The sequence below is a fragment of the Temnothorax nylanderi genome, unplaced genomic scaffold (genome assembly GCF_030848795.1).
Source record: "Temnothorax nylanderi isolate EJ_2023f unplaced genomic scaffold, tnyl_v1.0 TNYL_tig0508_pilon, whole genome shotgun sequence".
Taxonomy (NCBI): Eukaryota; Metazoa; Arthropoda; class Insecta; order Hymenoptera; family Formicidae; genus Temnothorax; species Temnothorax nylanderi.
In genome coordinates, this window is record NW_027249570.1 from 1 (window position 1) to 72,089 (window position 72,089).

Sequence of the window (72,089 nt, forward strand, 5' to 3'; positions counted from 1 at the left end):
GGGTTTTAAATTTGAATTATTAATAATTACATCTGAATTGTTAATAGAATGATATATATGTTATATATATATATACACACAATAATACAATTGTAATTATGGATTACCTTAGTTTCAATTCACAAATTAATATTGATTTGTAAATTAAGTTCTGTAATTGGAATTCAATATTGATTTGTGAATTAAAGTTTATGTAATCACGAATCAAATTTTAATTATAATTAAAGCCGATGCAATTCACAAATTAAAATTGATTGTGATTACATCGACTTAAATCACAAATCAATATTCGATTTGTGAATTATATCAGTTTCAATCACGAATCAAATTTAATTATCAATTAAAGCTTGTGTAATTCACAATTAAAATTGATTTGTGATTAGCTTATATACATATAAAGCTTATATAATTATAAATTTAAATTGATTTTATGTTATCGTAAATTAGATTAAATTGATTTAACTATTTGATTTAACAACCTTGATCTGCGCTCAGTTATGACACTTAGCGAGAAGTGTCGCGCTGCTAATTTTCCACGGTTCTAACGATTATTTTCACCAATGCTGGGATACTAAGACCTATGTCTGGACACTAATATCATTTAGTTTTTAATATCTAAGTATAACGCGAATAAAATCGAAGATAAAAATATAATACAAAAAAAGTATTTTTATCTTTGATTCTTTGATTTTAATTCGTGTTATAACTTATTTAAGGACTTAAATGATAAAAATGTCCAGACATAGTACGTGTCCAGACATTGTACATTTATCTGAGGGTTAATAATTGCTAAAACTGTGGCGGATTTTCTATCAAACAACGTCGCGCCTTTAAGGCATCGCCAAAGTACAAAAATCTGTCGTCCATCCGTAGCGACTGCGTCGTCCTTAATTACATCCGTCATTAGCTCTCGCGACATAAAACTTTCATATTCACACGCGTTTCTTGCGAATCCACTCTGCTAACAGGTTTTCATACCGTCGGCGACGATACTTCCTCGTTGCACCTAATGTTCCAACAAGTGATTTTCGTCCACAACGCTCGATGGCACGACGTGAAATCCACGACAGATCTACGGAACTGTGAAGTTAGTCTGACATTCTACAAACTTCAGAAAATACTAAGAGTTCTAATAGCACTTCATAGTTCTACAGTTTTTGATAAAAATTAAAGAGTTTCCGCATTCTTTTATATTATAAAAATCGAAATTGAAGAAAGAATGTTAACTTTGCGAATTAGTACGATACCTCCTCCTCTGAATAGGGGAGACTGAGGCTAAATGGCCAATTCCAGGATTTCAAAGTTACAACTTCTCAGACATTTATTTATAGCTGACTATACAAATATGATAGAGACAACTTTCTTCTATATGATAATGCCATTACGATCCTTATTAACTATATATTTTATTTTGTAATAATTAAAAGACGAATATGCAGCAATGTAGCCATCTTGCCCTGGTACTGGGTTCAGTTGTCCAGTGGCACAGGGTAAGAAGGCTACATATAAGGCCTATTGTTTTTAGCTGAACTTTTCGCATGGTTCATCTTTTCTGTTTTTTTTCTTCAACGTAAAGAAAAAGAGAAAAGATAAACCGTGAAAAAGTTTAGTTGAAAAGAATATAGGTCTATAAAATACACAAATAATCTGCACCTTGAACAAAGTGTTATCCAGAGCTATTTGTAATAAATAAGCTTTTTTGTATTTGTTTTACTTTAGAAGAAAGTGCAAAGACATTTTTAATAGTCAGAATATAATGATTTCTGTTTTTAGTTATGTTAACGTAAATTGAATTTCATGATTAGGATAAAGTTAGGTTAGGATGTCATAATCAAGCAGCAGGACATCTAAACACGTTTTAATGACGTATTGTTGACGTTAGAGACGTTGATAAGACGTTATTAACACGTCATTCGATGTCACTCTGCTACCTGGGATTAATCATGTACTAAACTAAACTATTAAATTACCCTAATGATCTCTTTGACACATAAAGTTGTATCTTTTTAGAACTATTTCTAACGGGACGTCTATATAAAATAACATAATGAGCTAAGGCTATTATGCCGGTCTGTTTATCTAAAAAATGATTGAACAAATAAATCATACAATCAGGTGTCACGTATAAGCTTTACAGGAGGAAGGAAGTTACAAGAATAAGAACTCTGCACTGAGAAAAAAATGTTGTTAATTTGACTAAACTCGTTTAGTTGGTGTGATTTGTTTAATGTAAATATTAATATATTTAAATCAAATATACGTGAGTAATATCAAGAAATATTTTATTTTATTTTATATAATATTTGTTGAATTAACAATGTTTGCTTGACAGCCCGTGACCGCTGCATTTAGTTGAATCAAATAATATTTCTTTGAATCTACGATTTTTTTTTCTCAGTGTGTGTAGAAAATATATATTTATCAATCTCTTAACTTATAAAATATAAATCTTTGAGGTAAAACACCTTCTAAAAGACATGTACGTAAAACAAAAAAATTCAAATTATATTATTGAAGATGCACGCGCAACATGTAAAACAAAAATAAAAAAATTATTCATCTTTATCATAACAACCATATCATGGTTATAACAATCTATAACATTTTAATAAGATTTTAATCAGAACAATTTATGCATAAGTATTGTGCATTAAATTTTGCACAAGTTTTGTGTGCCCACTTTAAACATGAAATACATTGCAGCCATGGCTCTTTGCTTTGCAAATATTTTCGGCCACATTCTACACAGGCATTCATTGTCATTGTTATTTGTAGTGTTTAATTGAGTATTTAATGCTTTAGCTGTTTTCTATCTTTTCGCAGCTAAAAAAAGTTTTAAAAGAAATTATATTTTCAAAATATACAGGGTGGGAGAAAAGTATGGAAACCCTGCAAAATCTCGAAAACTATAAGTTTTACAGAAAAATGTTTCACACAAAAGTTGTTTGGTTTCGAGGGGGCCATAAGATGGTACCATTGGTTTGACCTTGGATGGTCGTTTAAAGCTCACGTAAACGACACCTTTAATTTCTTAAATGGAAACCCCTATTTTTCAATGCATATTCTTGTAGCGAATCTCGAGAGCTTTTCAAAACACTATAATAAAGTATTTTTTCATTAAGAACTTTTGGAATTATGAGGCTTGAAAGTTCTAGTATTTTGAAATAAAATACAAAATATCTTGTAAAACATTAAGTTTTCGGTAATGTTACCTTAATACTTTTATGCACAGAATAATGAGACGAATCAATTGGTATGAAAAAAAGACATAGTTGCTTTTAAGAAAAAGTATGCAGATGCGTGTTGCAAATTACATATTTTTTCTTAAAGGAACTGTGCCTTTTTTTCATACCAATTGATTCGTCTCATTATTCTGTGCATAAAAGTATTAAAGTAACATTACCGAAAACTTAATGTTTTACAAGATATTTTGTATTTTATGTCAAAATACTAGAACTTTCAAGCCTCATAATTCCAAAAGTTCTTAATGAAAAAATACTTTATTATAGTGTTTTGAAAAGCTCTCGAGATTAGCTACAAGAATATGCATTGAAAAATAGGGGTTTCCATTTAAGAAATTAAAGGTGTCGTTTACGTGAGCTTTAAACGACCATCCAAGTTCAAACCAATGATACCATCTTATGGCCCCCTCGAAACCAAACAACTTTTGTCTGAAACATTTTTCTGTAAAACTTATAGTTTTCGAGATTTTTCAGGGTTTCCATACTTTTCTCCCACCCTGTATATTATACAATTAATCCTTTAAGATTCCTGGGCTCTGTCCCGACACATCTCATCATGAGATGTGACGTCAGAAACGAGAAATGTTGAGAATTGACACGTTGAGAATTCTTGCGTAGTATTTTTAAATAAAAAGATATTTGCTTAAAATAACACTACAGATCACTTCAGCACACTTCGAAAATACTCCGAGTTGAAGTTAAGTCTACCCCTTTCCTTTGACAGTTAATAAACAGCCGTAAAATGAATGTAATACGAAATCTAGTCATGCGCTTGCGCACAAGCCTGCATCGTATCACATTTGTTTTACGGCTGTTTATTAACTGTCAAGGGAAAGGGGTAGACTTAACTTCAACTATAAAACATATTAATACAGTCTATTATTCACTTACATCTGCTACCGAAATTATATTTTCTTCATGAGTTGCTGCATTTCCTTCTTGAGATGGGGCAGCTCTGTCTGTCACTTCTGATGGGGCAAAGTCAATGTCTGTAATAATTTAATTGTTGTACAATAATTGTACAACATGTAATAATAATTATTGTACAATAATTTCTCATTAATTATTGAGAAGACCGTAAAACTAGATTTTTCTATTTAGCTTCACCCGCTCTACTTATTAATACATTTATTTTATGTAATCTTTAATAAGTTGTTGAATGTGTACTTAATCATGTTGACTCGGACTTATCAACTCAGAATGTATTCTTCTTAAATGTTGTTTTAAATTCCCATGCAGTGGTTTTTAAATAAGATATTATTGAAACACATTTATTACATTTTGTCTCATATTTTGGTAAGTCTGTGAAATATTGCCGCAGCTTGTGAGGTATTGTGCAGTTTTTATCGGGAGTCATGTCATGTATGTTTAGTAAGTGTGTTCTTAAATTTGTTAGAACTGCGGTTGGCGAAGGTGACCGAATTTCTTCTCCACAATACTTGCACTTTGCGAGCAAACGTTTCAATTTTTCGAAATGATCCACGCTGCGTTTTCGTTGCTTCGGTAATTCCATTACATCCGTTCTATATTGCAGGATATCTGTTACTAAATGGTAGAGAAATGATCTCAACAAGCGTTTGAAAAACTGCTCACAAGAGTTAAAGAGACAGTGGTTGTTTTATTGACAATATATGTATGCAAATACATGAATATGTATTTCGAATTTGCCTAACTATCAAATCGTACGGCTCTATCTTTGTTTATTTTATCACTAATTTTATACTTATGTTAAAACACATGTGGCACTTACGCATGACAATTTAAAATAGCAAAGTTGAGTAGACATTCAGTAAAAATTAAAATCAGTTTAATTTATGAAACGCTCTCTTATAATATTATATTTTTTGACTTGTATATATCCTTTTTTTTTTTAAGAAAATAATATGTGATATATAAGTAAATATAAGGAATACATATAAGTAAAGAAATTTTAAAATATTAAACAAGTTTTAGAAAATTGTTTACAAAATATTTTCTTAGAAATATGAGTAGACTATAATTCGACCGTCAGATTTTTTAAAATTGTGATTTTATTAAAAGTTTAAACAATTAAATTTTTGAAAAATACCGGCTTCTTCTAAAAATTCAAACACTTAGGATGCACGTCAAAACCACTTTACAACGAATGATAGACTCAAGTAAAATTTAATTAATTATTTAATAATATTTATTTCTGCCAATACAGGATTCTGATGTCGACAATTTTGTGAGTTACATGGCATTTGCCACTAGAGATACAATTTTCTGTACTTAATATAATTGCCCTTCTTTTAAATCTCTCTTATTCTTATGCCATTAAATTATGTTTATAATTTACATTGGAGTAAGAAAAATATATTTGGCGACTTCTCATTCTTTTCCTCACTTTAATATTTTTATTAAAATACTCTGTCAGATTAATTTTTTAAGCTATATAAAGTAAATGTATCAATCCCGGGACATTAAGACCTATGTCTGGACACCTTTATCATTTTAGTTTTTAAATAAGTATAACGCGAATTAAAATCAAAGATAAAAATATAATACAAAAAAAATATTTTTATCTTTGATTTTTATTCTTTGATTTAAATTCGCGTTATAACTTATTTAAGGACTAAAATGATAAAAATGTTCAGACATAGGTACGTGTCCAGACATTGGTACATTTACCTTATATTATAGAGCAAATTCAGTCATTTGCGCTACTCTTTACCGGTGCACATGTAAAAGTACTATAAATAAAGTTCCTAAAAGACATCGATATAAATATATTTTTTAACTGATAAAACATCACACGTTAATATTATAACATTTTTAACACATAAAAAATCAAATATTTTATTGATCAAAGCGTTGATATTTTTCACATAGATAACTTCATGTATACCAGTCTTTGTAGCACAGTCTTTGTAGTTAGTTAAAGGAGAGTTAGTGCATATTTGAGATCGTGATATTTATCTTTGCCGAATTTACTCTGATACAACCATCGGGCGTGGCTTAATTTTGATCAGATTACTCTTTAAAATGTCATAGAACATAGTCGCAGCAATGATTACATTATAAATTTATCGAAAATTATTGGCTATACGGTAAATGTTACATCAATTGGTTGATAAAATTACATCGATGTGTGTCCGCGACATAGTTCCGCCGAAACGCACATTATTTTTATTGTGCTGTACCTTTTCTTCAAATTACTTTGTAAAAAGTGTATAACGCTAACAATGAGAAACATAAAACTTAAATTACAATTGTAATACAATTTCATAATACTTTGATCACATATATATGAATGTGATTTCAGTCAATTTCGCAAAACACCCAAGAACATTTTACTTTACACACATGTAGCTATCGTTTGACGAAGCGAAAAAAAAATTGAGGCTCCGGTGATGTTTTGAACTCAAAATATCGATTGATCCAAAAAAATAGATCGATCTTTTTGTTATAAACAAAAAAATATTCAACGTATTGCTTTTTTTTTCGTGTTTAAAGAGCAATTAGAAAAGGAAAGAGATTGTGTATTAGTCGACATCTGTGGTAGTAGTTGGTGTGTTAAATATAGTACGGTGGAGCTGTCATAGATGGCGGCAGTGGTGCCGTTACCAATTTCATCTGCGAGATTATGTATTCATGCGCGCGCGGCGCAGACCGCGTTGCAACCCAGAGACTGATCACGCAGCGAAGGCGTGATACAGCGCATGCGCGAGTGTGCCGGTACGTGCTTGCGGCTTGACGAGCGGGTATTCGTTCGTTGTTCGTCCGTCGTCACTGATCTCTCGTGTTTCCTATAGTCGTGTTCGATCGCTACTTTTCTTTCTTGCGAGACAATTCACTTTCATTGAGTCGAGAATTGAGATACGTTATTGTAATCGTCACGATATTTTGAGTTACTGTACAAAAACCGAGAGTTATTATCGTCGGCCAAGGCGGTTGCGGTGTTGCCGAGAGGGACAATAACCAAGGTCCGAGCTACGAAAAAGAAGGACGATCGTCGCCATTACGACGTCGTTACCCGAACAAGAGACGCTGCCGCCATTGCTGCTTCGTGTTATCGCACGAAGGAAGAGAGCCGCCATTACAGGAGGAGAGAGGACATCCTTGAAAGCTGGACGAGGGATGCCCTTACGAGGGTGAAGCCCGCAATCTTTTCTTAGAGAAGGCTGGATCGAGGGATGCTTTTGCGAGGGTGAAGCCTGAGATTCTTTCTGCAAGAAGTGCTTCCGTTATCGGAAGCATTTGCTGTTTACAGAATTCGCGAGAGAACGATGCGAGGAATACTTTCTCAACAAACGAGAAGTCGTGGACTGTTCAAATTTAAGCTACATTCTTCTGCAAGACTGAGCTCAGTATAATTCTTTCTCTTTATCTTTTCTTGTGGTTGCAACCCGAGTAAATAGTTAATGATCTTTTCTGTAAATAGCTTAAAGTCACATCGTCGAGATTGATTACTAAAAGAGAAACGTAATTACGATATTCACTTGAATCCTGCGTTACACTTGCGTTTATTGTGGTTCAAAACCGCTATTATTGATACTTCTTGTATTGATAAGATAAAACTTATTATCTGCGTATTATTAATTATTACTTGATTGAATTATCTCTTCATCTTTAACAGAGTTCGATTATTACACGCTATATTACTTATTGGATATTATTCTTTTATTGCTTGAATTAATGCGTCAATTAATATATGAAAGTGCGTTACATTTGACTTGTAGAATTACTCAGAACATGCACATCTTATCGTAATTCTTTACCTATTTTTGAGAATAGTCAATACTCTTTCGAGCATGTAGAATGCTATATTATTCAATCACTTCATCATAAATGATTATTCTCTGATTATCAGCAAATTGACGCATTACTTCATTTATGATTATTTCTTGTATTATATTCAATGATGTTGATTCGTATTATATTCTTTATATGTGTCTAACATGAACGATCCTTTTTTTGAGATAGATTAATTCTGGATTACACTTGACTACGTCAAGATGTTCAAAATATGAGCAAACATGATGTCTATTTTCTTTTGATGAGCCTTATTTTATACAGGATTATAATATTGGTTTCTGCTCAAGAAAGGATTATTCTTTACTGATTATTCTTATTCATTGTATTTTATGCAGCTGATTATTTTGTACGAAACCTGATTATGCTACTTATGTATCGATTATGAGACAAACCTACTTTTGTGATACGAGTTAGTTCCAAATACACAATCTCTTTACATTCGAATTCACGAGTAGTGTGTCGTTTCCTATTCTAAATCTAGAGGCCAGGCTTATGCGTAAGCTTGTAATTAAACAATTCGTCAAACCTTAGCTACATGTGTGTAAAGTAAAATGTTCTTGGGTTTTTGTTGCAGGATTAATGGGAAGACTCAAATTGTGCACACCGTCAACTGGGGATTATCGCGCGTCGAGGGAGGTGGGAGGCGTATTTTTTGGGGGGAAATGATTTTTAATTTTTTTGTGAATAGATAAGAAATAAATCCACATGCCAAATTTCGCATTGATCCGTTGTATAGTTTCTTTACCAGAAAATTAGAAAAAGCGATAAATTTAGCGAAAAAAAATCCCCCCTTAATTTCTAAATGTCACGATACAAATGCATATACCGAGAGAACTTTTACGTCTATTTAATTTTTCCTACGAGCTGTATTGCGGATCTTACATTTATACGCTGACAATCTTTTATATCTATTTAAGACCTGTCTTTTTGCCGTGACCACAGTAAATCGTAAACGTCGGAGACGAGAAATCACATAAATATTTCTCTCGCAATGTACATCGAAGTAATTTAATGTTTTCATATGGGACCGCTCGCTTTCGATAATAGAAACTGATAAAATATGCCGGAAACTCCCCCTTTTTTTTCTATTATTCTACATAATTCAATCTGCATGTCCCAGTTACAATTAACAATTACTTAGTGTAACAATTAAGATATTTAAAATAAGTGAGTTATATCGAGATTATGAAACAAAGCAAAAAATGGGCGATAAAGTTGGCTCATCGGAAAATATTTAATATGTAATAAATAGATTATATATTTAGCGTTTAGTTATAAAAATAATTACGTATTACTAGTCGGTGTACCATTTGATACAGATCTTGACTTGATAAAATTATTAACTTATCGTTATCGTTCATTCAATGTGGTTATTATATTATTATAATAGTTTCTTACGATTCTACAAAGCTCATAAAGCTCATAACGTACTAAATTAACCCTTTCACTCGACGGCGGAGCCGCCACTATATATTACCGCTGTACAGAAAAACGAGCCGAGAGTGTCCATTTTACGACGGATAGAGTCCGTGATGAGTTGGCGTAGATTTTGCTTTTATCAATGTTTACACATCATAATTTTGCATCGATACCTTAAGCGCACGTCTGTTAATTAGATAGAAAATTTGCCACAGTTTTAGCGATTATATATTAACAATGTTAATAATTTTCTATCTAATTAACAGACGTGCGCCTAAGGCATCGATGCACAGGCCCGAAGTACAAAAATCTGTCGTTCATCCGTCGCGTTGTTTACTAATTAAAAATCCGTCACTGTCCACCAGCTCTCGCGACATAAAATTTTTGTATTCACTTACGTGTTTTTCGCGTATCCACTCCGCACAACAGGTTTTCGTACTGTCGGAGACAATACGTCCGCGTTGCACCTAAATGTTCCAAGTGATTTTCGTCGACAGCGCCCGACGGCACGACATGAAATTTACGACGAGATCTACGGATCTGTGAAGTTGGCATGACATTTTACGAACTTAAAAAAAAAATACTAAGAGTTCTAATAGCACTTTTCATAGTTCTACAGTTCCTGAAAAAAATTAAAAAAAGGGTTCCGCTTTTATACTTACATTATAAAAAATCGAAATTGAAAAAATGTGTTAACTTCGCGAATCTAGCGCTCCTCAGCACTCCTCTGAAGTACCAAACGCGTTGAATATTACAATAGTCTAGTTTACACCAATCACTTGATACGCGTATTAAATAGTAAATAACTAGTAAATTAGTTTGATTATTGGCTGATCAGCTCAAATATACTATTTGATACGCGTATCAAGAGATCAGCGTAAACTAGGCCAGTATTTGACACAAGTTTCCGATAGTTCTGATCGAATTTCACATATAACATACACTTTCAGATCGATATTCTATCTTTGGTTTATTTAGGATAGCGCGTGAATGTAGGAGGAGGATTGTGAGGCGAATATTAAGTATTATAATGTCTTTGAAATGTAGCCCGATTTATTGTTCGCGACTATACAGTCTGGTCTCTGTCTGTAAGATCTCGCTTCTAATATTCACACGACCGCGCGTTAGCAAGTTCAAAAGTCGAATGCCGGCGGTCGCGTCTTTGTTAACCGTCTCGATTATTGTCCCTTCTGAGGACGACGTGCTCTTCTAGACTCTTCACGAAATTCGAGAAAAGTCCGTCCGCGTTTATCTCGGTCGCGGTCACGCTTCTGACGGCTCTGATAGTTCGCCCGCCGCGACCGCGCACACCCCGGATGCACCTACACGGAGAAAAAGTTACGGTTGCTACAACATAATAATAATGTTAATTTTCGCCCATCCATACAAAAGGGTTATGGAAACCATAGTACTCTGGAAGTGACCTATATGATTGCCCTAACCTTAGTGAGGGTAGCTACTATATGGATGTTGCAACCATAATATATGGATGTTACAACCATAATGATTATTTGTATGTACTAATGCTAAATATAAAAAAATTATTTATTTCGAAATTTTATTACTATTTTTTAACTAAATTTGTTTCTTAAGATCCAGTCTATGATTATAAATATCTTCTCGTATTTGAAAAAAACACTTACCTTGGTGGAATTCGAACTCGGGACCTCTGGATCGTGAGGCAACTGCCTTACGTGGTAGACTACTTCTTAATTTAATGTAAGTGTTATATATAGTCTACATATGTCATAATCAGCGCAAATATATAATTTTTCAAAAATCATCTTAAGAAACAAATTCAGTTTAAAAAGAGTAATACAATTTTGAATTGGATATATGATATAATATTTCTTAATGTCGGGTGAATGTCAGAAACCAGTGTCGGCTCATTACGAAATTTTGTGTTCGTAAATATATTTATGAAAAAAGTATATAAAGTTAAAACATCCTTATCAAATCCTTATCAAATCCACTTTATTCTATGCAGAAATTCTTTTGCGCGCGCAATGGAACTAAACTCTCAATCAGTGATTCAGTGCTGTACCGTGCAGCTATATCTTATGGATCTCTCAACTATAATATTTGTGCTGCAGACCACATAAGAGAGATAGCAATAATCCTTTGGTTGAGGCAACCATATACGAGGGTATTGTAACCGAATGTCACGTATCGTAAGAACTACGGTTATGAAAACTGTATAAATGAGCATATCTTAACAGCTACATTCAATGTAATATCAATTTAACTTGAATTCACATACATTTCTTTTTCAATCATAGAGAATGTTGTTGTAACAACCGTAGCAATTTTCTCTGTGTATCTGTCATTGCATCGCCGCATCACATCGCGAGAGATGTCGGCTTTACATTTAAACGCTTTCCGCTAAGTTTGCAATCCGGGGGTTTAACGATTCTCAGTATACTGTTCACATGATCCTTCACTGTGTTTATGTCTATTATTAGCGTTTACCTCTGCGCGAGCGTTTGGATTGTTCACCCGGCGGTGACGAGTGCGTCGATGTAATCGCCACATACCAATTAACAATCAGCAGTTTTTAAACAATTTTTATCCGCGCCCAGCACGACGCTTAGTGAGAAGTGTCGTGCTGATGATTTTTCACACTTCTAACAATTATTTTCGACAGTTCTATAAGAGTTCTATGCTTCATAATTATTTTTACAAACAGTTCCGGTGATAACGATTTTTTAAACTACCTTTTTGTAAAACGACCGCCGACGCGACGTCGCGTCACATCCCTGCTACAATTGTTGCACCGTCGCTATTCGCGTCGTATGTCATGGCATCGAAGCGTACAAAGCAACGGTAGTCGAAATCTACTACGGCCCGCAGGGCGCAGACTATACACCGTTGTAGAAATTAGATATAATTTTAAATATAAAGCAGATAATATAAATTTAGTTCACTCCCATGCTGTTCTTTCCCTTTACATCGAAACATCTCTGAAATTGGTTCGACGCACATAGAATGTAACTAACGTTTCTTGCTGTCTGCGACACGCGCATTACTTTTCTTTTGCATCTGCCGGATATCCGGACATTTTATGTAATGTTGGTTTTATACATTTATACTTTGATAGAAAAAAGTGGTAGGTATCTTTGTTAAATACCGCACATGTAGTGCGCTTATCCAAGTCACACGTAGCAGTGCCCAATTGCTACGTGTGGAAGAAGACCAAGAAGTCTTTCTTTTGACTGAAGTTGATTAATGATAAATCGGGAAAAATATGCGAAGAATAATGTTTTACTTATTGGTGTTTGCTAACATCCAGGAGACCGTTATTATTAAGTCTTGCTCAACATTTAGAAATTAATTGAATCTGAAAATTAAATACTTTCCATCCGCACGAGCCGAAATAATTAATAAGATTTTTTTTTCTTATATGCAAAACAAAGATAAACTTTATATTCTACAAATTCAGATTTTGTATTAGACATTTAATAATTTTTTTTAAGTGGAATTAGTTTGGAATTGATTTGAATTTTCGTTAAAGTATTAGATAATTTGTATATAACAATTAAAATAAATCCATATAATTAAACTAGCTTGATACCCGTGCTTTGCTACAGTAACACACATTTTACCCCTTTTCACCCCGTTAGGGGTCGAATTTCTAAAAATCCCTTCTTACAAGGGAACGGTCGGGGGTGTCCGAGACCGATTTGGATGCGCTTTGGATATGTTGTTGAGCATCAAAAAATATTAGACTCGTATTTTTTTTTTGCGGCTTATCTCGACGTTTATTGGTCGAAAAAACCCGATTTAGAACCTACCCGATTTGGATGCGCTTTGAATATGTTGTTGAGCATCAAAAAACATTAGACAAGTGTTTTTTTTTTTGCGGCGTATCTCGACGTTTAGGGGTTGAAACAACCCCTCGAAAATAACGGATTTTATAGTTTTTAGCGAATATCTTCGAAAATATAAAGCGTATGAAAAAAAGTTTGGTACAAAAGGTTTATGGCTTTTTGTGCTCTTTACAATGGCGTAATCAGATTTTTCAAATTTGTCACATTTTTTAATTTAACCCCACCCCCCACCTATTATTTTTGCCAAATATAACAATTTTTCCAACGCAAATTTAAGAGCGTCAAATGCCAAATACATCCATGTGTATTTTTATTATGATACCATTATTAGATTTTTGGCAAGACGAGATGATATGTGGTATAGGCGTCGCGCTGTAGGTAGGTGTTGCGTTATTTCTGTTCAAGTTGCGCCGTACGCTTAAAAATTTCCATTTCAACTCCGGGATGACCGAAAGCGCTGATGCGAAGGCCAGCGCAAGGCTATTTCGAGAGTCCTGGACTAGCAACGGAATGTCGACTCCGACATTATAAATACCGCCGAATTGTATCGGGCGGGCAGTCGCAAATTGGAAAGAGACGGTATCAAACCTAACAAAGACCACTCCATTAATTATAAAGTGCGTATTTATTTATATAATTAAAGTTCGAGACAAATATTTAATTTTAATATCTTTCAGAATGAAGTTTAATCCATACAATGTAATAATGCTACTTTCTGCAACTTTCACTGCTTTCAACTATTCACCAAGTCCGACAACTTCGGAGGAAGATGAAGTAAAAGAAAACATTGAACGTATACTGCTTGACATACAAAACCAAGAATTTGACGTAGAAGAGGAAGAAACTTTAGGTTTTTATGATATATATGAGATTCCAGAACCGGAAAGAGTTGATTTATTTGAGGAAGATGATGGTAAAGTATATCTTCCGGAAGAAGTTACTTGCAGCTCTGTTGAGGCAACAATATCAAGTGACAACAATATAAAAGGCAAGCTGTGGAATACTGGAGGAGTGGTAAAACAAGGGGAAGATCGCTTGTCCAGGACTCTCGAAATAGCCTTGCGCTGGCCTTCGCATCAGCGCTTTCGGTCATCCCGGAGTTGAAATGGAAATTTTTAAGCGTACGGCGCAACTTGAACAGAAATAACGCAACACCTACCTACAGCGCGACGCCTATACCACATATCATCTCGTCTTGCCAAAAATCTAATAATGGTATCATAATAAAAATACACATGGATGTATTTGGCATTTGACGCTCTTAAATTTGCGTTGGAAAAATTGTTATATTTGGCAAAAATAATAGGTGGGGGTGGGGTTAAATTAAAAAATGTGACAAATTTGAAAAATCTGATTACGCCATTGTAAAGAGCACAAAAAGCCATAAACCTTTTGTACCAAACTTTTTTTCATACGCCTTATATTTTCGAAGATATTCGCTAAAAACTATAAAATCCGTTATTTTCGAGGGGTTGTTTCAACCCCTAAACGTCGAGATAAGCCGCAAAAAAAAAATACGAGTCTAATATTTTTTGATGCTCAACAACATATCCAAAGCGCATCCAAATCGGTCTCGGACACCCCCGACCGTTCCCTTGTTAGTGGGTGCTTACGTCGTGGAAGGAATATATTCCCCGAATTTCATGTTTCTAGGTTTAGAGGTTTGGGCTAAGCGTTGATGAGTCAGTCGTAATATTGAATTATATATACATATATATAGATAGATTAGTTATATGGATTAATAATTGCATTTTTAAGCTTATTGATTAAATGAGTTTTGATAAATGATAACATTTATCTTATGTTTTTACTAAATCTAAAATTTATTGGTACCTACCTACAGTATATGATGATGAATAGTTCATGAAAGAGTACATTTTAATGAAAAACAGATCACAGCGGATATACTGAATAGTTTGAGCTTGTGAAAATATCGTTTTGTTATCACGTAAATGTAATTTTCAAAAAAGGTAAAAAAAAAGGCGCCAAGTACACATTTACAACATTATTTTATATTTATTTATTAATAATACGCGAGATTCACTTATGTGTGCAAGTTTAACGTCTATTTGTTTTCTATTTATCGAGTATAATTATGTATTTTTTTATATTTAAAAGCCCACATTATATGTCATCGGTTCTTTTTGTTAAAAATTTCTACCCGTAGGAGTTCTTTGATATGGTTCGCCAACTGGCCGTTGTGAAGCACATCATGTAGACTGTCTTTTTCCATATTTTGAGCTTGTAAGTTAATGATCTGTTCTTTTAAACTGCTTATATAATTATTATTTTCAATGTTTAAATTTTCAATGTTTTCTTTTAACTTTTCTATAGTATTATCACACACAGAAAAATATATACTACCTACAAGTTAATATTACTTGCTTCAAGTATTTGATAAGTTCATATATGAGCAAATCTACCATAAAGTCGTCATAAGTATCACATTTACTCAAAACATATTCTAGATCTTAGCAAGTTTAGTACTTGAAACAAGAATATTAAATTAATACGAACATTCTGTTTACTTACAATATGGAGTCCACGGAAGAGAAGCATATACTTCAATAAAGATATCACATTTTCTTGAGAGAAGTTTATCCGTTATTTGAATCAAGTAAAAATTTTATTCATCTAGAATAATCGTTTACTTCAAAAAAGAATTTGTATTCTTGATGATTACAATTAATATTATTTTTATTTATTTAATTTTCTTTAATTCTTTAGTTTCTAAGTGGAATGTAGGTTAGGAGGTTTTCGTGCGCGGTGCGGAGGGGTACAGTTTAGAATATAAAAATTCCTGTCCTCAGGTGGACTCGAACCCGGTTCCTCGTGGTTATGAGTCTGACACTTTATCACTAGGCCACATCTCTGATTATATTCTTAGTGCTGCAGTATCTAGTTTTCACAGAAGTGATTCATTGATTTCAAGTATTTCATATTCTTACCTAAAGAATCAGTAAATATTCAAATCAAGCTTATGTGGCTTTTCTTAGATAAAGTTTACAGAATATACTTGAAATCAATGAATCACTTCTGTCAAAACTAGATACTGCAGCACTAAGAATATAATCAGAGATGTGGCCTAGTAATAAAGTATCAGACTCATAACCACGAGGAACCGAGTTCGAGTCCACCTGATGACAGGAATTTTAATATTCTAAACTGTACCCCTCCGGACCGCGCACGAAAACCTTCTAACCTAGAAGAATGTTGTTCTATACAGCCAAGTATTTCATATTCTTACCTAAAGAATCAGTAAATATTCAAATCAAGCTTATGTTGCTTTTCTTAGATAAAGTTTCAGAATATACTTGAAAGAAGAATAAATTCTTCTTTTAAGCACATGATGATAAGCTTTTCTAATACTTATGATAAGTATATCTTAAAACTAATATTAAGAAAATATTTTTTGTTGAAGAAAACTATTACTCAAACCAAATAAAATAAAATGAGTAATTGCTTTTCTTGGCTGTAGAACGATATTTTTCTGTGTGCACGTTTTTCCAATTTTTGTAGCAATTTTCTGCTGTTCCAATTTTTCCTGCTGTTCAGGAGGCACCTTAGAAAATTAGCTGTCTTCCGCATCATCGCATTTGAACTCCGGCATCACTACTCGTTTATTTTTGCATCGTGAGAAGTGTTCGTGACAGACGAAAACGGGCCAGAACCGCCTAAAAGATTGGGATCGCACAAAAATCCCTGTGTAAAAACCGGCCGAACCTGCCTCCACAATGCCTCGCGAAAAAGCAGTTCCAGAAACCGATGCAACGAGTTGCAAAAGAACGGTCGGGTGTGTCGCGTTATCCTTTTGTGATCCGTGCAGCGGATCTTTTCGCGCCTTAATCCTGTCCAATGAGACCCGGCTTACCGAAACGGTCGTTTCCTGTGTAGGAAATTTAGGGTCGTAGGGCCGGTATTGGTAGAAGATCGGGGAAATTAGCGTAGTAGTGGAGCAGTCGTAGGGTAGCAGCCTATGTGCTAGGCGTGTGAACGAAGGATCCCGCGGAGTTCGAGTCCCGGTCGGCTCCGTTAAATTTTTCCGTCTACAACTGGAAGTTTTAACACGATATCGTATACACGGTTTGATGTGAAAACGTGAGCTTTTGTTACCGTAGAAAGAGAGAGAAAGAGACTAAAAAATCTCGAGATTTTCCGTGTACATGGATTTTCACGTAAATTTAACATTGTACTTAATGACTTAACCCATTCTCATCTTTCGATGTCCTCTTTCTATATTTGTAAAGGGTGTATAGAAGGAATTATGTCTAGATTAAGGGCGTACATTTCCATGATGCGTGAATAAGAAACTTTGCAAGGCTCTGGCTTTCGTTTGCGCTTCACAAAACCGAATTTTGTATCCGTACTATCATTATCTATAATTTGTGCGTGGCCGACGTTACTTTGCACATGAGCGTGAATAAATTACATGTTATCTTTTTTAACCCTAGGTATACACAGTCTTATTTTCTTATTATACACTGGGGTCTCGGAGACCCTTTCCACATTTGCTATCGTAACTTCAGAAATGGATACATTTCAGCTTATTTATTTATTTATTTTTCAATCGATCGATCAAGAATCGATCGAAGGAATAAGTTCATAATGTATAAAAGTTGATAGAATTAAAGAATTCCGAGATATACGGGTAAATTGAAAAGAATATATGGGACAAAAGTCCAGAACGCGAAAAAGGAAGTAAGGCTGGGGTCTTGGAGACTTGACTGTGTATACCTAGGGTTGACAAGCTGCACTACGTTGCTGCATTCTCGATAGCAAGGAAGAAATCGATATAATTCATATTTTTATTTAAAAAACTGTATGTATGCAGTAAACTCGCGATCGGACGTGCGCATACATTTGTCATGAGCCATACGGCTGCATGACAAGCATCGTTTGTTACTGGGAGCCGACAAAACGGCGTGGTGTTGACTTTGCCCCGGACGTCGTTTTTCACTTTTGTCACTTCAAAAACATGAAAATTTTGAAAATATGCAAAAACGATTATCGGATTCATATAGAGCATCAAATTTCCCATCAAAATCACTTACCGGTAGATTCGCAAGAGTAAAGCTCGATGAAAGAGTAGACATTTTCGAGAGATCAGAAAAATTACTTTTCACTATCAAAAACGCTTATGTCGCGTTAAAAATTACACTATAACTCAGAATGTTACCAAATTCCGTTGATAATACTGGCACATAAAGACGCATTTACAGTAGGAAAGGCAAGTTTCTACGATAGATTTAAATTGGCAAAAAGCCTAGTGTCAAGTTTGCCCCGTTGTCGGCTTAGCCCCGGTCTCCCCTACATATTTTTATCAGGGTCACTAATATATGTATATTACTAATGTAAAGGGGAGTTTACACACGCAATGATTAGTGGCGCCAATCGACTAACGCCAGTAAAAATGCAAGTGTAAACACTTGATACAAACTGGCACTAGTAATGTGCGTTTACTGGCGGTTGGCCAAAGCATATAATCTCAAAATTTGAGGTTATATGCTTGCTGTCATTTACTGTGTGTTTAACAAAAGTTAAATATTTTCCATATTATACGCCAATCACTGTGTAAACACTTGTGAGTTTGCCAGTCGGTTTCTGGCGCCAATGAATGCCAGTCAGTTGGCGCCACTAATCATTGCGTGTGTAAACTCCCCTTAAAATAAATATAAAAAGAAGTCAGTTGTTGCCTTGTTTGTACACGAATTAGTCTAATAATTTCTTTATCTAAACGTTGTTGGAATATTATTAAATTAGAAAATCTTAAAATCTTGAGTTCGACTGATCAAGATTCAGCGGAAAGATAAATGCGTATAATAGATGAGAAGCAAATTTCTGAAGAAGTTTAGGATGTCTTTACTGAGAATTACCCGGAAAAGGAACAGACAGTATCTGAACATTTTTACTTAATTCTCGTCGAGACCGTGAACGTGTTAGGACATGTTTTGTCCCGAAAAATTGTTGAAGATTGTTGATGCAATTAATCGCCTTTGTTTTTAAATATCAATCGCTTTTGTTTTATCGGATCGATTTTGTATTTATAAATTATCACCGAATGGAATAATGGCTGATTTAATCCCGAAAGGGAAAGTGAGTCAAAAAGCATAAGAGGACCGTTTTTACCTTCACCTAGGTATATCAAGAGCTATTTTCGAACACATATTGAATCTACTGTATTTGACCATACATAAAGAATTGACGGATTTATGCATCTTTCTAAGATCATGGATACGATAAAGTCTCCATCGTTTCCAGAAACAGATAAATATTCAATTAAGTGAATGTTACGTGTCAAACTGGTTCGCAAATAAGTGTAATGATTTTTATATACGTACTAGTAAAACATTTAGCGGTTTATGTACCACTACTATAATGTATCTGCCTGAATCAGCTTTATCAAATTCCATTTTGGGTGATATATCAGATAATTAGAATCTCGACATCTATGTTTCAGTATTATTCGACAGATACGCTTATAATACATTGCAAGTTTGACATTTTTTATGCTCTAATAAATAAAACTATATATATAAATTTACAACCATCTACAGTGGTATTTACGACCGTTGAATTTGAGTCTAAGGATGAGAAATCAGTGAAATTTATGGTAGGAGAAGAATAGTATGTTATATCCAGATATCAAAAGAATTTTGTTGTACACCACCAACAGTAGCTATTTTAAGAATATATATTTTACACATGAGGGAAAAAAGAAAGTTATAACAAGTGGATTAACAATGCGTAATGAGTTAATATTTATTTTAACTACCTCAGTAGATTAGTGTGATTATGGTATTTAAAATTATCATGTAAATATTATTTGTTACGCTATATTACCTTCTGTGAATTGTGGCAGACAGGACAAAACGTTAAAAATGCTTAAATAAATGTTTAATTCCTCTTTGTGCAGCATGAAATCTTACTTTATTACGAGAAGGATTATTCGCCTCTTTTGACAGTAGTCACAAGAAAAATCGTATTTTTTTTTGTTCTATTTAAAGCTTTGATGTTTTCGGAAAAACCAGTCAGGTTGAAAACAATATTAAGCACGAATATGCTTATTGTAAGAGAAAAGCACAGAGACATAATGAACTTTAGTACTTCTGTTGAATTATTACACTTTCGTAACTAAAAAACAAGAGATTGTCGAAGCTTTGACTACGCATACTTTCCTATCTAAAGGATATGCTATTTTGCGGTATATATAAAAGTGCCTATTTATACTGTCATTATTCTTTTTCTGAACTGCAAACTCATCCATGGACACATAGTTGTTTCACGAATCTCACGTGTTGGCGCTGAACGACCCCCTTTAAGGGTTCCAAGCTCATTAAGGCATGCAATTATCTTTCACTTTAGCCGGGGAGTCGAAGTTGGCCGGCCTTGCAACGTGGGAGAAGCGGACGCGATTCCCGTCACCGCTGCGAGTCGAGCCCCGGCGCCGGGCATGCTTGAAACGCAGTGCCCATGCACTGCGTTTGACACAGATGGATATCCATTCACGAAATAATTTATGAATATTTATTTCTATTTTAATTTAACACGGCTACTGGGGGAAAGTCTCGTCGAGACCGTGGACATGTTCGGACGTGTTTTGTTCTGAATAATTTTTGAAGATTGCTGATGCAATCAGCGCCGAGTTTGGATTGAATCTTTCGAGTCTGTATTTATTATTTTTGACTTGTTCTTGGGCGTTATGTGATCCTGAGGAGGATTAGGTGTTACAAAATTTACAAAGAAGTAGAAGGCCACGGTTACTCGTGGCACGAGTCTCGTGCGTCAAGAGGCGTAATCGTTTCTATACCCGATAACTAGCGCCTACTCTCGAGGAGCCAGCGACGCAGTCACTGGGTGTCTCCGCACTAACCGAGTCATCAATCTCGCATCATGCGTGCAGTGCCCGGATCATCCGAGAACCCGGGCGTGAAGATTCATTCTTGACTTCTTCATATTTACTGCGTGTTGGGGAGCAAACGGATTGACAGCCGAGAGCTTCCCAGATAACCGTGCTCTTCCTTGGCTCCACAACTCACCAGCAGTACTCGGGACCGTATCACTACATGCTTTTAGAGGAGCAGTCAGATCGCCATAGACGCCACTTGGTTACTGTAGAACGCGCTGGCCAGCCGACATCAGATCTTGCGACCGAGCTGTACTGAATCGGAACAGCCCCATTGCAGCGATCCAGCGAGACCACTGGGAGGTGGGCGCATGACTTGACTAGGAGAGGCTATATATTCGCATCACCAGACCAGTAATTGACTCTGACCCCAGGCCCAAAGAGACTCGTGCAGAGAATTAAGGGCCTAAGACAGCGTGACTTCTTCGATACAATACGACAGTGCTCCCACCAGCGTAGTTTTTAGGCCACGGCTACGGTTACTCGTGCGTCAAGAGGCGTTAATCGTTTCTATACCCGATAACTGGCGCCTACTCTCGAGGGGCCAGCTACGCTCTCACTGGGTGTCTCCGCACTGACCGAGTCACCACTCTCACATTGTGCACGTAGTGCCCGGGCCATCCGAGAACCTGATGGGCGTGAAGATTTATTCTTTGAGTTTTTCATATTTACTGCGTGTTGGGGAGCAAACGGATTGACAGCCGAGAGTTTCCTAGATAACCGTGCCTTTTCTTGGCCCCACACCTCACCATGGACAGCAGTACTTGGGCTCGTATCACTACAGGCCCTTAGAGGTGCACTCAGATCACCATTGATGCCACTTGGTTACTGCAGAGCGCGCCGACCAGCCGATCTTGCGACCGAGCCGTACTGAATCGGAACAGCCCCATTCCAGCGAGACCACTGGAAATTGGGCGCATGACTTGACTGGGAGAGGCTATATATTTGCACCACCAGACCAGTAACTGACTCTGACTCTAGGCCCAAAGAGACTCGTGCAGAGAATCAAGGGTCTAAGAGAGGCTGACTTCTCCGATACAATACGACAGTGCCCGCACCAGCGCGTAGTTTTCAGGCCACTCGGATCTTAACACGGATTCGCCACTTTTTTCGCGCTCCTTTCTGCCACGATTCACAAAAGGTAGTAGCCTTTGAGAATCATGATTTCGTGGAACGATATAGGCGTGCAGTTATTTATTAATTTTGTTCGGCGCAGATTTATTTGTCAATTAATTCAGGAAGTGTGAGTCTCTACTGAGAAGAAATGACGTTACCGTCAGTATACCGTTCAGCATCGTATTTCATGTACCGCTGCGTGCAATCAGGAAGAATCAAGATCACTACTATCTTTAACTACTGACTTGTCGAGAAGATCCGAAGCGAAATAAAACGGCCGTTAATACGATTAACTTGATGCAATCGTGCACACGGAGAAGCTTATAGGTATAAGAAATTCTATTCCACAATTGATCCGGATGCTACAGTTGATTAGAAATTAATTTTGAACCATAAGTGAGAGGAGAAACTTAAGTGATAAGCTATTAAATAAAGAATTTTTTAAATTTTACATCAAGTAGAAATATTACGATGAGAAGAACATTGCGCATTTCTAATTAAATTATTTTAATTGTATCCTACTTGACTCTTTATTCATTTGCGAAAAATATGTACGCTTTCGAATAAAAAAAAAAACAAAAAACAAAAACAAAAAAACACAAAACAAAAAACAAAACAAAAACGTTTTCGAAAGATTCGCGACGGGCGTACGGATATAGCAATTTTGTTTCGCTTGTTCACGTTCAACGGCATCGCGATCTCGGTTGAAACATTACGACTTGGCCTAGCGCCGCGTGTAATCCGGCAGAACCAAGAATCGGTGCGGTCATTTCCAAGTCGTTGATACGAGATGAGCGGCGGTAATGCCGACTTAATGCGATCAAACGAGTCCACCACCACTGTTCCGCAACGTGGACGGGAGCGAGGCCGCCGTGGTCAGCGTGATTACCGGTAGTAGGTCCGACCGAGAGAACGAGTACGTGTATACGCGATCGCGTACTTAACGCGGATCGGCGAGCGACCGGTCGGTCGGCCGCGGGTCCGGTGCACGGCCAACGGTGCCTCCGATCACGTAATCTGACTGATCGTTTCCGGTTTCGCCGGCGTGAACTCGCTTCCAGTATTATGGCCACGCGAAGTAATGTTAGACCATCTCCGCCCGTTCGCCGAGCGGGCGCTGATGATACGCCTCACTCATCATACGTAAAGGCGAATCTGCACGGTTCACTTGTGACGATCATCCTGGAAAGATCGACCGGCAGCCATTTATGATTTATATAGAGTATATAGACTAATGATTATGTGTATAGAATAATTTGTAATTAATTGTAATTGTAAGCCGTTTTATCATAATTCGCCGTGTAGAAAAAGAATTTCTCATTGTTTCGTAAAATTATACATTTCTATTTTAAATAGAAGAAAGTTACGCACGTTGCACGTAACTTTCTTCAACTTTTTAACCCTTTAGGGGCCTGTGTACATAATTATGTACATAAAAAAAAACTAAAAAAAATTTTCATCAGGGACGTCTTTTAAGACTATCTTATAAATTATAACATTTTACTCCAACGGGATCGATGTGTGGCCCCTAAAGGGTTAATGTCCGTACTTGATGCAATAAATGTGCGTTTTACTCATTGATATTGTTTACGATAATCTTATCGTTGTATCTTTAATACGCGTATATGTCGATGCTGTGAGATTTATATCAATATTACTCGTATAACGAACTCCCTCCGTGAATGTATCTCCGATTTAAGATGAGCTTAGTATTCTCAACGTAAATGCGTTTGTTAGAAATTCGCGGTTGACTTGTGGCCGCCGGGCGTTAGTATACTTTGCCTGTTGCGTTTCGCCGCGAAACCGAAGATGGCTAATAGAATGGCTGGCATACCTATACAAGTATTGTTAGCGCCTAACCGCTGCACTTTGTTCGCTTTCGAAGGAATGCACGCGCGTGAGCTCGTGCACCATTCTGACATTGCAACACAATGCGCAGTGTGTATATCCCTCAGGGATCCTCGTGACCGGTTTGCCGGAAAGAATCGCAAGTCTGTATATTTCCCTTATTACCTGTAGCACAGCGTGACCTTGCGATCTCGTAATATCAGGAATTGAGCGCTAGCCGAACGAAAAGCATTAGAACTCCTCAACGTGGATCTACACTGTAATTATATGGAGTATATTTTGAAAGTATTGCTAATTCTATGATTCTAAGACACAATAAAAATGCAGACCGGTGGTTTTTCGTGTTGAACCGTAATGCATCGCGTTTATAATTGGACTAAATGAAATTTACTGTTCCAACAGTATTAACTAGAGTCCTTCTAATCAGAGTCTGGCCAACTTGCAATTCTGGCAAAATTCTGCGAGAGAGAAAAATATACATTCACTATTGCTTTCTCTTTCTTTGTCTCTTCTATCTCTTTCTCTTTCTTTTGCTTTTGCCAAGAAATGGCGAACCAATCAAAAGTTGGTACCGTATGGCCAGACTCTGATTAGAGGGACTCTACTATTAACAAAAAGCATGATTTTTTTTTATCTTTGCTTCGCTCTGCATGAGACTTCAACCATTATTATTACATAATACGCGAGATTCACTTATGTGTACAAGTTTAACGTTTATTGTTTTCTATTCATTGAATATAATTATGTATTTACTATTTAAAAATCCAATATATCCTTTTGATATTTAAAGGCGCACATTATATTATCGGTTGAAGTCTCTGTTTGGCGGAAATGATTGTTTACTGTAATTTCTGTCACAACATTTGAAAAACTTGATAACATTCTCAATATTTAAATTACGACATCTCAATAATTGTTTGTCGAAAGGAAAAGTGGTACAGGACTTTTTGACTTGATTTGACTTGAATTTTGGTCTTAAGAATATACTGTTGCAATAGTACGCCAATTTTTTTAAGTACTTGTGTATAAATAAAAGCTCCAAGGAGGTATCACACACTATTATCGTGTCTCTAGATGCTGAAATTTTCATATCCGATAAAAACCGTAACCATTATTAATTTCATATAAGTATGTATATAAGATAAGGAACATACGTATAATTGTTGGAAACTTGATTTTACCTATTGTTAGCATTATTTTAAGCTTGTTTCTTCGATTTAAAAAACTGGGATATTTTTTGCCTGCGTTTCGTATAATGTTAATTACATCTAAATAAGCGACGTTTCTCCGTATTTATCTGCAGTACGTGGAGAATACGAAATTTCTCACAATGACACGCCGAGGTTTTCTCAAAAGGCATTGCGATAAGCGAAAAGAAAAAGTGCACCAGATTAATCAGTAGACAGTGTCGATCAGCCGGCTTGTCCGGAAGAAATCGAGAGTGGCTCTGAGACGAGAGAGAGAGAGAGAGAGAGCCGGGACAAGGTCGTAATCCCGCGGTTGGAAAGGGGAGAAAGCATTTAGCTCCCGATCCCGGTTCGACTCGACTCCTCGAAAGTATCGGGCGTTGCGTAACCGCGTTCGATCATCGGCACCCGGGGCGATGGAGCGTACAAGCGAGCAATTGGATCTATATTTTTATTCTTTCGGTATGCTTCCTCTTCGGGTCACTAAGCGAACTTACGAAGACCATGGATATTGTGCCCGATAAAAGTAATCTCTGATGGAAAGCTCAGATCTCTCTCTCTCTCTCTCTCTCTCTCTCTCTCTCTCTCTCTCTTCTCTCTTCTCTCTCTCTCTCTCTCTCTCTCTGATGGAAAGCTCAGATCTCTCTCTCTCTCGCGTGGTAACGTGATTCGGTCATTATTTATCAGATTCGACAAGAGAGTAAGAGAGAAAGAGAAAGAGAGGGAACCGATGGTCGGTCCAGACGACTCACTCTCTCTCGCGCGGACGGACGCAAGCGTGGGACGCGAAGGTCGACGACCCGACATCGCGAGGATCCCGTCAAGGCCGCGCCGAGCGGTCGAGCGTCACGAATTTCGCGCGATTATGTGAACGTCGGCTCGCCCGAGTCCAGGATGCTTAAAGTATCGATACTCCACGTTTACACTCGACCATGAGATAAAGTAAAAATTTGTATACTAATTCCGCGATGACCACGGCTATCAGATAGTAATTTTGTAATTCTTTAATGTTTAGATAATTTTAGTAAATATCAGGTCAATCCTGATGTTTACTCAAATTATTTCAGATCAGGCCGAATGTAACATGGAGGATTAAGTGCGGATACAAACTGCTCAAAACTCCAATCAGAACTACTCGGAACTTTATAAACTAATTTTGACCTCGGGACTTTGAAAATTTTTGCATAGAAATTTTTTAAGAGTTTCAGGAGTTCTGATGGGAGTTTTGGATAGAACTCTAAGAGTTCTGAAAGAAATAAAATGTGCACGGTAAAATATATACGTTCAAAGATACTAATATGTATGCGTATCCAGATATCGTGTTAGATTTACGAATTACATTTGCTGGGTAATAGGTCATTTCTGGAAAATGGGATATTCTACGGAAGATATAATCAGTAACATGTCGCTGAAGCTAGCAGCCGACGCTAGCAGCGGAACGTCTCGCGAACAGGGCCGAATATCATGTGGGATCCTCGGGGGGTACGAACGTATCGTAGGTTAATTATTATCGGCCGGTGAGCTTTTCTTAGATATAATTAATTAATTAAAATTAAATATATCTATATATATTTTTTGACAATGTTTAAACTGTTTTTTCAACGGTTTAATATAAAAATATGTTTTAATTGTTATAAATTATTTGATAAATAACTGTAGAACATAGCAAAGAGCGATTCTCTTCAAATTGTTAGGGAATTACGTTCTTGTGATAACAAAACGATTCAGCAAGTATTTGCGACAAGACGCGGTTTCCTTTAATTGTTATTAATTTTTTATTAATAATTTATTTTCTAGCGGTCGACAGCAAAGAGCGATTCTCTCCAAATTTTTAAGGAATCACGTTCTTGTGATAACAAAGATCGAGAACGACCACTAAAGAATAAATTGTTAATAAAAAATTAATAACATATACATATATATATATATATATGTAGTGCCAGGGAGGCTTCCAGAGAATAAATATTCTATATTTATATTAATAAATATGGTTGTTGACTGCTATTTCAAGTATCAAAGTGCACTCATGCACGTATATACCCATAATAAAAGACTTGATAGAAAATAGTTGAATATCTTGGAATGTGATATGTAAATCCAGTATTATAGGTCAAAAAGGCTTCCAGAGAGTAAGTATTTTTCATTTATGTTAATAAATATGTTTATCCACTACTATTACAATTATCCAAATGTACTTGTGCACACATGCACGCACAATAAAAGATTTGATAGAAAATAGTTGAATATCTTAAAATGTGATATATAGATCCTGCATTATAGGCCAAAAGGGCTTCCAGAGAGTAAATATTCCATATTTATATTAATAAATATGTTTGTTTGTTGTTATTGCAAGCATCAAAGTGTGCTTGAGCACATATATACGCATAATAAACAACTTGGTAGAAAATAGTTGAATATCTTAAAATGTGATATGTACTCCTACATTATAAGCCAGAGGGGCTTCCAGAGAATAAATATTCTATATTTATATTAATAAGTATGGTTGTTAACTACTATTTCAAGTATTAAAGTGCACTCATGCACGTATACACCCATAATAAAAGACTTGATAGAAAATAGTTGAATATCTTGGAATTTGATATGTAAATCCAGTATTATAGGCCAAAAAGGATAAATTGTTAATAAAAAATTAATAACATATACATATATATGTTATTGTATATATATATATATATATATATATATATATATATATATGTATATATATGTATACGTGTATAAACAAATGTTTCGACTGACTCATCAACCCATCAAAACCTTAAACCTGTTTTGATCGGTATTTCGTCAAAATCTTCGGTCTCGAGAATGAAATCGACGCTATCTACCAAGCCTGATAGCGCTGTTTCGAAATAAAAATGTTGACCGTGTGAGTAAATATTTCATCAGTCGCGTTTAAATTATTACTGTGAATCAGTTTCGTCATTGCCATCCCCGCAAGACGATACTGCGATTCTGTTTGAAAGATTTTTGAACCTTTCCTCTTAATAACAATATAATTTCGCTCGACAAAGCAACAGCTAAGTAATTAAAAACGGCCAAATTCCTCTGGTGTGATTCATATGTGAAGAACAGATATGCAGAATTGTCAGTGAGGTTATGGTATGTGTCCTATTTGTCATATCTTGATACGAACGGTTTAGATACTCGAGCAATTAAATGCCGTTCAACCCTTTCATAACCGCTTGCATCAGTGTTAAACTGAAATCGGTTTCAACTTTGTCAATCGCCGGAGATTGAGTGCTTAGCTTTTTCAAAGTTATGGCGACCAGCTTCAGAAAGTGACTTATGTTACAATGTGATGTGCATGCTGGATATGAATTCTGCTACAGGAAATTGATTATAATGTTATATTTACGTTTTATTTTCAAAATATTCTTATTCTTAACATTGATTCATAGGAAATTGGAATAACACATGGGAGTGGTAGAAGGTATCAATTATAGTTTATTACAGTTACACGCTTTAGTGGCAAGACTTTGCCGCGCATACACTTTAAAATAATTGTGTAAAATGATCATATTATCTTCTATTGCCTTTTAATAAATGTATTTATACATTTTCGTTATATACATTTTTAAGGTATTCGATTCTTATAATTATGTGTCAGGTTTGAAAATAAATACTTTGTCTCAAAATCTTTTTTCTAGATTTATATTCGAGTGCGATAGTAATATTTTTTTGTAAGACGCCTTGCATTGGCGATTCAGGCGCCAAAAGTGTCCGTTTGTTCCTAGGATTGGTCTGCCTTTAATGGAATCGTCTTTGTTTTTCGACAAACAATGTCGTACGGAATTTGTCCACGCCTCATATTTTCTATAACGCTCGTGGTATTTTAAGAAATATTTGTATATTCCCTTTAATTCGAGCTCTTTTTCTTTCGCCATGACGATCAGCTCTCTGGTCGTGGGACGTTGCCGTTTTACTATCAACTTATGACTATCCAAGTCTTATGATGCTCAAAAATATAAAAAAACTTGCAAATAATACTACATGTGCATTCTTTGTAATAGTGGTAAAGAATAAAGATCATAAGTACACACACATATTCTGTAGGTTTTCTTTATGTTTTCTGTAACGATATTACAATTGTGTTTTTGTACAATATGTAAGCCTCGCAGAGAGGAAGATCCGCGGGAGGCCAAGGCACGGGACCGAGCTCGGATCCCCGGGACCGGCGCGATTTTTTTTTTAACGAAATAGTCTAGTTATAAAATTCATTAAAAATTTTATCTACCTCCTCTCTCTTGCAATGCGCAATTCTGTTTCGATGTTTAATTATTACGCGTATATCTCTATTAAGAGATTCTATAGAAAAACTTGATTCTTCTTCAAAGAATTTGATCTGTCGTGGATGTCGTGGATATTTGTCAATAATTTTTTAATGATTCGTGCGTTCTCGCCTAAGGTCAAAATCCATATTGTAACACTTCCCAAGTGATACACGCCGATTTTTTTCATCTTTTGAGGTGTGATTCAGGAACCAAAAAATGATAATTTATGCCAAAAAAATTAATTTAATATTATTTAGATGACTTATACAAGGTGCTCTCTTTTTAATGATGTAGGAAGGTATGACCAAAAGATGAAAAAAATCGGCATGTATCACTTGGGAAGTGCTACTTGTTAGGTTGAAATTTTTGATTTATTGGACAGAACTCGAGTTCTGAAAGAAATTATGATGGTCGAAAACAATCAGATCACTGATTGAGAAGTTATTTGATCTCAAAGGTCTGCCGTGAGCGTCATTTATGTAATTTTTGATAATGATTTTTTTTTTCAATATTAAGGTTTTGCAATTTTTTACTTATCAGGAACTGTGTAAAACTCTCCGAAAGGAATCAAATGAACTATTCAGAATGTTCTGGCTTGAAATAATACTTTATTATTTTTTTGTTTTTTGAAAAAATAAAGAAACATGTTTCTTCTATCAGAAACTCGAGAGATCTTTTTTTTATAAACTATATAGGGAACTCTTAATCTCTTCAAAATAAAGTGGGAACTCAGATCAGAACTACAGAACTTTAATGTTGGGGTGTTAACTTCACACGCCCGAACTCTAGTACTCGTTAAAATGCTTTAAGGTGCCTACACCCTTACAACAGAACATCGTGACTGCAACGTAATCGTAAACAAGATCGAGTGGGGGTGCTGTTACGCGTACGTTTGAGAAAAATTGTCACTCGAACCGAACGTCGTCGCGAACAAGAACATTCTTGCGTCCCACTATGTTCAGTATCTTGGCTTTTCTTTATTTTAGATTTTTCACTTAATGCTGACAATAAAGACATTTTTCTTTTGCACTCATCTGGTGTTACATTTATTTGCTTGCTTATGTCAAATCTTATTATTTTGTTATAATAATTCTGATTTTTTTGATTCCAGAGCAAATCTTTTTCTTTATATAAATATCAATAAATCGAAGAGTAGTTTCTTTGTTCCACTCCATACTGAACGCTAGAATACACTCAGACTATGTACTGGCGACAGTGGCGATTGATGCAGACTGATCACACCGATGCAAACTGTGTTACGATCATTTGTTTTGAAGCCCGTCTAAACGACGCGTAACTTTAAGTACTGCGTGACATCTTTGGATGCGGCGCAGAAATACCGACAAGCGACGGGACGCAGTGTAACTTTGCCGTGAACATTTATGTTGCGCTAAAAACGTTTGGTGTGAAGTTACGGGGTATCGTCCACACATTGCGTCGGTATTATGTGACGGCGTTGCAGTTACGATGTTTTGTTGCAAGTGTGTACGAGCCTTTAAGCCTGCTCTACAATGTGTTCTTTGCTTCCTGTTTTCTGCTCTTACCTCTTCACGTTACGCGACGGAATTGCGAAATACGAGATAGTCGCAAAGAGGTTAAAAGAGCAGAAAACAGGAAGCAAAGAACACATTGTAGATTTGGCTTTACTTGGCGCAACTTTATTAACACTTTTTGAGAAGAGGATTTCCGTGAGGAGAGCCACGGCCACGACTGAACCCCTTTGACCCTTCGTTCGGGATAATTTTCTTTCATGTCGTGCCGGATCGAGTTGTCTATCAGCTGCTCATAGACTTGGCTCGCTCGAGTCTCCGTCCGAGTCGCACGACGGAAAAAAGAAAAAGGGACGTATCTTTTTCTTAGCCGGGTAAATACATCGTGAAAATACGCTCGTGACTTTACCATGATGTGGGAGTGCCGCTTAAAAAAAAAAAAATATTGAACCGGCTGCAATTCGCGGTGATCTGAACAAAATTACGTCCATTTTACCAACCAAACTTACGATACAATATTGTATTCTGCTCGTGAAGAAATGTGAAACGATTTTCTCTTTCTTTCAATCGTCCCAAGCGCTATAGAGCTGTAAGATTTACATTGAATAATCTCGATATTTTTAAAGGTGATTTATCTAAAATTATTGACAATAAAATTAAAAAATTCGATGAAAGATTATAATATTTTCCTATTTTAAATTATATAAGAATAATCACGATATTAATCATCGCGTATAACTGATTTTCTAAATACATGCACTGATTCGTGATAATTTGAATATATTTTTTAAGAAATTTTCACGGCATAGCTCTTTTTCTACAGAGCTCTTTTTCTCATCACGTGAATGTTACGTTTGAACGCTTTAGTAACGCGGACTTAACGAGTTTATGGAGCTTGAAGCTACCTTTGCATGATAATTAAACACGTCTCGATAAATAACAAAGAACAACATGCCCCATCACCAATACTCTGTAACACTTCTCGGTTGGAAACCATTCGTCATGACCGAGCGATTACACGCAGCCTCGAGCGCGACTTAAGTCACTCCGGAGTGTCGGAGTTCAGTAGTGGGTGAAGAGGAACGCTGGATGTAAAACGTTTATTGGGCGGAAGTGGCGGCCGCGCTCTGTTCCTTCTCTATGCATAACCCGTTGATTTACAGCCAGAAATACGTCGCGAACGCGCGCAAACGGTCGTATATATAGAGTTCCAAGCGGATCTCGGACTCGTGTTGTATCCTGTGATGCTCTTTCATTCTCTTGCTCTCACTCTCTCTCTTTCAGCCATACATCTTTCACGCACCTCCGAGATTTGCATAAATCTCGGAAACGCGAAGGAGGCGCGAAATCGAAAGTTCAGCATCGCCGTCCCGTCGGTATTAACTGCGAGGGGCGTATTCCCGTGCCTTTTACGACCGCGAGCCGTGCCAAGAGAATTCCACCCGACGCAAGATGATCGCTTCTCGGCGGCGCGGGATTGGGGGCGGGGGGCGGGGGGGGGGGCAGCGTGGAAGACGCGGTTTATGGCAAATAAAATCGAAGCGATTTCCGATTTTTTTTCCGCCGTATGTATATAGAGACAATGATCACAGACCGCGATCGGGTCTTGCGCGCGGAGAATCACGCACCGCGTCGTGAGAATAACATACTCGAGGTTCTCTCGAAGTATATAACGAATATCTTACGGGCGGAACTAATTAATCGGGCGTTAATCTCGCCCGATGTCGGGCGAGTTTATAAACTCGCGATCTCAGGTATCATCGGTTAAAAGTGCTCTGCTCCGCTGAATGCACCTGAGCACGCACGCGGAGCAGCGGGAGAGTAACCGCGGATTTTTATCAATTAGCGTATTAACGGATAGCGCGGAACGCGGGCTTCCGCAATTACCGAGGGTATCGCGTTGGGATTATAGCGGCCGCGAAAAAGTTGGCGGAGCATTAATTGTCGTTTACCTATGCCTCGCATTAGTGTCTTTCGATAACCGCCTCGCGTGCGCGGCTATTGAAATTATTTACTTCCACGATATCTTTACATATGGCCGATACACAAAACGGGAGATCGCACTATCCGCATAGGCCTTCGTCGCGATATAAACCATCGCGTATTTTGCGATTGACAGAACTTGCAAAAATTAAAAATTTATCGGGAAAACTGTTATAGAAAATACAATATACATAAATTATACAATTGCGTCTTTCACTGTGGCTTTATCTTTAAGGAACTCTTCTTTCTCAGGTAGCGTTTCCATTTTATCTTATTTAATGACACATGTATACTTTATCGATCACGTTATTCTCTTAAATACTGTATGCGATTGTTGAGCAAATAACGAAAACCACGGCGCGTTAATTGTCGCTTATGTATATTTTGCATTAGTCTTACTCCGATAAGCAATCCTCGCCGACGATTTGCACCTAAACGGGAAGTTCCGATCTGTGTACAGAGAGTGTAAACTCTATACCTCGATATCTCGCGGAAGCATTACCTCGTTAAAAGACAAAGTATGTTTGCGGTTCCGCGCACACTTTAACTCGCCGGTATTATCGCAATTTCAATTACATTATTTCGCGCAGCTACAGTTTTACAGGCGATTAAATGCCACCTTAATGGTTATGACCTGAAAGATAACGGAGAGTTACGGAAGTTAGAAATTTTCCGCTTTCACAAAACGATACATTTACCTCACTGTCAGGTTTCGAGGGAAAAATGTTTACCTTTTTGTAGTTTTTCACGGAAGAGTGAACATCGCCGTGAATTATTGCGATGTCCTTTCTAATGATATACTATTATCCAACGGCCGACACCGCGAATGGTTTATGCGACTGCATGTCTACAGATTATAATTTTAATTGCTATAATCGCTATCCATGAAGACAGCACTTTAATGCCTTCGTAGTGTTTTATGATATTTATTAGTCGGATGTCGCGACTTTTAGAACACGCGGACTTAAGTACGTTCCTCTTATAATTTACTCTTAATCCGCTTGCTTTGTTATCTCGTAAGTGTGAGTTTAATCGCACGTCATTTCATCCCGAGATATTTATCGATAACGTCATCGACGTTCACGACACAACACGACGTAACAACGTTGAAATGCAGCTTGGATATCAAGGTAGTTCAAGGTACAAGTGTAAACACCGGTTTGTGAAAAGGAATAGGCATACATCGAGCCCGTTTGATTGCAACGCACAAGTCGAAGATTACGCTATTGAGAAAATCGAGCGGTAGTTCTTGGAACATAAACGTGACAGTTGAGCCTTGAAATACATCTCGCAATTGATTAATAATGCATTCATTGCCTATATCTATCTATAATAAATGATTCTATCGTAAGAAATATATTTTGATTAAAAGACAAATTAATTCATAAATGTACGAAAAATTAATGGTTTTTTTCTTTCTAATTTTTGCAATAACTGCAATATCTGAATTTTTTTAAATTAAATTTTTTTAAATTAAATCGATTCTCACTATCCAATCAAAAATCGTTGCGATTAAATTCAATGCTTTTTCGAATTTGCATTTACACTGCCAGTCACGCTTGATTTTTAATCGGAACGTGACCGGACCATGACCGGGCCGTGACTTGACTGATAGCGAGAATCGACCTTTAGTCGCGACGCAGTCGAAGCCAGTTTAATTAACATTTGCAAATCGAAGTAACATATTCTGCCTACAAGCAACTCAATTTACGTCAATACGCTTTTAGAAGGCTTCTTATGAGATGTTATTGGAAAAAAATCTCGAAGATAAATAGCCGCACTCTTCGTCGACACAGAGCCATTGTGTCTATTGTGCGCCGTTCTTCATTCAAGGCGCGAAAAGAAGCTTTTCTGCGTGAATTCTCGTGTGTGAGCGGCACTGTATTAGCGTGCCGCGACGTGCGCTAACATCGTGCTTATGTTCGCCGTTCGGTAAATGAATTATTGTGTCGAGCACACAGGAGGCGCGGCGGAGCGTTGTGCAACGCGAGGAGAAGGCCATTCCGGCTTCTTAGAATTTTACAACTCGCGCGGTTCACGTCTTGGGACCCTCTCCGCGGCGCGGTGCAGCAGCCTTTCATAACCGATTTTAATAGCCACACCCAAGAAATTTCGAAGCAGTCCTATCGTCCCATCGATATGCGAGACCGATTTCCTACATCGAGAACGACCAGGTCTTTCGCAACAGCCATTTTCGTCATCGGGAAGTCTATTTATGAAATTATCTACCTGGATTCCGACGCAGATTGCTAGAGCTGAAAATCGATAAATATAAGGTCGCTGAGTTTATTTGAAGATAAACGCAAAAAATAGAGGATCTCTTCTGTTTCAAGATTTTGCGAAAACTTGAAAGCGAAAAGCTGCCTCGACTCTAACTTATCATCGTACGCCCGTGATTTCCATTAACTAAACATTCAGATCTCGGGATATGATAACACACATTCGCCGGACGCAATAAATCTCCCTCCCTCCTTTCTCGTTACGAGGATTGTGTGTTTGTAACGAGTGTTCTCGGAGGAACGATTAAGTCCCAGCTTCCGGCGAATGAAGTATTCGATCGCGACTTAATATCACGTGCTCCCACTGTGAAATTGGAGCGATCTTCCTCGCAGCAGGAAGAAGAATCAAAGTAGAGATCCTGTTAACCCCACGTGCAGCTTGCAGATTGCTATTCTAGCGAGAAGCCTTCGCCACCACTGCGGATGAACGGGAACGAGCCCCGGTTTAGAAAAGTTACGAGTGCGGCTGTAATCCAAGAATAATTCTCGATCCTTCACGGTACACTCTTCGTAAAAGATTTTATTCCTTTATATCATTTTATCCTTTCGCGGAATATAGAGCCTACCGCAATGAGAAGATTAAAGTAGAGCATTCCACAGAGATTTGAAATCCACTTATTTTTCTTCACTTATTTTGAGAATGTTTATTTAGTTGTGATTTGTTTAGTAAGATATAGTTCAGATATATTTTCTCATCTTTTTCCTCGCGAATTTTTACGAGTACAAATTTAATAAAGTTACAGATTAAAAGTACACAAGGTGATATATATATATAACATTATTGTTAAAAAAAAGTTTTGCTATTAATTTAATACAGGTCTTTTATAGTACTTGATCAGTCCTTCCGTGTGTCGTCGAAACTGTTCGAGAAAAATGCTGCCAAGCGTGAAATCGATATTACTTATGGTAATCGAAGCGCAGTTCCCGCACGAGCGTTCATTCCATGAATGCACGTTCCGCAAATTGCACTAATGTTCCGGATACAGAGCTGAAGCCTCGATGAAATACCTGGCGCATAATTTCTGTTGAAGCGGAGGAAAAAGATGAGGCCGCGTGCGTGATAATAGACGAACCAGTGCAGAAGCTCAGCTTGGAAAATCGTGCCGATTCCTGTTAACCCCGTGCGCGCGTGCATATATATCGTCTCGAGATTGCTACCCTTACACACGGCGAGCGCGTATTCCGCGCGATTCCGCCACCGCGGAGGGCGGCTCAGCCCTCGCTCGCACATGAGACACACACTGTATAATCCCGGCGATAATTCTCAACGTACCCGGCGTTACAGCCGCGGTATTCGCCGCAGATGTAAATACCCGCGGGCACCCGGGAGCCCCGCGGGTATTAAACATACGTTCCTCGGGTAGTCGACAAATTGCTCGCATGAACCAGAATAATTAGCATCCCTAGCCTCCGGTGGTGTATGCCTGCTCGTCTTCTCTCTTTCTCTATCTCTCTCCCCCCTTTCTATCCCGTTTCCCGCTTTGTCCTCGCGTATCCTTTCTCCTTCTTCCTTCTCCATATCTTTCCGACAACTCTTATACCGCTTGAATCAGGATGTCACGTCCGGGGAATACCCAGAACAGAACGACCGCGTCTCTCCTTCTCTCGCTCGCCAATCGGTTCTTTACCTCTCTGTCCGTCTCATTGTACCGATGCACTACGTTCCGTGGTTGCGTTTAATCAGCCCCGCTGACTTGATGCGCGCCATACCGTCCGGTCCCTGGCGTGCGTACCAGCTGCTTAAGAATGTAATTTAATATGCGACGTTACCGCGGGCCCCGCCGTGTCATATTTATAGGTATTTATGCATCAGCTTCGCGGGCACGTTTGAGCCGCGCGCTGTGCGCGAGCTCATTGAAATTGCCTTCCGAGGAGGAGGTATTGCCGTACACGTATTCCGGACTCTCGTACTATCGTACCCGCGTAGGTGGGAGGAATTTATCGTTGTTTATCGTCGGTTAGCTCTACGTATCGTGCCGATTTTCTCCGCGACGTTCCGCCGTAGCTCGACGCGAGGAAAGAAAGGGAGAAAGGGAGAGTGAGAGAGATGCATCGGAGCTACACCTGCTGTTAACATAATTTATTTCAGCCCGCCGCTCGCTGCGCTCGTCAACCTTATACATCAATCTCGAATACGTGGATTTGTTTTTTTAACAGAACCTAGTCGCGATCCTTGTTACTCTCGGTTTCGTTTCGCGTGATATATATACTAGCCCTTGTATTTCTTAACCCTTCAGAGACTCTCGCTGCATATATACGTATATAGGGTGTGCCAAAACTCGCGGATACGGAGTACAGGACGTGATTCTTTATGCTAAAAGAAACAACTTTTTCCTTTAGTAAAATTGCGTCTGACAAGTTGTCTTAGCCGGCGTTGTCTTAGAAAGACTGACATTGAAAATTAGCATATGAAATAAACATGATAAATGCAATTCTTTATGACTAACCCGTTAGCGTGACGTATATAATGGCTGATTGTGGCCCATATGTGTAATATCAATTATTAATAACTTCAGATTACTATATAACGACAGAATATTATTACAGAATAAGCACACAAAAACCTGCGATAAGATAATACCTGAATACTGTCTTGGAGGGATAAAGTGCATTAACATTCGAAGATACATGTGCGCCAAAGGCGGTGAATCTACAGCAGAATAATATACAAAATAAATCTGACTGGAATGTTAAACGAAGTGATTATTATCTAACCACGTTTTCACAACTTTGCGTATTATATTTAACGCATAAAATTGCAGTTTGTTACTCCTCCAAGTTATCGATGAAAAGACGTTGTAACAAGCGAAGTGTGTAATGCTATAATACAATTTAGAAATCAATTCCGTACCGGTCAGAAACATCGCGTCTGTATCACACTTCATTTAGATTTCACTTTGACGTGATGGAATAGAAATCTAATTTTTATAGTCGCGTATATATGCGAGTTATAAGCCGTATAACTCGTTCAAGACACACGTGCATGAAAATGACGATGCAATCACGGCGAAATTACGTTCGTCGAGATGTCTCGCGGTGTCAGGTCGCAAGATACAAGCGTAAGCGTCGTTATTACCGTAACCATTCCCTTTTCTGGAACGACGGGGGCGTGAACGTGCATATATCGGCACCGATACATTACGTAAGACGATTAATCGATATCCACTTCCATCATCGATGCGTCGTTCGAGGGTGGGCGGAGAGACACGTGCTGACGACACATTGTGTCTCGCGTGATGAATACTAAATCTTGTGCGAGGGACCACCTCGGCATATCGAAAATGTTTCTGATGTAACCCGTGCTGATGAATTCGTTTGTGTTGAAATTTTAATATTTCAATTCAACTTCAATTGAACAGATATAATTCATTCGATTATCTCGTCTTCACAGAGACATTTGCATTTACATTCGTTGAAATACTGTACATGAAAGAGATCGCCGCGGTCACAGTATCTCCCCACTGCCGCCGTATGTTATTTATAAAGCAACCTGTTTTGTCGTGTGTGCAACGAACACGCGGACGCGTCGCGAGGAATATAATTTTCCGCATTTTCCGCGCGTTTTCTCAAGTGCCGAGCGGATTCATGGCGTCGACGTGCCGTCGCCGCTGGCGAAACGCCCTAATGATGCGCTGTGCATGCGCGCGTGCATTCGTCGTCGTCCTGCGATCCTGCACATAGTGTGTAATATCGTCGAAGTGTCGAACCATGTCGAAGAGCATCGCCATCGCTAAGAGAAACGAGAAACCCTTCCCGTTAGTTAACTCGCGCGTCTACTTGAGAGATCTTTATTCCTGACGGAGATTCGCGATAGCGAAACCACGGGTATGAAAATTGAAAACGTTTATCAATTGCCTGACAAAAGATCTCTATCCATACTCATTCCCGGAATAAGGAAAGGAAAATGATTTTTTAATGTTTTTGATATAACAATTATAAAAAAATTATAAAAAAAATATACTTAGTATACACGCTATAGATTTTCTTAAGTTTTAAAATAGAGTTTTCTATTTTCTTATTTTATGTGATATATTAAACATGTGTTTCTTATTTTTGTAGGTACTGATATATAACTGTTTTTTCAACTTTTTTTATTTCTCCTTTATAATAATTCCGCACGTTAATCAATATTTGGTTGGATTTAAAAACTTGTGCTTTTTTATTTTTATAGAGGTACTGACATATAACTGTTTTTTCAACTTTTTTTATTTCTCCTTTATAATAATTCCGCACGTTAATCAATATTTGGTTGGATTCAAAAACTTGTGCTTTCTTATTTTTGTAGGTACTGACATATAACTGTTTTTTCAACTTTTTTTATTTCTCCTTTATAATAATTCTGCACGTTTATCAATATTTGGTTGGATTAAAAAACTTGTGCTTTTTTATTTTTGTAGGTACTGACATATAACTGTTTTTTCAACTTTTTTTTATTTCTCCTTTATAATGATTCCGCACGTTAATCAATATTTGGTTGGATTCAAAAATTCTTTTCGGAGAAACACTTGTGGAACGATGTACTACTTCAACAGAATTGTGGACTTCATTGTTTGCAATAGGTTCATTTTTAATTTCTATTATGCTAGTACCAATTTCGTCACTGTAGATATTTGTCTCTAATGTTCCTTCTCTTATATGTAATTTAATCTAATTGTAAGATGAAATTCCTGATTACCTACGCTCAACAAAATTATTTCTTTTTTTTATTTAAAATCGCAGTATTAGTCTGCTTTCTGATTGTTCGCATTTCGGTTTTTCTCTGCTGAAAGTCAAGTGTCTTCTGTAACATACTTCAATATTATCCGGGCACCCCGGGCCTAACCAAATGTTTTTTTTTACATTTTTCTATTTTGCACATTCGGTAGCGTAGATTTCGATCGTCAGGTTCGAAATAATCGTACATCTTCCGGGTTGTCACTAATTTAAATTTCGGTCTTTCTCTGTTGAAAGCACAATTGTCTTTAGATAAAAAAGAATTTATTGGAAATTTCGTGATCGATTGTTTTTTTTTTTTTGAAGCTGTAATCTCACTATTAAAAAAAAAAGGGATCGTCTATCTATAGCAGACAATAAACACTCAAGGACATTACTACTCACTTGCCAAAAGGCGGGATAGGCGATTTATAGCTATCGTCAGCAGCGGAGGAAAGGGCTCGGGGAGACGTGCGCGCGCGGAGGACGTTCGATTCGAGGCTGAGATTGCCGGTGGAACCTTGAGGCACGATCGTAACTCATAATTGATGAGCGGCACGTCGAGGATCCAGATCTCCGCGGATCGGCGTTGCCGAGAAAAAGTCGCCCGAGTCGGCACTGAGAATAGCACGCGTGCCCCCTTGCCCATGATGACTTTATAATGTCGTATCGAGGGGCCCCGGCCGCGGGCAATTATTATCCGTTTCGGTCTGCACTTTTCCGCATCGGCATCGCGGCCGACAACGCTCGCGGCGGCCGGCCTTAATTACAAGGATACCCCGAGACAGCGGAGGAGACCCCGCGCGAATTCCCGGACGTACATTGTCATTGCATCGCGAGGGATTACGTTGCAAATCCGCGGCGCGCGTCGATTCATATTCCACCCCGGAAAGAAAGAGCGAGAGAGAGAAAGACCCACGAGTCAGTCGTAAACATGGCTGTATTATTGCAGTCGTAAAGAGGATACGATCGAGAGCGTGAGTTTCATCGTTTCTCGCCGGTCGTAATTTTCGAGATTCCCAATGAATCGCTATAAAACAAAATCTTATCGCTCTATCGCCGCGGATCGTCTCTTTCTCTCGAGCGTAATATCGTCATCGCGATCGAGATCGAAAGTTGGCAAATATGGAAAAAATGCTGCCCACATATCCACTTTTCCCCAATACGTGCGCGTGTGCACATATACTTGTTACTTTGAACCTGTTCCGTCGTTGAAGTCGTATTGCAGAATTCTAAAACTGATCGTCATTTTTCGACTTTTTCATCGCGGATGCGGAAATCAAGGGATTTCTTCGCCGAGCACTTGCATTTTCACCGACAAAACTGTCGGGGCATGTTCAAGAGTCATACATACACGAAGGAAGATAATATTACGATTCTCCTCTCTTTCCCTCGTGCGGAGCACGTGGGTGTATCGACACGGTTGCATAAAATCGCCAGCGGTCTTGTCTCGCGCCTTGTTTTCTCGATTGGACTATTAGACTTTTCAATACGGCTTGTCCATAGATCTGAACGCCGTGCGTAGGTTTAGACATTTTTTCAATCTTGCCAGCTATGTATTAGCATGTCACCACGTTGATGTGCCTATAGTTATAGTTATACCAGCATAAGAAGAAAAATATCATTTCTTGTTTATCGTCCGACTGATTATTTTTTATAGTTATATTTTTTCATCTTTTTATTTCTTTTATTTTTATCTAGATCTGTTCGCATATTCTTTTTTTGCGACAATTTGGAAAAAAAATTTTTATTCTTAATATAATCGCCTCTTCGGAAACCCGCTGAAAATTCGATAAATTTTTCTCTCCGACATATAGCGAATATTTAAAGTTAGATCTACATCTATCGTGAAGTTCATGGTAAGCGATCGTAATGCTCGTCGTAACAGCTATCGTAAGCTCATCGTATGAGTTGCCTCAGTTTGAACTTTTACGATTACGACGTAGTTCGGGCTTAAAAGAGGACACGACGAAGTTGACGCGAGAACCTCAGTGATTTCTGCCCAGTGTCAGACTAGAGTCAAGCTCAACAGGGTCTTCTTTCCCCGCTAATTTTTCCAAGCCCGTTCCCTTGGCAGTGGTTTCGCTAGATAGTAGATAGGGACATTGGGAATCTCGTTAATCCATTCATGCGCGTTACTAATTAGACGACGAAGCATTTGGCTATTTGTTTCGTTAAGGCCTAGTTTCACAAGTGTCGGTTAACTTTTAATCTTAGATTAACTTACTCTTCGTCTCTTTCTAAGGGGGACGTTAGAAAGAAACGAAGAGCGAAGGCTAATCTACAATGTGCTCTTTGCTTCCTGTTTTCTGCTCTTAACCTCTTTGCGACTATCTCGTATTTCGCAATTCCGTCGCGTAACGTGATGTTTTTTGTCTCTTCTGAAGTTTGTCAATTTTTATCTTGGGCGACCTCTGTCGCCAAAAAACATCGCGTTACGCGACGGAATTGCGAAATACGAGATAGTCGCAAAGAAGTTAAGAGCAGAAAACAGGAAGCAAAGAGCACGTTGTAGATTAGCTTTGAGTTAATCTAAGGTTAAAAGTTAACCGACACTTGTGAAACTGGGCCTAAGAGAGTCATAGTTACTCCCGCTGTTTACTCGCGCTTGCTTGAATTTCTTCACGTTGATAGGGCATTGGGCAGAAATCACATTGCTTATCCTTAGATAAAGGGGATCATATGAATATATAGTTAAAATTGTTTTTTAATTAAATAACTAACAGCAAGTAAGTTTTAAATCCGAATATGGAAAAGACACCGTGCTCCGCTTGCAGGTTGTAAATTCAACCTGTATGTTTAGTCCCCTAGAAAAATCATTCTTATGCAGCTGATTATACTTTCGTGTAATCCCGCGCGCGATCAAGCGCTCACGCGCGTGCATTCATGGTCGCCTCGGCGATTAATCCGCCCAGCGTATTGACCAACACCTTGACATGAATCGCTTGGTGCGTGCAACACACGGGGTTGCGCCGGGATTAGGGGCGGACTTCGTTAGCAAGCGATTGTAACCAAACACGGAGAATTATGAGATGACACAACATAATCTAATGAAAAAAAAATAGAAGATCAAAATTTTTCATTTCATGTATCAAAAATCTAACGCTTAACGAGCGCTGATACTTGCAAAGTATTACACAGTAACTAATTCTAACGACGACCGATCGGATTATATCGGTCTAGTGTATCTTACAATGTTTGAGGTCTTCGTTTTCTACCTCGGCCGTTTATTGTCAGATCGTTTTTACAAAGCGGTATCTCAACTTTCGCTGCTCTGCCTCGTGCGAGCGAGCGAGCGAGTCCCCGTTGCGCTCGTCGACGTAATCTCGTCCCACGCCAATCCCGGCGTCCCGTGCGTTTGTAATTCATGGCGGCTCATTGAAAAAAAAGTATTGTCAGGCGTTATGTTAATACGAGCGGGGGGTATTATTCATGGCCATATGTCATTGACCACCTACCTGCGCCCGGTGTAACTGAATGATACGTTAGCGGGCTGTTTGTCCCTTCTAGCACGCGTTTTCCTCTGTCTTTCCTTCTGCGACTAGATTTTCTTCTCTCTTTCTCTCTTTCTTTTCCTTCACTGTCTATTTCGTTCGATGCGCCAGGGAATCGTCGTGAGATTCGTACATTCGCGTACGTTTCTGCGCATAGACATTATCGCGAACGTACTCGCGGCATTACAAGCCGGGACGATATTAAATTATAATTCGCGACACGCTCTGCCGCGTTACCTCATGTATACCTCATACTTTGCTTCACTATTTATAGGCCGACGCTCGCGCTCCGCTCGTTCGTTCGTACTTCTTGCCAGCGAGAACTATGAACCGGCGCGGCGCCGAGAGAGTATACGCTAACACGCTCGCGAGCGCGATTACGGCCGTGAGAAATTGTTGTTGCCGCCGTGGCAGATGTAACGTGTGTGGATACGCCGCACCCGAGAAAATTGAAACGTTTCTATGTAGATTATGCGCGAGGCCACGTCTATATGTGTTCCTGGGCGTTGAGTAATACCTGTCGAACGGTCCTTGCGGCATCATGTCGCGTCGTGATTGCATTTTGCATTTCGATGTTTTACAAGAAAAAGCAGATACTAATAGATATAAAACTGAGGCAAATATCTCGCGAAACAGTTTTATACTTATTTGATTAAAATCGTCAAAATCTAGGATAAAAAAAATCTTCGTAAATTAAGTTTCTACCTTCTTAGTATTTTCTTGAGAGTCATTATCATTATTAGGGATCGTTAACATTTTTTCCCTGAATTTTACATCAATGTCTATTATAAATCGTTGATCAAACTCGCGTGTAGCTCACGTCGTTCCCTGTCTCTCAGAATAAACGTAGTTTCATTGTTAAACCGCCACCCACGACCATCTATTACTTTCTTTTGCTGAGGTTAAATCACCACTGTGCCTACTATAACTTGATTACATGTATACAGTTAAGCGTGGATAAATAAATGGACAAATGGACGCGTGTTTCGTTTGCCTTCTTCACGAGAAAAATCTCAATCGTCGTATATTTAAATATTCGAGTCGTAAAAAAATATAATTGCACAATTTAGTTATCTTATTTAGTTATCTACTGATCGATAGAAATAAAAATCATATAGAATAGAAAAATCGATAGAATGAAAAATCACGAGTCAATCCATTAGTTGTAACATACTGCGTGACATGCTGTTACGCAACACCGCAATCGTTTTAATCCCAGATCGGGTTTCCGATACAATTCCGTGAGCACAATCGATCATTGTGATCGATACGTCGAGTCAAAGGCCGGAATGCGACGGGTAGTTAATTCCGTACAGCGTCTTCGTGTGCGATTTGCCATTCATTAACTACATTTTTCGTTCCGTATTATATTCTAACCTTTTAATCATTTATTTTAAAAGTGCACAAAAATAGTATGGATTTTATTTCTATTGGAAGATATATTTACTAGTGAATTGAAATATATCTCAGAAATTTCTAATTACTAGAAATAAAAATTACTGTTCTCCGATTTAAAAAAGAGCTTAAAAGAGGTTTTTAATTTCTTCTAGAATTACATTTTTAAATCAACTGCATTGTTTTTTTTATGTTTTAAGAGAGAAGGAATTTGCTTCTCTGCTCAGTCTCATTTTTTACTAAATTCGTTGACGTAAATGAACACAAGTGTACAAGCAAATACTATTTGAGATTGTACTTACCAGGATAGCCTTCCGGGATGACTATTTCCGGTCCCACTTTGACATCGTGACGGTAACGATGCATCAGCAGCGTAGCCGTGACTCGGAGCGATCTCTGCTGTTGCTTGTACAGCAGTATCGGCCTTCCACCGGCACCTTCGACCCTGACCACCCTTGGCAGTGAGAATCTGTCCAGGAACTCGCGCAGTGGCACGAAACCACCGCCGGAACCCGCGGCCTCGGCGGTCGCCTCTCTCGAGCTCGGCAACGAGTCCTCGCCAGTTCCGGTGGCCTCGCCGCTCGACAACGTCGAAAATTCACCACTCGACGACATCGCGACACCAGTATCTCTCACAGTATTCGCACCAAACTCTCTTCTTCGTTCCTTTTACATTTCACCAGTCTGCGCGGTGGAATGTATATGTTTCATGCACGTTGTCGAAAAAATTTTCTTGTTTTATAAATGTCAGAAATCAGATGAATTTACTCTCTGTCCGCATACTTGATGAAAATGAGACACCGTCTAACACAACACTAAGTCGTTGCATAATCCTAAAGTTTAAAAAAATAATGGTATTATACTTCAATCGTTTAAAAAGAAATCTTAATCTCGTTCGAAACAATTCTTACAACTTTAATAATTATAAAGCGATTTATAACGCGACGAAAAGGTGTTAGAAATCGGTTTATAATTATTAATATTATTTAAAAATTCCACGAATTTTTAAATAATATTAATAATATAACGCGATTCTCGCAATGATTAGCTCATTTTCGGTTTGCATATAACGATATGCACCTAGCAATGTCGGAATAAAATGTATTTCTCCCTTTTCCTCCGTTATTTCTTCACTCGAAGAAGTATTTTTACATCCTTAGCTAGTTCGCCGACGTGTAATATATTGTGTATACGATCTTTTTCTTTATTTTGTTCTTCTAAATTTTGTATGATTTCAACCACCCTCGATGAAATTCGTCATTTCGCGAGGTATGACAGTCTTGACAGTGATACGCTGGCGGCAAACCGCGTGAGCTAATGAGTGATTACACTTCGGGCGCTTTGACGATGATGATGATGATGAATTTATGACGATGATTATCTTCCCGTGGCATACCAGTGTGTCGCCACCGGTGTTTGTCTTTCAGATAAGCGGCTCTGTGTCGCGGAGAAACGTGGGCGGAATGGTAAATCGGCGTGCTCTGTTACTTGCGAAATGTCGTCTCCGTCTTGAAGTCGCTTTGAAGCCGTAAGCGGCAGAAACGCGGCATCACCGCGACAGAAGACAGAACGTTATCAGAGCGAATGATTTATAAATATCGTTACATATCTCACACAAGTCTATTACTCAATATTATTTTCTTACTCTCTTTAACCTGATACCTTGACATACCGCTAAACGAAACTGTCAGTTTTACTTTCGCTTACGACCTATTTCGCTCACTCGTACCGGCCGCCAAAAAGTCTATTACTCATATGCTCAATCATTATACTTTCTCTGGGCTACAGAAGTTTTCGATTCCGCTAATCCGATTCTGCTCTTCGATTCTGTATCCCCGGGATTTTCACGTAATTAGGAACGATGATTTGTGTCCGTTATAGTAGCTCCTAGAGCGACGTGGAATATAATTTATTCATGCTCGCTGTCATAATGCTACGCAGTCCATAATGCACTTTCTTGAGTGACTTGCACCTGCGACATTCCACGGCTACGCGCATTCGCGGCGATATTGCGTACATCGCATACGAATGACGGGAATTAATATTCTACATATGTAAGGTATGATGCGCGGGCGGGGGACTCTCCGGGCATTATCCGCGATTCCGGTCATGAATACACATGAGAATGGGGAATTCTTTTTTTTTTGTGAGCCCGCGGCTTCTTCCTCGTTATTCGCGATAGAATGTTTTCCCCCGCGAAACTTCTATAATCGCCAAGTAATGGGGTTTTAATTACCTGTGACTAAAGCGACCGTGACGGAAGGTATCGTGAATTATTACGGCGACCGGCTATGACGCGTACGTACCTTTACAAACCTCCGTTTTTCCGTGTTTCCTGTGCCGTTTGTTTGTCTTACGGATCGCCCGCATGTTAGTATGCATCTTGTACGCGAACGAATACTTGCTATTCCGCGCGTGTGCACGATCTTTTTCAGAAATCGCGTCTCCACCTTCTGTTACACACACGTACGTTTATAACGGACAATTACGTTTCGACCGAAATTTTCAAAGGGACTACAAGCGATTGTGACGGGAATGGAATCCTTTTGTAAAGACTTTTTGATTTCGACTCCCTACAGTAGAGAGTCTGTCTCTACTATTGTCTGCGGTTTAAAGATGACGTCCGTCACGTATGACAGACGTCAAGTGTTAAAGCGTCCGTTTTGTCGAACATGATATAAGTCGACGTAAACCTGACAAGAAACGAATTGCGCGAATTCGCGATATCGAGTAATTAAGCCGTATTCACGCAGAGTTAAGCTAAAAAACCTCGCCGCGTTTGTGTGCATAATAGATCGTGCGAAGTGAAAGTGCAGATTTAGCAATTCGCCCATTAGTGACTATTCTAAGCTGCAAATGTTTTATGTTTTCCACGCGGCCGTTGTGTGCATTGCGAGCATCCCTGACGTAATTTTCCTACAGAAGATCTATCGTGCCGCCAAGCACGTAACCCTGCCAGCTAGATTTTAATCGAGCTTATGAAAGTTTCTGCGTTGCGCGCAACTTTCTAATGATATGATGATTAATTAAATACAGGAACAAAGCAGGAGATTTTAATTTGAGTATAAGTTAATAAGAACTTTCTGTGTGAGGATCTAATATGGTTCAGCACAGTGAAAGTAAATTGTGAGTTCAATATTGAAGATTATCGATCGTTATTAATTAACATATTGCACGTTTAAAGTGTGACAAATATAGGATATCGCAGGTTATTTATACAAACTTTAATAATATGTTCTACGAGCAAAAATAAAAAAATGTATAAACATAGGTTTCAAAATACTTTATTAGAACGTTATAGCAAAAGTACGAAATGTGCAAGAAATAATTTCACTTAAGTCTGCATTTCAAAGTGCCGTCCGCTTATTTCAATTACAAGCATTGCGTACATCGATGTAATATTGAATTTATTTCTAAGAATTTAAACCCGTTAAGCGTAACTGCAAACATTGGTAAAGACCGTGTGATGTAGCACTTCTGTTAGGAAATCTTCGTTGATCTCTAACAAAAGTCCTTGAATCCCCTGCACACGAACCGTGCACAAAATGAATATGCGTATATTCTTTTGTGCATTTTGGGATAATGTTCTAGAGGATACTGCTCATTACTTGTATTCATACAAGTTTTTATGATCATCTTTAACTATTTCAAATAGTAAGCAGAACTAGAAGAAGCAAATAAGGTAAATATCGGCATGTTACGTATTTATATAGCAAGTCCATTATTATTTCTTTAATACGAAATTCTAACTTTTGCTATAACTTCCTAATAAAGCATTTTGAGACCTATATTTATACATATGTAACGTTTTCTCCTTATTTCTACTCATAGAATATACTATTAAAGTTTGTAGGGTAAAAAAACCTGGGACACCTACTAACGGTTTCAAAAATTACAACTTAGATTCTAAATTCTGTGCATATGATATAAAGCGCACAATAAAATTTAATAATAGAATGATATATGATCTTTTGAAGTGCTCAGAATTATGATGTGATTATATATATCTTTATATATTACGTTCTTGTAATATATCTTTGTTTATTACTCCATACCCGAGGATATGAACAGAAAGAACAACGATTATCATTGACGAAATCCACTTCGAACTCCATAAAATGTTCCATTCTAACCTCTATACATCTGTGATTTTTCACGATTTTTGGAGCACATGGTGGATTTTGGAGATTGTGCTACTCGGGTCAAATTCGATCCCATTCACTGTAATTATCCTTCTCACTCACCTCGTCGATCATCGAAACTTAACGAAGCTCCGTCTTATCCATCAAAAGCGTCAATTCATATGAAGCATTCTCACACGCGTGTGCAACTAGAACCGATGCACGTGTCGAGATCGCCCGACACAGAAGATTCGTAATATATTCATAAATATATTACGAAAACGCTTCAAATATTGTCACCGATGTCGAAACGACGCCGAAGTAAAGATTCCGAGCCACTCGTTGGATTTCTTCGTGACTCAAACGCGCAATTCCCTCGTAACTCGGTCACACGAAATTTTCGGTTTCCGGACCAACGGAGATTTCCGGTGGAGCGTTCGGCTCTTCTCGAAGGGATCGGATGTACACGGCACGATCGACCCATCGAACGACCGGTCGATCAGAGCGTAGCTGCGAGAGGCGTTCTCGACGAAGAAGTACCTCGACACTTCGGACGAGATCGTGCGACTAAAGTCCGCAAACCGCAGAGACGCGGCCGTGCGCTAACGCCGAGCCGTGTCTCCCCACTTCGTGGATCCCCAGTTCAAATAAACTGTATCGCGCAGGCTCGCGTGCTCGGGAATCTCTCCCCGAGTCGTCAAGCTTTTTCCTCCTTTTCCCGCCGTGACTCCGCGACTCCTTTTCCTCGACTAGCTCGGAACATCCGTTTCCTCACGATTTCCGTATTTCGCGCGTGAGATCCGCATGAGCGTTCGCAGAAATCTCGACGATTTGCAATTTTAAAATTGGAATTTCTCGTTGCAGTCTTTTTATTCTTTTAATTATCAGTGAAATGGAATAACTAATGATTTAAGTATGTTATCACCGAAATGTAGAATCTATGTTTATTGTTCGATATGTTCTAGACTTGTAAGATCCCAAGAGTTCTGATCTTTGGATCATCTTGATCTCTTGATTCTCCTTTGTTCAGTTTTCCTGTTAACTTTCGGATTAGGAAAATCGACAGTAAATCCGCCCGATTTTGATTGGCAATCAAATCACGAACGCGATATTTGCTCACATAATTAACGGTTGCGTATTATGCATCGTGTGTAATCAATTACTGTGCGTTAGTACCACGTAATTTGAAATTTCACGTTAAATTCGAGATATCCGTGACTGGTAACCTTCGTACACCTTCGTGAACCCACAAACTGGAATAACAGGATCATAGTCGCGTGACTTTTCCACTGTTGAATTTCTCATCGGCGCCGCGTTACCCCAGGCAGGACACTATCGCTGCATCGTGGTGTCGTCTGTCGTTGTCGGACATCCAAGACAGTCGGCAATTACAAGGACACGCATAACAGTTAATATACCGAGTTATTATAAGTATCGAGGTAATACTCGCCGACTTAAATGACTTACGCTATGTTCGCCATATGTTCGCCGAGCATATGGCGTGCCACTTTCCGCGAATCCGCAAGATGGACCGCTACGCGGCGAATTGCATAACAATGATCGCCGTCGCGAATCAAAAATATCAATTTTTATTTGCCACCGTGCTTTTTGCAACTGTATCTGAATAAGTGTGTCACGCCTGACCATTTTATTCGGTTGAGACTAAGCCTCTTGTCCACTTGCTGCCGAGGCTCGCGGACATCGTCCTCCTTCGCACAAATTATTATTTCATCGTGCGTTTACTCGCGACGTGGACGAACTCAAATCGTCAGAGAACTCCGAGAAAGGTCAAGAAATCTCAATGCTACGTGACTGCTTTATTTCTCTGCAAAAAGGTTTTGATTATGCGGGAAATACTTGTTATTAGTGATTTTATGAATAAGATATTTTTACAAACTCTTATAATTTGTATTTATTATATTTCTACAAACATCTCACAAATTTACTACCGCGAAGTGATCTTAAAAGTTTGAAATTAAACGCAAAGACGACTTATGCGTGTGATTTCCTAAGACGGACTCTTTGCGCTTCGTTAGCAAGTACTTTCACATGCCTAGGTGCACGCCCAGCTATCCGATAATTAGCCCGGAACGCGGGAATATTAATGTCAGTGTTTAGGGGAGAAACGTTGCGCGAGTGTCATTGTCTTCGTAATTGTCCGTTCCGCCGCGAAATGATTATTGACTTGAGAAACGCTGATTACAGCGACGAGGCACCAAGTGCCTCATTGTTTTCCCCACGGAGCGTCATTAATATCTTTTCGCTCTGTGCCGGACCGGGTCAAAGATCGGGAGGAGTATTTGCGCGCTATAGAGCCGTCACAAACGTTTTGAATTTCATCGAGTGATATCGCGACTGCGCTTTATCTTCGGCCCGACGCGCCTTGCATTTACAACCGGCGCGTGACTGTCATTTTTTCCTGGACGTATATTTGCACGCGCGAAAAAAACGAGTGAATGCAGCGAACAAATAATCGGACGTCGATGATCTTCTTTTTTAAATCGCTAGAACTCTTTCTAAACTTATCAGGAACTGTAGAACTTTTTGGGGAAGGGTTAGAATTCTATCAATTATATCAAAATTCCAAAATTGAGGTGCCAACTTCACAGAGATGATGATCTCGGCTTCTGGTTAATAATTACGAGTTTTAGAATGTAAATATATAGTGCCGCCATCACCTTTCCTTGTGTAATGGCAACGAGAGATCGTGGGGACTGATTTACTAGAGAGTTAACACGACCGTCGCGCGGTAATGATTTTTAACCCGGCACGGCTGGTTAATTATTTCTATATCAGCTCGTCCGTCGCGCTTCGTTAGGTAACGACGATTTAATTCGCCGCACGTAAGGTCAATATTCCTTACCGGGCGTCACGGGGTCCCTTGCTACCACGGATGGTACACGGAAGCATATCGTACATCGCTGCAAGACGGATGACCTTCCGAAGGTCAGCGCCTTTGCTCCCCGCCGTCGATGGATACCGCCATATATATGGTGTACGGGATATACCCGTCCTACGCCTTCTTATAAGGCGCACGACGGAGAGAGAAGCTAATTGGAATCCCCACCGACTAAATATAAAATGGCAGATCGGCGTAATGACATGGAAAAGCGGCGGTTAAACGACTTCGGCCTTTCTTCCGCGTGCGTGCCTCGTCATTACGCGATCGGAGTATGCCAATCGTTAGTCGTCGTCCCGCAGAGTGAGTCTCACGCGATCGATCGAACGGCCAGACGAAACTCCTCGAACCGGCTGGCCGATCGGTCGTCGTCGCCGTCGTCGTTATAACTGTTCGCGTTGGCGAATTAATTCGCGAATTAACGGCGCATTGTTTCGCCGCCGGCATAGCGCGCCGGGATCTCACGGTCGGAATCTTTTACGTAAACGCTCGTGACTAGTATCCCGAGACATCTCCGAGATGACTACCGAAGGATATCTGGTTCTCTCCCCGGTCAGTCCCGCCTAATTAAAGCCAGGTAGCGGTAATCGTTGCGCTAGATTGCCTTCACGTGTACATCGTCATTTGTTATTTCCAGTTGATTATTACGCTCCTACAAACAACTTAGATCACCCTTACTTGTCCAAGAGAAATTGCGCAACGGAACACGTTATCGTTCATTACTCGGGAATATCGAGAAATCAATATTGATAGCTGTAACAATTCACACTATGCACTTTCTAATATAAGAGGAAAGATTGCTGTAAAATTTTGCATTAAACGTAGACTATTTTGCATCTCGTTGTATATTATTATTATTATTATTATTATTATTATTATTATGCTATTAATTGATTTGTATTATGCTTTTAATCGAGATCAGTTTTTTAGTGATAATTATTTAGTAATAATTGTGGAACATTTCTTTTAGCATAAGTCGTTTTGAGATAATTAACAACAATAATGAAATTTTGTAACATAATTATTATAACTCGCACAACGCATATCATTAAGACTTTTAATATGTGTATCGAATTTGCGATAATTAAGTATAGTACGGTCGATGTTCGAGCTATTTCTTTTTCTTTCTCTCTCTTTCTCTCTTTTTCTTGAACGCAGAAGAATCGGCACGCCTCGAGACTCGTTGATCATTCTATAAATAACCATGAAGATTCTAAAAGGACGGGCTCTTAATGAAAATGTCAGGGACCAGGCAAGAAGGTACCGGCGAGCGGAATTATTCGATACTCATGAGCCATTTCTTGTCGCTAATTTTTCTCGGTCTTCGTTGATTTGAGCTCTGCCAACGTATGCTTCTCGTCACGGGCACTTCTCTTCGATTGCGCGTCGCAAATGTACTTTGCTGCATTTCACGAGTTCCTCGCGCTTTCGACATTCTCGCCGGCGAATCAGCTGCATGCGGGTAATTGGGACTCTATGGCACCGTACTAATCTCCTATCGATCTCTTATTATTCGCGGAAGACGTGCCTTTTCCAGTCCGAGGTAAAACTCTGCGGTTCGCAGAAGCGTTATGAAGCGAACGTCATTCCCGGCGCATTGTTGAGTCCTTTTGCCACAACTTCGCCGAGAAGATTATAGCAATTTTACCTTTTATAAGTACCCTAAGTCGCGTTTTGTCGCGACGAGCGTTAAAAGCGTTCCAGGAATTGTAGCGAAAGGGATCGGCGTTGAAAATATTAGGACTAATTGGGAAGATTGTACGCAATGAACCACAGTAATGCACTTTCCTCTAACAAAAACACTACGGAATTTCAAAAACTCGAGGAATTAATCTCGTGCAAATTATCTGTGAAAAATGATTATAAATTCTATGTGAAATTCTTGGGTCGAAATTATATCTTGTATCGTATAAGCATTTTAATCGAAATACGTACGTTCTTATAACAAATATTACTCAACACACCTCGATATGTATATATTTACGATCATCGCAGGTAGATGTGATCGTTTGCTCGCTTTGGAAGGATCTGTTGTCACGACAGACCGTTGGTAATCCGCAGAAATTAATGCGTCCTGGGAAATAAACGTCGAAAGACAGATTTATGCTGACCTTCGATGTACTTTGTAGGAGCTATATCACTCGAGTAAATGCACTGGCAAATGCGTGCCAGTGCATTTACTTCGCTATAATTATACGCATAAAGACCGTTTACAAAAATTCTCGAGACGAGCATAACGATGAGACTGCTACATCTCAATTTACATATCTGTACATGATTTATTCATTTGTACTCTTTGAATATCATCTTTCTTTTAAATCTTTTACATATTACAAATATATAATACTACATACATATATCTACATATTTTGATGTCGTTATATTATTTACTGCAAATAAATAATATAATATCAAAATATGTAAAAAACAGTGACTAATTATAAAGCGGTGATGTAACAAGAGAGATCTCTCGAGATCCTGTTAGATTAATACCACACCGTGCAAATAGTACAGTTTCTTGTCGTTTCCGGCGTTTCGTTTCAAACTTTACGCCGTGTCAAACTCGATGTTGGGTGTGCGACGCACATTTGTAAGAAATATCGGAGGAAAACCTGAACTCTCTCTCTACGTCGGCCGGCTGTCTCTCGCTGTTGCACTTTAACGGCGCAGCCACGCAGAAATAAGTGCAGCGGCGCGCTGCAGCGTCGTACGTGAATCGATCCAAGGCTCGCTGCGCACGATCCTTGCATTCCTGTTGCAACCGATAGGTACAACCGCCACTGCGTTATTACGCGCGATGCACGATATATATCTGAATCAGTTATAATATAGCTTTATAATGAGAAATTGGGATAACCATTTTCTCACAAAATACACTATATTTAATTGTTTCCTGTTTAGAGTCATGTAATGGCGAGATAGATTGAAATTCTAATTTTTCTGATCAACGGAGATACATTAGTTTCTCAATTAAAAGATTTTGCTACATATATGAAAGTCGTCGAGCGTGATTTTCACCACTTTGAGAGCGTTATCATTGAATATATATTTAACTTTGACTTTCTTCAACGATATGTTCTTATGTAAGTTTATTTCATCAATTAGTGATGTATATTTTACCGTCGTTTGTATTTAAATGCAAATGTCGATGACGACATATATCTTTATTCCTTATTTATTTTTATTCACTGGAAAAATGGCTTGAAGTTTTACGAGTCGAAAATGATATTTATATCTGGTAACAATAACGTAAGATCGCTCGGGTTAATTGGTACAAGGCGACGACATTTTTTCCAACGTGTCGTAAAACTTCAGACGACTTGGATTTCGTAAAAGGCGCGGTGGCGACAGCGGTTTCCCTTTCATTCGTGCATTCTATGCTGCATAAGTGCGCGCCGCGCGTGGGCGCCCGTAACTGCACGTGCACATGAGCACGCGTGTCGGAACGTGTGCTGTAGGTTTTTAATTTTTTTAGGAAGCATTTAATGTATGTATGTATGAATTTATTGTCTCTCCCCGTAGAGCTTACAAAGCGTTTTTCTTTTTATGAGGAACGTTCCCAAACCTTTTACAAATATATATTTCTCCCCCTCGCGTCCTGGCCATATGCGACCTTACATCTTATTTCCCTTCCCCTCCCCTTTCGTCCGGCACCCCTCTGGCCCTCTCCTTCCGCTTCCTCCAGTTCCGCATCCCTCTGACTCCCTTTTGTCCGGCTCTTTCCCTCCTTGCGTTCGCCGCCTTTCTTCCCTCTTAAGGTGGAAGCACATAAAATTGCAGGAGACATGAGCAGAATGCAGAAGCCATATGCGCATGCGCTATGGTATCTGGGGTGCGTTCAGAAAGTCACCCGGGGTACACACAACTCACCCGAAGTGGTGGGAGATGGGCCTGTCCGGGCGTGTCAAATAGAGAACTGAGCGCGTAATTTGAATTGATATTATTTCTATTGATATTTGCATCGAATATTTATATAAAAATATGCTAGAATAATAATAAATAGTGATTCTCATAGTAGGTCTGTTCGTTTTCGCTGCACTTCTGAACTAGTGCAATGAGTTATACGGGGTCTACAATGCGAGTCGTAAGTCATAAATTGTAAGAAATTGACCAATTTAGTCAAATTTGAGGAGAATAATCGACTGCGATTAGTCAGTTTCTTATAACTTACGACTTACGACTCGCATTGTAGACCCCGCATTAGAATGAAAGAAATATATTTGTTTCATTCTAACTTATTGCATCAGTTCAAAAGTGCAGCGAAAACGAACAGGCCTAGTATTTTATGCAAAAAATGTTATACAAATGTTATACATAATTATATACAAAAACTACATTATAATTAATTATAGATACTATTTTTGCCTTCTTAAGGGGGTATGCCATCTTTGAGCATGAAATTTAACCTCTTTTTCACGATTTTTTTTAACATATAAGGAATAGAGCAATCGAAAATCGGCTTTAAGGGGTCTTTTTATTATACATTGAAGATGTAAAAAAAAATTTTTTTGTATATAAAATTATTCGTATATAAAATATACACCCTGTCAAAAGAGGCCGTGTGCGTCACGGGGGTCCAGCTGGTGTACACGATTTCGGCTGATTGGTATGACCTAGAACAGAAATAAAAAAAAATTCTTAATCTGTGATAGATTGGCTATGGAGGTATCTTTTTGAATTCATAAAGATCAGCTGTGCTATCTGGGCAGCCTTGAGTCCAAATACGTGATTTGCAACGTTGTTCATTATTCACAGCTTTGCACTAGCTTATTAAACATTGAATTTTGTATAAAAAAATAAATCTAAAATATTTATTACAATTTTTTATTATTTATTCAACATATAACTTTTAGAAAACAAAATTTATTTTTTTTACTTTTTTAAACACAATTTTTTATGTCTGCATTAATCATGGAATTTTTATACTACACAAGTTTACGTTTCAATTTATTTCAAGACAATGTTTAATTTCATTGTTCTTCTCATTCAAGTATTACAGGGAGATAATTCTGACTCTGCAGATGTTAAAAAATTCTATATTATTAACTACCCTACTTTTTCGATAATTTAATTATTTAATGGAAGTTCTTCTAAAGGCCATTGTATGTCTTTTCAATTTAAAATCCGCGGGTTTTAGTTTGATCTAAGAGAGGGGGTCACCCAGCTCATCCATCGAAAATCATCGAGGAGCTGGGTGACCCCCACTACCGACAAAATTGAAGCATTTTAAGAGTTTCGTCACTTTCCGTGTAATGTCGGGCTCTTTCGTCAATTTGGCGTCCGCCTACTTTTCCCCAATCGCAAGGCTTCTGCTAAGCCACCCGAGGCTCGTCCGAGACTTTCTGAACGGGGGTTTGGGTGAGTTTGGTAAGTTGGGTGACTTTCTGAACGCACCCCTGTAGAGCTCTACAGATACCATAGCGCATGCGCATATGGCTTCTGCATTCTGCTTATGGCTCCTGCAATTTTATGTGCTTCCACCTTTACACTGCCCTTACTCTGCAAATATAGTTACTAATCCTACGCTCTTACCTCCTTTTCTCCTCCTCCCTTCCCTTTCCCTTCACGCTTCTCTCTCTATCTCCCTTCATCTCTCCCTACTATCCCACAGTCCTTCTACTCTCTTCTCTTCCTATCATCTTCGTCCTCGCCCGAATCCATCAACAGACTCTCCTCCATCCTTTTCGTAATCTCGTTTTCCTCGGTCCTCTTCGAACTTCTGCTTTCCTCCTCTTTCCTTTCTTTTCTCCTTTTTCTCTCCTCTCTTTCTCTTACCCTCGTCTCCACCGATTTATCTCTTCCCTGATGTTGTTCTATAATCCTAGCTAAAACGCCAGCCAATGGAAGCATCTCTTTTGGAAAGTATTCCCTCAGAAATCCGTCATTAATAATTCTGGCCCAGTTATATCCATATTGTAGGTTACTCTTCTTTAAAAAAGTGGCAAAAAATCTCTTGATTTGATTCCAGTTATCTGAAGTGATGTTTAAGTAAGACATTCTGCAAATTTGAGTCCACTTTTGTCTTGTAGCCACCTCAGCATGTTCAAGTAATTGGATCATTCCCAATCCATTTCTAGCTGTATGAGTTAGTACAGTGGAGCTCAAGATAGCTGCGACTGCGCCATCTGTCGTTTCTGTTTGTCTTGTAATCACATATTGAAAAGCAAGTAAGATAAACATACTGGATGTAGTGGGTCTTCCCTTTTGTAGCATTGTAGCTATCAAGAGACACGGTAATGTCTCGCGCCAAGTACACGCGGAGCGAGACCGACCGTGACTCTTTTACGCGACGCGACGAGTTGCGAGTACTCGAGATGTTGAGATCTCATATAACGAGTGAACGGATCAAGTTTTAAGTAGGCTTGATCGATAGCTTGGGGTCGATTATAAAGAAAAATGTTTTTATTTTTCCGCTACGTGCCCTACGAGCGGAGATATTGCGACGCAAAGTCCAAATGTGAAAATTTTATATTAAGATACTACTACATAAGATACGTCGACGTCTCTCATATTATTATTATCACTGGAGTCGCGTCCCTTTCACTTTTTCAATACTGGCGGTGCTAGTATCGCCAGTTTCGATATGTACGTACATATGTATACGTGTGTGTACTGCGCGCAGTGCACGACACTTATGTGATTCATATATTTTCTTATAACACGCGATTTTTGTGTAATACAAAATACAGTTATTCTCGAACTTCTCTAATTTCAGATAGATGTTTTAAATGTGTACTCGACAAGTTTCGCGTAACTAAAATATGATACAGCATTTAAAAGTAGAGAGAGAAGTTGATACCATTATCTATATATAAAGCCTTGAATTCGTTTCGAGCAAGGTTTACATTCGCTTCCATATTGTTGCACATGCATACCGAAAAAGAATACGTCAAAGCCGTCGATCTTCTGAAACGCAAATATTGCTTTTGTGCGATATGCGAATTCTTCGGGCATGTCAATGAATCTGCTGCGCACACCGGGTTTGACCTTAACCAGCTTGTCCCGCAGTTTGAAGAATCTTTATATACGGGGTGTCTCAGGCATTATGCCGGACTGCAATTGTTAGAGGCCAAATTAAAAATCTAAATGTAAATAGATTTGTTTCGCTATCGATGCGTTAACAATTTTACAGTTAAGTAACCGACACGAACGGGATACAGTGTCATCGAATACACTTATCTGCAAAGATCTTAAGCTATCGTACGATTATAATCTGCGGCTTAAAAGTAATTATTATGTTTACTCCACGTATTAAGCATAAGGAGGTGTCACCTAATTAAATCACACAACTGGCTTTTAATACAAAATAATATATGCATATATTTATCACATGTATATCAATATAGATTTGTACATCGATCATTACTACAACTGTTGTGTATGCGTTATGTGTAACTCCTCGCGTATTAAATGTGCAAAAAAAAGGTATTAAACATATATAAAAAGAGTGTATCAATCGCCTAATTAAATACACATACACAACACGCAATGCTAAATTCGCGATACAACTGGCTCTTATGCCCGTTTTCACCAACGTCGTTTAACTTGAACCTTAGTTCAATTTACCCCTTGTCTCTTTCTAATGGACTCCCTTAGAAACAGACAAAGAGTGAAGTGAACTAAGGTTCGAGTTATAAACGACGTTGGTATTAATATAATTAATTTAAAATATTATAGATATAAAAATTTAATTAAATTTTATTAATTAAATTAATAGATTTTTTTTAAATTTATATTATTATATTATATATAAATTTATTGTTATTGGTTACATATTTTTATTTCACTAATAATATATATATTGCATAAAGAAATATTTTTATGGAATCTATCGATAATGCGTGGGGTCTGACATCCAGGACCGCTACGTCATGTTCTGGCGGCCCGGGCATTAGTCATGTATATCAACAGTATTTCGATCGATCATTCGATCATTACTACAACTAATTTCACTCAGCAAATCTTGTGTCGCGAATTTAGCATTGCCTGTTGTGTATGCGTATGCGTGTACCAAGTAGTTACTATATTCTGCCGCTTAAAAATAATTATGTTTTCTTTTCCCTATCTGAACTGTCTTCTGCCTCGTCTACCCCAATTGTAATTAGCTGACGACAATCTGTATAAGAACCTCATAAATCTTTCTTCTTGTCGTCGTATCTCCGCGGCTCTGCCTCTTGGTCTTCAAACTGTAAAATAAAATATATAATGTATAACAAATTTCGTGAATTAAATATGTATAATATGAATTATATATATATATATATATATATATATATATATAATATTAATAATATTCTATACAGAGAGTGCAGGGGGGGACTAAAACCTTATTCCAAGGGCCAATCAGCGATTGCATTGAGATTCTGAATGTATTGTATTTTTAGGAATGCATTAGTTAATTGTTCTTTATTTTTTTTTGCACCCCTCCACATGGTTAATGCTAAAAATCCAGTCAGTTGGTGCAGCAATAATTCTTCTCTTGAAGCTGCAGCAGTCTCCACTATTTTTTCAATGATAGCGCTGATCGTCTTTTTGAAGATGTCCACTTCCTTGGAAGTGCAAGTCTTAATTAGCTGCATATATTTTGCTTTTTCCTTTTCACTCATTCCAGGCACAACATCTACCGCTTTAGGTATTGCTCCATGATCAGGAACTTCCAATTATTCAGTTGTGCTTCTACAAATAGGATGAAATGGGGAGTCCGAATACAGAGTGTCTGGTCAGATTCTCCCCGTTGATGTCCTTGCAAGAGCTGATGCATCTGCCACAATCCCAACAAAATTATCTTCAACAGCCACTGATCCAGTGAAGTAGAATTTGTAAAATCGTACAAAGACCCTTTTCAGGAATTCGCGTCCTAGAAGTTGATTATTAAATTTATAATCAGCTCGAAGTTGCAATAATTTAGCATCGTCCCATCCTTCTATTCTTGGTGCTGTTGATTTGGGGACCTTAGCTGCCAAATCTTCCAATCCTCTTTCAAATGTCTCAAATCTTCTATCCAAGTCATCTTTGTTCATGATTGAGATTTGAGTAAAGAAAACGATTCAGCAAAAAATTTCCTAAATAGGAAGGAGATTCAGTATATCGTTTTCCTTCAGGAAGCATTTAATGTGATATTGATTAATACCCATCGAAAGTTTAGCAGTCAAGAAAGGTAGTTTGGGCAAAAAAGAAAACACGTGTTGAACTTAGTTTTGGCCCCTCTACACACCTGTCAAGTTTCATCAAGATCGATTATTTACATCTAAAAATATTCCCTTGTTAGTCAACCGGTTTATATGAAACCGAGGAGTTTGTTTATTAACCCTGATCTGGTGAAGATGCCTTTCACGGTTCGAGATGTAACTGGAAATCTGCATGATTTTATTGTAATAGAAGAATTAATGGAAATACGACAAAAGTGCATAGATGACCATGAGATTCGTGTCCTCGAAAACTCCTTTTTATTTTATTTAAATTACATTTTCCGATATATGCAGGAAAAATTGAGGATCAATAAAACTTTAATTTGAGCTTGACCTAACCTTTTAAAAACGTATATTTTTGTATACAAGAAAGGTGGCACACGATGATATCTTGATTATATGTTATCTGAATCAAACGTTATGTAGACGTCGTTGCCACGCAAAATGCGAAATAATGCACATTTTAATAAGAATAATGAAAGATAAGTACAACATCAACTCTGCCACGATAATGCAGACGTTAACATTTTGAATATCTGGGTGGAACAGCATGACTTCTGATTTGACCAAAAAAAATTTTCTAATGGATCTTGATTACAAAAACGCGTATTTAATGTGTTGAAATCAAAAATTTCATTAACAATTTTCCACAATTTTTTAAACCCATTTATAGTAAAAAGCCAGTTAGACAAAGTTGGAACCGATTTAACAATCTTACGCGATATTTTTTCTACGTAATACATACTTCGTAGCTCATTCTTCGCACTCACCCAAAACTCATGATGAATACTATCATCAAACACTGGACGTCGCAATTTATTGTAATCATCAATTATCTTTTCACATCCATTAACTGAGTCAAATAAGTCGTTAAAAAAATGCACATGCACAACCTTGGCTGTTGCTATACCCTCTTCTGTATTGATCTTCAGTTCCTTATTATCTATGGATACACTACCTGTAACATACATACATTAAATTTTGTACAAAACGATTTTTCACATGTCGAGGAGCTGTTAGATTTTGTTCCATTACATGATGAAGAAAGATCACCGGTTCGCAGATGTATTTGGGTGAAATGATCGCCGAACAGATATTTAATGAAAGAAAATTGAATTCTGCGACGAATATTCTGTCCAAGATAGTATTTTAGACATAATCGGATCGATAAATGTACAAATTCATTTGATATTGTCCTAACTTATTAAATTTCTCATAAAAGTAGTTCGCATACATGTGAACTGACCCTAAGAAAAGAAAGTCCCTAGATCTCATGGAGTCTTCCATCTATGATCATATCATAGTCGCAGACTCAGAATTTCACGTGAGCGCATCGATCTATCTAAGCCTCGCGTTCACGGGAAAATAAAATATCAACAACAATAACATTATCGACTTACCGTATTGGGATATAAGTGGAAATAATGTAAAGGAGTGTGGAAAACTTAAATTAAGTGCCCTACGCAGTGTGAAATATAATAAGAAACATTTAACAGAACATAACATTAAAAACGAAAAGGTCTAAGTTGTATCACAGTGTTATACATCAAATTGAATAAAGAATAGTCATATTTATTCATTGTTTGTTATTTCTTCTAATCCATCCTGAAAACAAGATAGTATAAGATATTATGCATAATGCATGTCTCAGCGCATCCACTCAAAATACACAAAGATAAGGAGGACAAACCTAACCTTTTTTTTTTTGTTTCGGAGGAAGAGAGAAAATGCCTCGCGCATCATCCCGGGCCCCGGCACCCGAGGTATGTGGGGCTTGCACCCACTAAAAACTCTCTCCCTAACATGCAGCACGCTGGACAAACAGTTACGTGACGTGGGATACTCGAGGAATTACTTCACGACACATAACAGTTCTCACGCAGAGGCGACAGAAAAAACGTAATCCAAAGACAAAAGACGCACGAAGAGGTCATCCCAGGAGGGGCGCTTCGCCCCCCGAAAAGAACGAGCCCTAGTCGAATTAGGCCCACGAGACACCAATGATGTAAACATCCAGGATCTACGCAGGCAAAATCCGACCACCTCAGGGAATCCTCGTGGTAGCGATCATGATCGCAAAATCATTTGCGGGTGATCGCACCACCGAGGATCCCAATCATTGGTTGCGAGATCGTTCGTCCGAGGGGGTCCGCATCCCCCCCTAAGTACATCGTACACAGACCACGGGACGTGCACGAACGAGACGTACAGGAACACCCTCTATCCGGAGAGGGGATCCACATAGACCCGAACCATGGGTTCACAGAACCCGTTAACATTCACGGATACAAGTACCCCTCACCACACAGGAAACGGACCCCACAGGTCCGCGTCACGGGCCAGAATGCGGCCAAAAACAAGAATCGCGCCCCACCCCCCACCCAGCCCACCCCGAGGGGAGGAGGAGAGAGGGGGGGGAGGCGCGACATTTATAAGAGTCCGAGGAGCCCATCGCGGACCGCAGAAGACCCCCCGAGGGACGACCAACCGCACCCCGCGGCCACAACAGGGCATCCCGCAACCCATTGCGTGAGCAATGAGGCTGGAGCCCCGAAAAAGCGGTGAGCAGCGGGACTACGGCCGACCAACCCCCGGAGGGCCCCACAGCCAAGTGCGACAAGTCCCCGGAGAAAGCACAGAACGCGCAACGCAAACATACTCGAGTTGCAGGACTACCAGGCACACCCGGAAGACAGCCGCCCGCCGACCACCCCCGGGCCAACCCCCCCCCCCCCGAGGATCCGGAAGCGTCGCGTGAACGACGCACCGGACCCCGGGGGAGGACAGGCCCACGACCGATCAGCGCCCAGCCGCCCCAGGGGAAACCGAGCAGCCCCGCCCGCACGCAGCATACAGAACATGAAACGCAAAGCGCAGTACAATGTCAGCGTGATCGTCGCAAACGCTAACCCGGATCGATGGCCATCTGCTGCTGCCTCCTACGCTCCTCCTCCTCCTTACGCTGCAAGACTCGCTCGGCAAAGACCGAGAAGGCGTTCCAGGACTCCTTAGTCACACAAATCTTCCCCACAACACTCTCGAGGGAGAGGTCCTGTCCAACGACGGCAGTCAATTCTCCCCGCTCAAGGCTCCAGAAATGACACACCGCCAATGTGTGCTCGGAGGTGTCCTTTTCGGCATTGCAGAAACGACATATCGGAGTATCATCCTTGCCAATCTTGTATAAGTAAATCCCAAAACAGCCATGACCAGTCATAAATTGTGTTATTCTGAAGGTCAGAAAACCAGATAAGCGATCTAACCAATTCTCAAAATTCGGGGCAATTGCCTCCCTGGTTCTTCTACCAGGTAGATCGGGCCGCAAAATATGAACTCTCCATTGATCTCTCAGTGCGTTCCATTCCTCCTGACGGACCGCCGCGGATGAGACGTCATTATAATGTCCATCCTCCTTCATTCTTCGATGGCGAAGGTATGTGCGTCTCAGGTAGTCCGCGTAGAGGTGGAGAGGCGGAACGCGTGCCAGCAGGGTGGATGCCTCGTAAGAGACCGTACGATATGACATCGTGGTTCTGAGTGCCGACAGTCGAAGCGCACGGCGCATCAGTCTCTGCTTGGTCTCTGATGCCAAGAATTCCTCGCTCCAAATAGGCGCGGCGTAAAGCGCGATGGAGGTGACAACGGTGTAATATAGTCTGCGTTTGTTTTCAATCGGTCCCCTGAGATTTGGGAGAATCCCACATAGTGCGCGGTTGACCTTTGAGACCTTAGCAGCAACATATTTGACGTGAGTATTAAACGCCCATCTCTTGTCTATATAGACGCCAAGATACTTCATACTATAAGAGACCCTTATAGTATGTCCCCCATATACAAAGTTGGAGTCGCGGGGACAATGTCCAAAAAGAACGACCTCAGACTTCGGCCAGGAGACCGTTAGACCAAGGTCTCGGATGTTGACCATTAGACTGTCCAGACACTCCGTGGCGAGAGCACATGCCGAGTCAAAATCGTCTTCGGCCACCAACAAAAGAGTGTCATCGGCGTAGCAAACTATTTCGCAGCCCCTGGGGAGCATGGTCCGAAGCACCTGATCGAAACCCACGTTCCAGAGTGGAGGGCCCAAAACCGATCCCTGAGGGACCCCCCGGTTGACATATCTAGTACGAAACCCTCCGCCGGGTAAGACGTACCGAACCTTCCTATTTCGTAGGTACTCCTCTATGATGCGCCGCAAATACCTAGGAACCCGTTTATTTCGAAGGGCACTTCTGATGCTAGAGTGTTTAATTGAATTAAATGCATTCTGGATGTCAAGAGACAACGCCAGAACCACCTTACCCTCACTGCGAGCCTCGGTGATTACGCTCTTAACATAGAATAGAGCATCGGTTGTCGAACGCCACTTACGGAACCCGAATTGGTTATTCGACAGGTTATATCGAGGGTTCTCTTCCAGATATGCAGCGAGGCGACTGGCAATTATGCGCTCGAACGTCTTGCCAACCTCGTTTAGGAGGCAAATAGGACGAGCCTTGGGAACTTCGCCGGGTGGTGGGGCATCTCCCTTGGGTATGAGAACCAAGTCGGCCATCTTCCAACTAGGTGGGAAGATTCCGGTCTCCATATAAATATTATAGCTCTGTGCCAGACGATGGATCATACAGGGTGGTAATCTGCGCAATACAGTCGCCTTGAAGCCATCGGGTCCAGGAGCCGTACCGGAACTCTTCTTCGCGGCAATGGCCTCGCACACCTCACCAGAACCTAACCTTTTTTTTTTTTGTTTCCGTAGGAAGAGGTAAAATGCCTCGCGCATTCCTGACCCCGGCTGTCAGGATATGTGGGGCTTGCACCCACTAAACATCCTCTCCCTTAAACACAGACTCGGGACACAGTCACGTGACACGGAACACCAGAGGTACACATCACGCCACGCAACAGTCCTCACGCAGAGGCGACAATAAACACGTAACCCAGACAAGAACCAACGAGAGGCCGCCGTCACTGGACCCGCCAGCCCCGAGAAGGACGACCCAGTCGAATGGCATTGACGTACAATCGTCACTCGACCACCTCGCAGAAAACGCATGATAATGGCTGCAGGAGCAGTCGCCACCATAGCGGGGTCTCCTCATTGGTTGTGGGGGCCACTCCCGAGGGATAGCGGATCCAGGATCAACATCGTGCAAAGGTGGACGAAGGACGAAAACAAACAGAAGTTCCTCATCCGGATGAGGAACTTCACATCACAAGTAAACATACGAATCAATGCAGATCCGTCCGCGCGAAGAGTAATAAACTCCCTACCAGATGTGCGGGTCGAATCGATCGACCCGCCCGCGCGAAGGGTTCATATAGTGGAACCCGTAGTCAACGAGGCATCGCCGCAGCGCTCGGAACGACGAATCGCAGAGGGGCGCGACGAACAAAAACGCATAGAAGGGTCACCGCCCCGATCCGAGCGCCCCCCCCCCCAAGGGACGACCAGCCGCACCCCGATACCACAAAAGGCTCATGTAACCCATTGAAGGACAATGGGTCCAGAGCCCAAACAGCGGCAGGCAGCGGGCCCACGGCCGGCCGACCCCACGGAAGAGCACACAAACCCAACAGGGGCGGGCCCCTCGACGCAGAGACGGGAATCGTGGGAGTAATCGTAGGATCCCAGGCACCCCAGAGGGGGGACGAGCGCCGACCACCCCCGCGCCCCCAGCCCCCCCCAGGGATCCGGGAACGTCGCCAGAGGAGACGCACCGGACCCCGAGAGGGGCCCAGCCCAAGGACCGCCGGCGCACCCCCCCCCCGGAGAAACCCAGGAGAGTCCACGACAGACCCACATCGCAAAAACAATGATATTCAAGTACAGAAAACGCAGACCCAGCAACGCAAGATATACAGGCCTAATTAGGGGGATCAGGATCATCGTCGTCCACCGCAACCGGATGCAGTCGTTGCTGCTCCCGGAAACGCTCGTCCTCCTCCTTGCGTCCAATGACTCTCTCGGCGAAGACCGAGAAAGCCCTCCAAGACTACCAGAACCTTTTTTTTTTTTTTTTTTTTTTTGTTTCGGAGGAGGAGGAAAAATGCCTCGCGCATTCAACCGGGGGGCCGCCCCCCGGGATATGTGGGACTTGCATCCACTAAAAAACCTCCCCCAAACACAGAAAACAGGACCACAGTCACGTCACGCGGGAGACACGAGGTATTACATCACGCGACGGGACAGTCCGTGCAAAATTGCCCGGAAACACGTAAACAATTACACTAAGACTCACGGAGGTCTACACATGGAGGCGCTTCATCCCCAGACCGAACGGCCCCTAGTCGAACGAACAAACCAGTCGAGACCGGTCGTTCGACCACCTCGGAGGAACCTCATGATACCGACCGCGTGTCATGTTATCATTGAGGAACCTCTTCATCGGTTGCGGGACAGTTCGTCCGGAGAATCCGCGCCCCCATAAACAAGGTACACAGACGTGCACGAACAAAGCGAGACAGGAAAACCTCCTATCCGGAGGAGGATTCCACGAGAAGAAAGGGATACCCACCACCAAAGAAACAAAGGACAGGCCAAAGCCCGTGTTAGAAGGGGGGGCCGATACGGCCCGTTAATTAGAGACCGCACCCCCCCCCCCAACCCATCACGGAGAGAGAGGGGGGAGCGGAAAAAACAGACAGGGAGGGCCAACACCGCCGGGAGAGAGGGACCCCCCCAAAGGACGGCCGCCCGCGGACCACCGCCACAAGGGCTACCACCAAATCCGCCGAATAAACGGCGGAGGCGGAGCCCGAAAAGCGGCGAGCGGGGAACCACGGCCGACCGACCCCAAGAGAACCCCCACCCCGACGGCGCAACCCCCCAATTAGCAAAGGTTTCCCTCGGAACAGCCCCAGCCTCCCCCCCCCCCAGGCAGCGCCGGACGCCGACCGCCCCCAGCAAACCAAGGTCCCCCAGGGACCCGGGAGCGCCGCACCGGTCGGCGCGCCGGGCCCCAGGGGAGAGCGACCGCGGGACCGGCCGGCGCCCACCGCCCCGCAAAGGGGGGAGAGGCCAGAGAAGAAACAAAAAACAAAGAACCGCCCAAAGCGAGACAAGCCACACTCAACGAGAAAAAGCGTCAGATAACACCCAAAGAAACACCAAGGATCAATACGCACTGCCAAGCTAAGAATAAATCGCGCGCAACGAAAAAACAAACGCAGACGCAAACGCAAAGATTATGTAGGTCGCATACAAGAGATCAAATTAACGCAGAGAAGCGCGCCGTGCCAGGCTCCCGTCCAGAGCCTCCTGTTGACGTCTCCTCTCATCCTCTTCTTTGATGCGGAGGACGCGCTCCGCGAAAACGGAGAACGCCGTCCAGGCCTCCCGAGACGCACACATAGCAGCCACGAGTGTAGGAAGATCGAGGTTCTGTCCTACGACCGCTGTCAGTTCACCCCGCTCCAAGTACCATCGTTCGCATACCTCCAAGGTATGTTCAGCGGTATCGATGTACAGATTACAATGTCGGCAAATAGGCGTATCCTCACGTTGGATCCGGTGGAGGTATGACCCAAAACACCCATGTCCCGTTAGGAACTGGGTGATGCGGAAAGTAAGAAAGCCTGAACGTCGGTCGATCCAGTCGTCGAAGCAAGGGGCAATGGCCTCCCTTGTACGCTTCCCAGGTAAGTTCTCGTCCCGCACGTAGGCCGCCCAGCGCGTTCTCAAGGCGAGCCACTCCTCATTCCGAATCTCGGAAGGAGCATCGGTGTAAAACTCTCCGGCCACCTTTAAAGCTCTTATGCGCATATAAACTGTAGACACGAAGTCCGCGTAAAGGTGAATGGGTGGAACCCTCGCAAGTAGAGTAGCGGCCGCATATGATACGGTACGATACGCCATTACCGTACGAAGAGCGATCAGACGAACCGCACGGCGAAGCACCCCTTGTTGTTGATTGGAGGCTAGCAATTCCCGGCTCCAAATGGGAGCCGCGTACAGGATGACAGAGGTGATGACGGAGAAATATAAACGTCTCTTTGACTCCACGGGACCTCTTAGGTTTGGCAGTATTCCGCAAAGGGCACGGCTCACGTTTGTGGCCTTGTCTGCCACGTATGAGAAGTGCCTGCAAAAATTTAATCGTCTGTCAATAAAGACACCGAGGTATTTCATAGAGGCCCCAATAGGGATCTCAAAGCCTTCCACCTCGATCTTTGAATCACGCGGACAGTTGCCGAAAAATACGGCCTCTGACTTAGGCCAGGATACTTTTAGGCCCAGGCTACGAATATTAATAAGTATACTCTTCAAGCAATCCAATAAGAGCTCGCAAACCTCGTCGTAATCGTCGCCGACCACCACCAACAAAGTGTCGTCGGCGTAACAAACTATGTGACAATCCTCGCACAGTCTGGTACGAAGGACCATGTCAAAAGCGATGTTCCATAATAGGGGGCCCAGCACAGAGCCCTGTGGGACTCCCCTATTGACACCTCTAGAGCGACGCGAGCCATCCGCGGTAAAGTAACGAATCCATCTGTCCGTTAGGTATGACTCCAGGATCCTGCGCAGATATCTCGGAAAACGTTTCACACGAAGAGCCCTCCTGATGGCGGCAAGCGTGATAGAGTTGAAAGCATTTTCGATATCTAAAGAAAACGCCATGGCAACCTTGCCGCGAGAGCGGGCCTCCAGAATAATTTCCTTAACGAGTAGGAGAGCGTCCGTGGTTGAGCGCATATGCCGGAATCCAAACTGATTGTCGGACAGTCTAGCAGCGGGATTCTCGTCCATATGATCATTTAGACGTTCGGCAATAATACGCTCGAATGTCTTACCGGTCTCATTAAGGAGACAAATAGGCCTCGCCTTCGGCAGTTCACCCGGAACGTCGCCTCCTTTGGGGATCAAGACGAGATCCGCCGTCTTCCAATGACGTGGAAAAATACCCCTCTTAAGGAGAATATTAAAGCATTGGGCGAGTCTCGCGTGCATGCCGAGTGGTAACCTCTTAAGTACGGATGCCTTAAAACCGTCCGGACCAGGGGCGGTATTGGTGTTGGTTTTGGCAGCGATAGCCCGACGCACAGTCTCCGCGGTAACCGGCGGACGATCCGCCTCACAATCGCCGAGGTCGATCGGCGCGAGTGGATTTCCCGGGGGAAATAGCTTGTCCAAGACCCTCTGAAGAACGTCAGGCGCCAAAGTGGCCGCCAAACCCGGAGTAGACCTGCGAAGCCGATTCATAACGACCCTGTATGGCAATCCCCAGGGGTCGTCGTCGAGCGTGTCGATCAACTCCTGCCAGGCAACGCTCTTCGCCCGCCGTATAGCGTACTTTAATTCCAGTTTAGCCGTGACGTAGTTGTTCCTCTTGATCTCAGAAATGTCCGGAGAATCGCGAGATCGACCGCGAGTCCAGATTCTTCTGGTGCGGTTTGCTACGGCTCGAAGAGAGGCGATCGCGTCGCTCCACCAATACGCGGGCGGTGAATTGCCTCGAATTTTCAAACGTGGAACTGCGGCTTTGCATGCGTTTGAAATGCACGTATGAATCCAACGGTCGGGGATCGCGTTGATCATGTGTTCCTCGCTGTCGGGCGCGACAGCGCACGACCACTCGATAGACGCCTTATATAAATCAACGTCCATTTCTTTATAATTCCACCGGACCGGACGAACGGGTCTATAAGGCCTAACGTAGACTACCAGAACCTAACCTAACCTAACCTAACCTAACCTAACCTAACCTAACCTTGGAACCGACGGCTAAGTCGTCGCCGGTTCCGTTGGCTTCGTCGTTCGCAGCAGAAGATCGGATGGAAGCGTCGCGGATGATTGCATGGACGATTCCTCTTTGCCCAATGTAAAACACAATACACGATTCCGAGAGATTCCGAAAACGATGTGTACACGACAAAGGTTCACGAGGAAAAGATCACGCTTCCCTCCAGCGTCACCAGCTGCTGCTCTCCGTAGTACTCATGATCTGCTGCGAACACAGCTATTTGCTGTGTGTCCAACTGCGAAGCCTGTATTTCTGCGTCGCTTTGTATCTCCTTCTGCGACGTCTGCTGTGCTGATATTGTTACTTCGCCATTCAGTGTCATCTGCGACGCAATATTATGCTCCCTTGATGGTCTGGAGACCTATACCCACCTTCCACCCGATTGCCTGTTAGAATGGCGACCACAACCCTTTAGTATTATAAAGTTACAAAACCCACCCACCTATCCTATCGCCTTTTAGGATTAGATACAGCGATTTCGACGTTTAACTTGACATGGCCTACAGATGAGACAAGTGCAGATACCGGGTCTTTGGACTTGTTTATCATACCCTGGAAATCCAGGATACTGTCGACGTAAATCTTGAAGGAATTGTTCCGAGGAATACTACGACAAGTAGCAAGTGCTTTTTTAAGTTTTTGCCATTGCCTCTCCACGGTGTTAATATGAACATCCACTTCCCGATGGTTAGGATGATCCGGTATTGCGCGACCTAAACGAGGACTTAACTCGGGAACTTGAATTGTACCCTCAACAAACCGGTACTTATGATTCACCGTAGCGTGTCCCTTCATCTGTAGACGCGCAGCGCATCCTCTATATGAACGATGCTCGTCACTCATAATAAAAGAGCCCGGCTGAATCTTGGCCTTCATAATAACGTTAAGGGTAGACCGAGCCTTATTCGGAATCTTCTCGATCCACATGTCACCTGTAGAACGACTGATTGCCTCAAAAACCCACACCTGCTCACGCTCCGTGGCCAGCAGCCGCCCTCGATGATATTTCCTGATAAACAAATGATTTTTATCCACCTCTACAATGTCTCGACTTCCGCCAATTGGTCGAAAGTCATGATCTTGAAAAACATCAGACCTCACGAAAAAAATTATACCAATCAACCGCGGTTCCTTTTGGAAGACCAGTAGAAACGGCCGCAAAGGTCAATTTATCTTTCACCAGAAAATGGAACAT

The 72,089-nt window shown here is 40.2% G+C and overlaps 1 protein-coding gene and 1 long non-coding RNA gene across 5 annotated transcripts; one reads left to right on the forward strand and one right to left on the reverse strand.

Moving 5' to 3' along the window:
* Positions 1–4,100: 4,100 nt before the first annotated feature.
* Positions 4,101–49,652, reverse strand: LOC139783515 (uncharacterized). Of its 4 annotated transcripts, none has more exons than XM_071722692.1 (3): positions 48,964–49,652; positions 45,246–45,776; positions 4,101–4,231 (listed from the first exon to the last, which is right to left on the reverse strand). In XM_071722692.1, exons 2-3 carry the CDS (start codon positions 45,556–45,558, stop codon positions 4,122–4,124), a joined length of 423 nt encoding a protein of 140 aa, XP_071578793.1. In that variant the 5' UTR covers positions 45,559–45,776; positions 48,964–49,652; the 3' UTR covers positions 4,101–4,121. The 4 variants fall into 4 exon arrangements, with proteins under 4 accessions (XP_071578793.1, XP_071578792.1, XP_071578794.1 ...); XM_071722691.1 differs by having other exon boundaries at positions 48,999–49,651; XM_071722693.1 differs by having other exon boundaries at positions 49,077–49,650.
* On the forward strand, positions 11,381–15,683 carry LOC139783517 (uncharacterized). Its single transcript, XR_011721300.1, has 2 exons — positions 11,381–13,881; positions 13,942–15,683. It is a non-coding gene; the product is annotated as an uncharacterized lncRNA (long non-coding RNA).
* Positions 49,653–72,089: the final 22,437 nt, after the last annotated feature.

Bases quoted from the DNA above. Each gene is read 5' to 3' on its own strand.
- LOC139783515 (XM_071722692.1), bottom strand. From the start codon at position 45,558: ATGTCGTCGAGTGGTGAATTTTCGACGTTGTCGAGCGGCGAGGCCACC. The intron at 4,232-45,245 runs GTAAGTACAATC...AAATTATTACAG, and splicing joins CATCCCGGAAGGCTATCCTG to ACATTGACTTTGCCCCATCA.